At 35.8% G+C, this 58013-nt stretch overlaps 2 protein-coding genes across 2 annotated transcripts; both read right to left on the bottom strand.

The window, feature by feature from the left end:
- Positions 1 to 1345: 1345 nt before the first annotated feature.
- On the bottom strand, positions 1346 to 12147 carry LOC129241331 (venom serine protease Bi-VSP-like). Its single transcript, XM_054877591.1, has 8 exons — positions 11798 to 12147; positions 8890 to 9029; positions 8530 to 8785; positions 8069 to 8459; positions 5270 to 5345; positions 1975 to 2059; positions 1620 to 1918; positions 1346 to 1557 (listed from the first exon to the last, which is right to left on the bottom strand). The coding sequence occupies exons 1-8, from the start codon at positions 11853 to 11855 to the stop codon at positions 1420 to 1422; spliced, it is 1443 nt and encodes a 480-aa protein (XP_054733566.1). The 5' UTR covers positions 11856 to 12147; the 3' UTR covers positions 1346 to 1419.
- An 8196-nt stretch (positions 12148 to 20343) lies between these two features.
- LOC129242079 (uncharacterized) lies at positions 20344 to 57460 on the bottom strand. The gene is made up of 16 exons (XM_054878639.1): positions 57331 to 57460; positions 57084 to 57276; positions 56837 to 57015; positions 56537 to 56756; positions 56018 to 56390; positions 55875 to 55950; positions 54902 to 54986; positions 54531 to 54829; positions 54306 to 54443; positions 31435 to 31525; positions 23310 to 23479; positions 22905 to 23244; positions 21302 to 21698; positions 21151 to 21226; positions 20691 to 21074; positions 20344 to 20612 (listed from the first exon to the last, which is right to left on the bottom strand). The coding sequence occupies exons 2-16, from the start codon at positions 57166 to 57168 to the stop codon at positions 20469 to 20471; spliced, it is 3057 nt and encodes a 1018-aa protein (XP_054734614.1). The 5' UTR covers positions 57169 to 57276; positions 57331 to 57460; the 3' UTR covers positions 20344 to 20468.
- Between the last annotated feature and the right edge of the window lie 553 nt (positions 57461 to 58013).

Raw genomic sequence — 58013 nt, 5'->3', positions numbered from 1 at the left:
ATAAATACCTTCTCACAACACTTTGATATGTTCATTTTGCATATAAGAATGCAATTTTCTCTTGATGAATGCAAATCATTTAATGCAAATGCGATTTTAAGTGTTGAATGATGAAAATTTACTTGCTGAAATATGCAAATCTCAGAGAATTTTTCGACCTCCCATCGATATACTTACTTGAGTTATTGAGTGTTTCAATATTTTGCTCGCCCTTTAGAAAGTCCTAATGAACTAGGCGAACATGTGCAAGTTTTGTGAGAAATCACGCTTTGATGCACGCCAGCCCCTTGTGCGTGTAGCGATGGAAAGATGCGTTTTTAATCCTTTCGTTCCATCTCCACATAAGTCATATGTTCTCTTGAAGGAAACTAATAATCCTCACTACTTAAATATGGAAAAAAATAGTTAAAAAAAAAACCGTCGAACAGCTGTTAGGAATTTAAATATAAAAAAAAATATCAAAAATTTGAATGCAAAGAAAACTTGAACAATATCAGCGGCATGTGGCACGTCCGTGAAAAACGCGGGTGAAAGTAGATTTCATTGCATTATTCAAACAAGATTGTGGCTGTTTACCACAACAAAGCGGTGATGTGATTTAAAAAGGATAAGAAAACCATTAAAGATTATGTTTGAGGTGAGCGGAGAGATTTTAAATGAATAACAAAAAGTATATACAAATACCAGCAGCTGCTTCATACTGTCGAAAATTCTCACAAACAGAGACGTAAAGTCATAGTTAAAAAGTTACACAAACAGCATTATTTGAATATTTGATTCTACGTCTTTCAATCTAAGTTACTTATCGCAAAATATTTTAATAACGATGGCACCAAGGCGCAGTTATTAAAGGTGGTGGCACTAAACCAATAACAATGCTTTGTTTGTTTGACTGTCACAGCAAAGTATTGGAAAAGTAGAAAACAAAGAACGAATTCGCCTTGGTTTACTCTGTGCTGACAGCCACATGCATACAGCCAAAGAAAAAAAAAATCAGCTGATTTATCAACACCACCTTTAATAGGTTCGCCTTGAGTGGTAATAATTTACTATGATTGGTGTTATTGTCAAAAGTGATGAAATGAGCAACTGAAGAAATATTATTACAAAACTTTGTCTACGACTAACAGGAGTGGGAAGATTAATGAGCTTCCAACGACTATTCCATTATAGGAAGACTGGCAATATTCACCTCTTGCAGATCTGCGCGATAAATAATGATTTAGATATGCATTTAGTATACGCCAGACAGTTATTTGATGCAGCAGCAGAGAACCAAATCATGGGAGCTAATAGAAGAATAAAACAAAAATTAATATAGTAAACCAAATCAATGGCATGCGCTTGGGTCTGCTTTATTAAAAAAATGTTTAGCAAACCAATTTTATTGCAAATCAGGCAATAGTTGTGGATATAATTTTAATTGGCAATTTTTGCTAAAATCCAGTCAATAAAATATTGCACACTAGAATAAACTCCAGGAATTTCTGGACGCGCACAACCCACGCCATACGAGACAACACCAATCAGATAGAATTTGATCCCAGCATTTGTATTCTAAAAATTTACGAACAATGCTAATTTATTAAATTTTAATAAATAACCAATAAATTCTATACCTCTGGTATCATTAGTGGTCCACCTGAGTCGCCTTGGCATGTATCCTTGCCGCCGGACAACACTCCAGCGCAAATCACACCCGCATCGAATTGGTCTTCAGTCACTAGACGATTCATACGTCTATAACTGTCACGACATACATTATTATCTAGAATCGGTATTTGCAGCTCTTGTAGAACATTCGAAGAGGCACCGCCCTCCATAGTTTTGCCCCAACCCACAACGAAGGGATTGTAATTAATGTAGGATTTGCTGCGTAACTGCGGCGAACTGGGCAAGCAAATGGGTTTAATGGTATCTGTGAGAAGTACACAATGTATTAGATTTAATTTAGGATAGTACTTAAAAACTTACTACTAAATTGTACGTCACGTTCAAGCCAAATTATACCAATGTCATTGCGTCCATTAGCGGTGCGGTAATTAGGATGGCGTTCTTTCTGTAGACAAAAGAAGGGAATATTGATTTATTAAAGCAGTTTTTAGTCACTGCAATGTATGTAAATTAGTTGATCATAAATATATTTCGTATTTTAAGTGCATTTTAGAAGGCAACTTCCAATGATAGCTTGGTGATATTCGGTTCAGAGGAAGCGAAGTTATTGCGTTTAAAGTGTCAGTATGTTTGTGTCATCGGTACAAAAATGAGTTTCGAACAAAGAGCTAATATCAAATTTCTTTTTAAAATCGGTAAAACGCTTACCAAAACATTTGAATTGATGAAAAAAGTTTATGACGATGATTGTCTTTCTTGTGCCAGAGTTCATGAGTGGTTTACACGTTTCAGAGATGGTTGTGAGGACATAAATGACAAAATCGCCGAAAACTTCATCGAAATTTTTCGTAAATTTATCAAAAATGAACCGAAATCATCGTTGAAAATTGATTTATCGCATTTTAACTGATCATTTGGGCTTACGAAAGGTCTGTGCCCGTTTCATTTCGCTCAAGAATTCGACACTCGAAAGAGCTCATTAAAGAGGTAGAAAAGGCGAGAACTTCCTTTACATCATTGTAACTGGTGATGAAACGTTGAACCTGAAACTAAGCTTCAAAGTGCTGAATGGAAGGCCCCAGACGAGCCACCTCCCAAAAAATCGAGTTTGGAGAAGTCAAAAATCAAGTCCATGCTCATTTGTTTTTACGATTCCAAGCGTGTGTTGCATCTCATACGTCGAATCCGACCTGAATACCGCGAAGGAGAAAGCTGAGACTTATTGCATGATAAGGCACATCTCATCGATCCACTCTTGTCACTGATTTTTTGACAATCATTCGCCGTATTCGCCTGTATTTCCCTGTGACTTCTCCCTATTCCGAAAATTGCGTTTGGGCATGAAAGGAAAGCGTTTTGCGTCCGTAGAGGGTCAAAAGACTTGTACCGACATCCTGAAGGACATTTCGGTCAATGACCTGAAAGACTCTTTCGAAAAGCTTTTAGATCGCGCAAAATAGTGTATCGAGGCCAGAGGGGACTATTTTGAATAAATTAGCTCGAAGTTATCAGAACAAAGCTCCTGTCGTTTCTATTTTAGCTCAGTCTTGTTTATTTTGGACTTCACCTTGTATCTATCATACACTTTCTGAAAAAATCGAGCAAATAAGTCACGTGAACTTTGGGTAATATCAGAAACATTTCCATCATATTCTAAACTAGCAGGGAAACCGCTAATTTTAGTCTTGTTACAATAGATTGGATTATAATTGTGTTGAACTCCTTCCTCAACTTAGGAAATTGTGCATAGTCGTCTTTGGAATTACTGAGCTTAAACTTTTTGAAGGCCAAAGCTGTCATTCAGCCACTTGTCGGTTATGGCAATAATTTCATAATCCTCTAAAGACGCATTACGATAAATCTGCGTAAATTTAGTACGCATTCAACTGACATTTTGATAGTACAGTGAATATCCTGTTAATAATTCATTGCCAAGAGACAAAACATATGGTATAACTTCTAAGTTGTCACATCTTTCTTTACTCGCTCCTGAAAAAGCTTAAAGGGGCGTACTTTTACGCCAGCTGGCTAAAGCTCAGGATTTAGTAAGCTGCCATAATTTATGTACTAACAAGGTTACAAAGACTAGCATGTGCACGCATAACAAGAGCTCCCCCTCTTCATATTCATAAACATCCCTAAGCGAGGAGGGCTATCCTAAGAGCAACAAAAGCCACCGTTGGCTCAAATCGCTTGAAGTTTAATATTCTTACTGAACTAACCTCTGAGATCTCAATGCCATGGGACGCGATGCTACCAATGTTCACACAATTTTTCACACGCTCCATGACTGAACTTGGCAATAAAGAGGCTTGGAAAGGGTTATCTAAAACTTGCGAACCCAGGTTACACCAAAACTGGTGCTGGAATGTCTTGAAAAGCTGAATACCTTAAGCGAGAACAATCAGATATTGGTTCCAAGGCACATAGGAATTACTGGGAATGAAATGGCAACTAAATTAGGCCCGGAACCGAGGAAAGGGTAAATTCTCCTCTCTTATACAGGAAATAGAAGATAATCAAAGGAGAACATACTGGAACAAAGGGTAAACTCTCCTCTCTTATTCAGGAAGTAGAAGATAAACAAAGGAGATCATACTGGAACAATCGAAATCAAGAGAAACCGATTTAAAGATTGTATGAAATTAAATAAGAATAATTTTAGAATCACCACAGGAATACTAACAGTGCTTTGTAGAATGAATCACCTTCTTACTATGCACAGTGCATATACTCCAATGGAACTTGCAGGTTCTATAGAGGGGGAGATGAAACCGCCAAACATGGCCTGGCATCGTGCCGAACGCTGGGTAAATATACTACTCGCGGAGGAAACAAAACTACAAAAATTAATGAATAAGTGGGTTCAGAGAAATACTGTGAATCCATGAAGTATATATATATGTATATATAATTGGCGTGTACACACTTTTTGGGTGTTTGGCTGAGCTCCTCCTCCTATTTGTGGTGTACGTCTAGATGTTGTTCCACAAATGGAGGGACCTACAGTTTCAAGCCGACTCCGAACGGCAGATGTTTTTATGAAGAGCTTTTTCATGGCAGAAATACAGTCGGAGGTTTGACTTTGCCTGCCGAGGGGCAGGAGAAAAATGTTTTTCTTAATTTTGGTGTTTCACCAAGTCCATGAAGTGGACACAATATATTCCAGATATCGCATTGCTAAATCGCGCTATAATAATAATGATACTATTTTTTCACATTTAACCAAAAATTTTATTTGGCGATATCTTTAAAATTACATGACAGAAAAGATAATTTTGAAAATTATAGAATGCCACTTTCCCATTGGCATTAAAGGATCTGATGCTTTGGTTTTTTAGTCATAAACTAGTGTCATATGTAAACCACATAATTATAATTTGTTATTATGGCAATTCATAGTCACATTATTTGGAGAAACTTTTTTATCTAAGTCCTACCACCATGAATATGGTCCTTAGTTCTTGTTCAATCTACTTATTTTCTTTTCAATCAATGTAATTTTAATTGTCTGTACTTGAAAAATTGCCAGTTTTGTCGGCAACGAGCTCATATTGTCAAAGACTTTCGCCAAAAAAATCGTTCGCATATTAAGAAAGTTCATCTATTAGAAATTTGACATCAAATACTCATGAATATACATATTATTTCTCACCTGCGCAACTCGTATATCTTCATGACGTGTTTCGGCATCTGTACTCAGGTCATATTCACCCAGGCGCACATAACTCCTAAATTTTGTATGAAAGAAATAAAAGAAAAATTGAAATGGGCACAATAAAATTCCATAAAAATAATAATGCTATATCCAAAATAAAAATTTTATGGCGTGCAATTTTTAAATAAAAATACATTTTTTTCGAGCTTGTGGATAGATGATTGATTGATAGATGTGATAGATCTTGACGTGAAGATGATTCGTTAATTATAAAACCAGTATAGTCAATATTTTATTTGAATACAAATCATTAGCGAAATATTTAACGAAATGATGTTTGCACAAAGAACAAAAAGTCTATACAAAAATCATATTTATATTAAAATGTCATTACTTGCTACTTTATCACTTTTTTGTTAGATGTTTAGCTGTTCGATGGCTGAATTCTCAAAATATACACATTTTTTTGCGTTACAGACTCCCATAGCATTTCATTTGAAGCCGATGGAAATATTCAAACAAAACAAACGCTTTAAATTTTAGAAAGATGAACCTTCAATTTTTTTGAAATTTAAATATGTATTGAAATACTACACAAATAGTCTCCTGTTTAATTCGCACTTGCCAATTAGCATGATAGCACAACAACAAATTGTATTTGCCATCATAATAATTTCTCATGAAAGAGCGAGTGGTGACAAAAATCACACGAACGAAAATTAACATCAATAATGACTGTAAGTTGGAGGCAGGTGATCGGAACGTATAATATAAAGATCGAAAGATCCTTGGAGGAAAAAGTAAGAAAGCGATAAATTCGGCGCCCGGATCAGCCCGCGCACATTGTAGTAAAATTTAGTTGCGGATGACTGTTAACAACTGGCGGAAAACTAAAAGAAGTCATAAACAATCAGAGTTATAGCTTTATTTATTATAGATTAATCATAATTTTTTTTTTATTTTGCATGTTTTGAAAATTAACTCTACATGAAAGTGGGCGTGTAGTAATTGCCCGAATTGCCCGTTTTAAATATAATATAAACTTATAAACTCACTTATGTTAAGATAAGTGTCGTTGCTGAGTTTAGTAAAAACATCTAAATTTTTCTCGAGTTATAGCTTGTAACATTAAATAGTCGGTCGGAAATTTAGTCTTAAAACATGAAATGTGGGCGTGGTTTTTATCCGATGTGAATAATATTTCTGTCGGACCTAAATGAGTTAAGAACCACATTTCATAGAAATATGATATATTAATTTTTTCTAGAGGTTCATGCGCACTTGCGGCCGCGTGGACAAACATGGCTAAATCGACTCCTCTCTTGCTTCTCCTATTACATAAAATCGTTATGAGAACAAAATTATAATACCCCTGGGCACAGTGCGCAGGGAATAATTATTCCACAATGTTCGTATTGATGCTTTAAAATAAAAGAAATTTGGGTGAAGGAATCTTTATTTTGACATTTTCGCGCTCCATTGCTTGCCAGCTTATTCACAAGTGTCAAATTGGATTAACGTAAGACGCCATGTCCAAAAATTATAAATCTTCCAATAAGTTGATTAATTTTGCGTACATATCATCAGTGCCTATTGCAAATAATACTTTGGAGTGGGATGCATATGTTGTAATTCTGTAATTGAGTCGGAGATAAGAAGAGTCAGCAGAGTTAACTACACTCTAGAATAGCGTAAGCTCTTATCTTCTTTGGTGCATAGCAACTTCTTTCTTCATGGGTATCATAACGGATCCTTTTGAACTTCGAGAAGCCTCGTTAAAGAAGAGTTGCTTCACTCATAGCATTAAACGTGTCGTTCTTTGCAATAAAAAAGTGTGGTGTTATTGCACTCATTTAAGAAACGGAATTGTTTTACATCTTAATGGTAGAGCTAATAAAATTTAGCAGCCGGGCTGAGAGATGCTGGATCAGTGAGCTCATTTAGATGAATGAGAGTAGTCGAAGCAGTTTTTGCTGTGAAATCTGTCATACTCTCTGGGATAAAATTATAAACAACAACGTCTTTGTTTTTACAATTCAATCACATTTCCAAATTTCTTCAGTTTTAACCATAATTAACAATCGTTTGATATACTCGATTTGATATACTCATTGAGCCTCCGAGGGATCAGTACGAACTCTTTCCCTAATTATATTTGATTCTTAATTTCCAACCAAAATATCTCACGAGAAACGACTGCTAATCTGCTAAACGCCTTTAATTTGTTCGTATTGGTTAATTTGTAATACAGCCACCAGTATGAATCTGTACTCATCAGCTATTCCCTATTTTTGAATCTGCAAGTATGAAAGGAGGTACCATTCTTATCTTTCTATCCCTCATATAGGATAGTTATCAGTTGAACCAAAATAAAAGGTCCAATTGCTGATACCCAGTTACTAACACGCCAACGTTTTTGATCATCGATTATTGAGCTATGATTACCGAATTTTCATAGCTTGAAACTGTCCTTATGGTCGATCGATCTGTGGTTTCGGCAGGACTGCCCACCATGTCCCATAACATATCGATCTCTTTCGCAATATTTCGGTTATTCCGTTCGTAATTGTGTTATTACCCATCACTGCGATCATATTTGGCAGCCTCACAGCTGCGACGCGAGTCTGTCAGATTTTTGTTTTTGAAATATCATAAAATATAGAAACAATTTACTCAATTAATTAAAAGCGAAAATCCCCACCTTTCAAGCAAATATCATTCGAACCATTCCTGAGAAAGGGTCAAAAACCGTCTAGCCTGAGTTAAGGAAAAATGTATATTATCGTTGAAACTCACAAATCATTTCGTATGCAATGAGCCGCCGTCACCACATGTCTTGAAGATACCAAGGCACCACCGCATTTAAATGGAGATTCCGAACTCAACTCAGGATAAGCTAATAAAGCCGTCCATGGCCAATCACTTATTTTACTCGCCTTTCCGCCAACAATCTTTTTGAATGATCGCACAACAACACCACAAACGCCCACAGAGCTGGAGGGTGAGACCGAGGCAGGATTCGGTGCCGGACTGGAGGGCTGTTCATCACGCGGTGTAGCAGCAGGACAACAGACAACATAGCCAGTACCACCGCAATTTCGATTGGATAAACGCACATATTCAATGAAGTAGTAGTCGGAATATCGAGTGTAGAGTTCGCGCAGCAACGGTTCACAACTATTTATATCTTTATTAAACAAAAAAGGGTTATTTAAGGTAATATAAATTATGTACATATGCTCCCACTTAGTACCTACCCAAGCATGCTCCTTCACTGGAGTCGGGTCCACGACAATACTGCCCTGCTCTATAGCTCACAAATTCTGAAGGTACTCCGTCCGTATTGAAAACGCTGCGGAAATTTATACCTGGTTGCTGACGCACTATGCGAATTGGTTGTTGCTGGGTTTGAGCTACAAAAGGATTAGAGGGCCGATAACTGACCATAGGCTGGCGGATTGTATGCTGTTGGGGACGCAACTGCCCCCGATTTGTAGGCATCGCGCAGCAAAACTGAAATGAAATACATGTAATACACATTCCGTTTATGCAAACAAAAAGCAATAGGAAGATTTTCTTTAGTAATTATGTTCTTTGGTAACTGCATATGTACTAACCAAGTTGCCACCACAGACGCGTTGTGCAGCTGCCACATATTGTTGATTGCGAGAGCGATAAGCATTCACCACCTGCGGGCAAAAATTGAATTGGGAGCAAATGCCATAATAGTTCTCTGGAGTCACACAATTTGATTGAGCTGTACGGTAAAAGATTTCATAACAATGCAGATTTGAATTAAAGAACAAGTAGAGAAGTGTCGCTAGGTTGGAACATTGACTAAATCTTTAAGCACAAAAGTTATTATCGATGGCAGCAAACTTGCACGTGCAAGTTGCTCTTGTAGTTAATTGCGTGAAAAAACATACGAAACTAATTTAGCGTTAGAAATACCACCTAAGAGGTGCATAAAAGATTCTTTATTAAAACAAAAAATAAGAAAGACAAAAATTTGTTCACTAAGTAATTAAATCAATAACTCGAAACATAATTTCACTATTGCTTCATGCGTTTCTGATCTACATGAAGCGAGGCTAAGAGATATGTGCTGTTATGGTCGGAACATTGCTTGAAGTTTATACTAGGCATTCAAAATTTTCGTTCATTTTTTCAGCTTAAGAAACTGTCAAAATCATTTTTCCATCATAAAAAACCCCAATTTCATCCATGTGATGAGTAGCGCTGAAAATGCACCCCTGCACCACCACATTTTTCTTTCGAAAGTACCTGATATTGACGCTCAAGTAGAACCGAACACTTGAAAGGAATCGTCTCCCTTGTATTTTCAAGCATCGAATTTGTGTTCGGTATTTAGATGACAATGTCCAGCATTGAGAGCAGTAGGGGTCGACAAGTAATGTAGCTCCATGAAAAAAAGCAAATTTTACTTCCAAAACTGACCTAATTACTGTCTGTATCGACAAATAGTTGCTAACACAGCGCCCTCTAAGGTATGAACCTAACGCAGATGGATATGCCTCTAAAAAAATAACCATAAGGAAGAATAAGGTTAACGATTTTATGTTCTTTGCTTAAAATCGATGCCTCGCTACCTGAATTGTTGCATCGGCTGCAAGCGAAAGTGCCTTTGAAGTGAGCCAATATGACAAGAAAGGAATATTTTCATGGTCGTTGACCGCGCACCACCGAATAAGTTGCTTGCATCTGTCGCGTCTAATTATCTTCAAGCCAAAAAATGGGCAGTTGAGCGACGGAAGACTTCCATGTGGAGATCATCTCTAATTAGTCTTGACATGGATCTGGTAAATATACAGTCATTTCCCTGGACATGATTTTCTGTTTTTAAGGGAATTTCTGCGAATTCTGTCTCGGGCGGCTTTTTTGGCTGCACTAGTTTGAATCAAGCTAGGACGACCACTTTCTTTCCTGTCTGTCTCTTGAGACATTTTGGAAAAACGATTGAATACATTCTCGAAATATTAAGTTTTTCCAGCAATGCGTAAATGTCACTTGCACTTTTACCACACTTTTGTAATGCAATGACTGCAATACGATTTCCTTAGCTCTCCACTCTATTATTAACAAGCACGAAACTGAGTGTAATTTATGAGTAGACAAAGCATACGTACAAAAGAAAAAATAACGAAACTGTTTTCTACGAATTTGTTCTCTCCGCATGCAATGTAAAATTTTTCACAGAATTTAGGGCAACACTAAGAATAAAACACTGATTCGACCAATGTCAGAATAATACTGACAAGAATCCTGGGTCCGTTATCAGAAGAAAATGGACTCTATCGCATCAGATATACTAACGTGTTGGAAGAACTGCTACAAGGTGAACACGTCATGCGGTGTGTCTGGCTAGAACACGTTTTCATAATAGCAGATGAAAGAATACCTCGCAAAATTTTGTTGCACGCATATATGGTGAAAAACGAAGAGGGCGACCGCGCAAAAGATGGTTAGACGACGCTGAGGATGATCTAGGAAGTATAGCCGCGACTGACTACCATAGTATGGCTATGGATCGAGATGAATGGAGAAAAATTATGGAGGAAGCTAAGGCTCACACCGACCTATAGTGCATGATGATAATGATGATTAATTTTACCCAATGATGCTACTGTTGTTTGCACAATTAGAAGCCTCATAGTAACCCTACAAAGTTAGCTCACTTTGAGATCCTGTACCGCCATTATGAGTTCCTTTGATGTATGACTTCATCTTGAAGAATAAGAAATTATAAGATATACATATTATATATCGTATTATGTGGCAAAGTTGGAGAACCTTTTTCCCAAAAACGCTTGCGCAATAAACGGGAAAAGGGTCTGCGCTTAGGTCGTGGCGCAAAGTTCTGCCATTATCCGCGAATTCCGCTACATGATACCAACATACCATCTAACTGTTCAGTCACTGTATCTTCAGGAAGAATATATTCATTAAGAATAAAAACATTAACATTCACTCGCAACTTGAATATCCTCGCTTTCGTTGGCGTTCTCCACCCCTTTCACCATCAGCTGGCTTTATTTACGAGTCTCGCGGTCATACGCCAATAAAACGTTATATTCGAAAGAGACGCACAAGGTGCAAAACAAGTGAGCTCAACTTCAAGTTTCGACAGGAAATGAAGCATGATTCACTCTCTTCAGACGATGTACTGTACAGCAGTTCTCGAGCTATAACTAAATTCCTGGAACTTAATTGCCATTGGACAATTGTACAAGTCTCGGGAAGAATTGCTGTTCTTTCATGATTGTCCTTTTTTATCAAGCTTTTTAGAAGCTGTATGTATATGCTTGCCTATACTGAGAACCTCAAACTCAAATTAAACTGAACTTTACACAGAAAACGTTGTGGCTGGATAGGTTGTTCACTAAAACAATTTAGCTTATGTTTGAGTCGTATGGTTTGTATTCATATAGAATTTAGTTAAATATGTTATCAAAAAATTAGAATAATTTTATTGCATTTGTAGCAATACTTAATAAAATCACGCACCTTTAGTTGATTTCGTTGTGGTTGCACATAAAATCAAAACAATTGCAAACAGCTTCATTTTTCACTTTTATATTTACGCCGAGAGTGTAGAAATAGCGAATATTAGTTTTAATGCAATGTAGTTACAGCTATTTTTATTTATGTAAAGATTAAACTGAAGCATTAAAATAAGCGACTAGAATGAGTTTTAAGTTTTTGTTTTTTTTTCCACAACTGTAATATAGTATTTCACCACACAAACACTTTCTCATCATATAATTTTATAATTCATTATTAATTACAAATATTTTTTATTCTTATAGCACAACTTGTGTACTACGCGCTTGTATTCATCCTTTTCGTCGCGTACGCGTTGGTTTCGTAACTGTTGCCAAAAATTATAACAAAACCTGCGAGAAGCTCTCATCTTTCAATATATTATATATTTTGCTGCCTGTTGTGCTATACGCTTTTTTCTTTATATCTTCAAAAAAAACAAATCACAGCCGGTTTTTGGTGTAGTATTTACTATATATTGAATTTGTAATTAACTGAAGTTGTGGAACAGCCAGGGATTCCCACGAAACGCTTACCTTATAAGTTGTCTCTCATCTTAACTATGTGGTTAATAAACGATTAGAATTCACTAAAACCAACGGTAGAGGTAATAAAATGGAAATATATTAGTATTTACATGAACTAGTTTCAAGATTTAGGTAACAAAGCATACTGGCCTTAAATACAGATTGAACTGCTAAAACTCAAACATAGTCTGTGATTTTTGTTGCTTAGCTGTTGTCATTTTTATGAAAGATTGTAGGAAAACATGTACGTGCATAGTAAAGGCAGACGAGTTATTAGTCATTAACAATTTTGTAGCTTCGTCGCGAAAAACGGAATTCATGCAAAAGCAGAATTTTTATGCTTACAATTTCCAAAAGTATGACACTTTTATATTTAGTGATGAAAAATGTCGAAAATGGGCAATACATTCGTACTTCATTTAAAAGTAAACACCTTTATGCCCAAATATTCTAGTCTAATAATACATATGTATAATATATTTCTTTTATACTTAAACGATTTTCTTATACAAAGCGGCGGTAAATTAAGAAGATTTATAATTGTTGCAAATGCTGTCGTACTATCGTTGTGAACTTGTCAACCACAGTATGTAAGCAGGCAAGCAATGGAGCGCGCAAAGGTCAAAATAAAGGTTTCTGCCACTCAAAATAATTTTTTTTTGATTTATATGGATTAATTTTGCTCCACCTTATTTTTCCTCAAAACTGCTTGAATTGGTTGAAGTGCTACTCTGGCACTCCTCAAGTAGCACTAAAGCGCCATTTTGATATCATTTTGAGACCTCTAACAGGCAGATATCTACCGCCAGCCACAGCTGTTGATATAATGGAGAACGATTGGAATTAGGATAGGCACTGCCCCAGGCTGTCGAAAAAATGAGCGCCCAGTGACCTTAGTCGTCTAGCTGCCAAGCCCGGACATTTACAGAGAAAGTGCTCTACAGTCTCCTTCTATGAAAGGTCCCAACATCTTCTGCAATGGGGGTTAAATGGTAACCCTAGCTTTTCCGCGTCCGTGCCGATTGTCCAGTGACCGGTAAACACAGCTACGAGTTTCGAAATTGAATGGCGAGGAGTCCAAAGGACTTTCTGAGTCCTTCGCGGGGCCAAAGGGTTTTCGAAATAGCCCATCTTTTCTGCGTTTTCCTGAGAAATAATTTGTGCAGTTCCCCTTTAACAACCGTCAGGGGGATGCCGATGACCGGGTAGGAGGTCTCTGAGACCAATTCAGTCCTCTTCCTGGCAAGCTCATCAGCAATTTCATTTCCCTCTATGTTCCTATGTCCAGACCAGAGAAATGTTGTCTGCACACCCAAGAGATTTGATATCCTCCTTACAGAAGTTTATTAATTTCGTTCTGCACCATGGCGTCGTCAGAGCCTTAATCGCGACTTGACTATCGGATAAAATTTTGATATCTTCCTCGCTCCCGCATTCCCTAAACATTTTGCATGATCGCTACGTCTTCTGCTTGAAAGACACTATCAGTATTCGGCAGTTTAAAGGAGATAACTAAATTGGCTGATTTAGAGAAAACCCCTGCTCTGACTCCCGATTTCAAAAGCAGGACTTTGCTGGATTTTTATTTGCTGTTTATGCTCGTGAAAAACTTTTATACGCGTACACATATTTAGCTCATTATTTCGTGGTTTGCAACATTCTGCATTACGAGTGCTCAAAGGTTCATATATTTTCTTACGAATTTTTCTCTCAACATCCAAAAGGTAACCTTCTGATTTATATATTGAGACGAGCACCATGAATGGCTTACATATAAAGTGAAGTTTACTGCTCGATTATCTATTTAGCCTAAAGTAGCGCTTGTTGGCAAGAGCTATTCTTCATTGAATTTCGATCCTAGCATTATTAGTGGTATTAATTCTGGTTCTCAAATAAACAAAATCCTCTACTACAAAATTATAGATGGCAACTGGGCATCAAGCCGTAAGTGCGTGCACTATTGTTTTTTTTTTTGTTTTTGTAATTGTAGAAGATACTTCGCTACTCTTGAATGTGTTTTAACAAAGCTGTTAATTGACTTAGTGAATGTATAACTGAATAGCAGCGCTCACTAGACCGTTCCACACTAATGAGTGACCACCCTCATTTTCCATTAAATTTATTTTATGCAATTTGTCATCAAGTGCCTCGTCGCTTGTCAAAAGCATAATTCCTGGCTCGTACGATAAGCCCCAAAATGGCCCCCATTCTCCTTTCATATTTGATATAATGTAGGTAAATATTATTATTTTTTACAATTTGTGGCTTTTCGCCTCTGCTCTACTTTTTGTGGTGTTATTAGAAGTAATTTGTTTATGTAAAGATTCTAACAACCATTACAGCTTTTGAAAGCAGTATCGGGCGCTATACTTGAAAAAGTATTCGAAAATTGCTGTTCCATGAAGTCATATCCATATATTCTAAGAACGAAACTCATACAGCCAAAAGTAGTAAAAAACAATGTAAATGCAACAATATCTTGATATTTATTATAAAATAAATACTCTAAGGGAGCCAAACTAATTTTTAATATAAATTTTTATTACAAATTGCTTTTTAAAGCACCAAAACTATAATTACTTAGTTATCACTAGAGGTAATTAAAGTTTCTGATAGTTGAAGGTTTTCAACTACGCTAAAAAACCACAAGATGGTAATATAAATAAAGCATGAGAAATGAGGAATTGATAATTTTGTTCATAAAGGGTACTTTTATTTGTTGGAATTGTACACAAAAATCAAAAATACTTCGAATATAAAAAATTAACACTACCTGTTGACGCGGATTGCTTGAAGAAAACCACAACCGTTTCATTTCAATAGATTCTTATATTTTTAATTTAACAATTAGCGCGGTTGCATTTATATGCATTCCCTAAAGCGGTAAGTTATGCGGTAAAAACATAAGCGGTAAAATATGCGGTAATTGCGGGATGAATAACAAAAGCAGTAAATAAAATCCAAGTTCAAAGACCTCTAATTAAACAGCAATATGTACCTACGCATGTATCGGAAAAAAGTTGAAGCGCACCTATTGAAAAACGCTTTACATATGTGTAAGCACAAAGGATATAGCAGAAAATAGAATATAACAAAAGCGATTAAGTGTTTACATTGCTGACATTAACCCTTAAGTAATATTATAAAATTAAAACTTAAATTAAATGCATAGACGGACTCAACACTACCTATGAGTAAATTACAATATTTTAAGTAAAAACTCATATACCTGTGAGTAAATCATATTAAATTAAATAAATTGTATATATATTATTGGTCATTGATCTTGGACATGGTCTCAGTGTCACATTACCATGTTTTGCATAATTTGAACAACATTTCATGTAAATGAAAAGACGTTTAGTTGCAAAAATTATTTTAAAGCTTATTCCATTTCCAGTTGTATGTAGAATAGGTTATAAGTATTCATAATAGAAGCTGGGTGTGGCAGTAGACTAATTTTTACCACGTTTTGGATTAATGTTTTCCTTCATAAAATAAAAATTTGCAGCACAATTCAATAAAAACAGGCAAGATTTTTTCTGCTTAGCTAAATTTTTCTTTAAAGGGTTTTCCAATAAGGGGTGTTATTCCAGTTAAAGACCAATGGTTTCGTTGCTTGTGTGGCACGTAGTGTCGTCTTCTTGAAAATAAACGTCGTCCAGATCAATACCATCCCATTGCGGCCATAAAATCTGGTTAATCATCTTTCGATAGCGCAATCTATTCACTATAACTGTTGCTCTAGCTTCATTTTCGAAAAAGTAAAGCCCGCTGGACCATAAACCGCACCAAACAGTCACACGTTGAGGCTTTTCAATAATAACTCTTGGATTTTCTGAGCCCCAGATCCGACAATTTTACTTGTTGACGAAGCTTGTTGACCGAGATAGAAATGGGCCTCATCACTCAAGATGATTTCTCGATGGAATTCCAAATCATTTTCATGCATTTCAATGACCCAATCAGCACAGACACGACGTTGTTGATGATCAGCCGGCTTGAGTTCTGGTGTTAACTGGGGTCTATGTAGCCTTTATTTGCATATCTCTTAGCTAAGATTGGTGAGATCTAATAAGTTCAAAAAAATTCCGATCAGAGTTTTTAAAAACATTTTTTTTAAGTATTTCGCTTTAGCTGGTAAATAAATTTAGTGTCCTTCATTATATCTTCTGCACGAAAAAATTATACTAATATTCCGTTGAACTAACCTGCGAGCTTCAGTTTATGCTGCCAATGCTACAAAACTATTATGTTATCTTCCTGACCTTGTACTTCCCAGATGGCGTTGAGAGAGTAACAGTCCTATGGGTAAACACATCCCCTCTTGAACTTATTAAAATAAAAATTCAATCATTATTGAATATGTGGATAAGTTCTGTTACCTCGGTAGCCGAATGAAAAAATATGAAGAGGTGTAGCAGTGTCTGATGTGGTATCATGTATTTATAAAGCACGTACTGCGTTCCATAAGCTAAGCTTACTAAACTTCACTTATAACAAATTTTTAATACCAGCGTAAAACTGGTCCTCCTATTTGCATCTAAGACCTGGCTCACCTCTGAACACATAAGATGCTTGCCTTCAAATGTTTACCAACATTTTTTGGCCTAGAACAGTCTCCAATGCTGACCTTCTTTCGCTCACTGATAGCTGCGCAATCAATTTTGAAATTAAAAGACGAAAATGGAACTTAATTGGGCATACTCTCCGTAGTGAAGGAAACAATGTTGCAAAATGGCTTTTCAATGAAACCCACAAGGAAGTCGGCGCAGACGACACCCACAACAAACTTGTATGCGCACAATCTTAAATGAGAGCTCTTCTACCGCCACCTGGAACGAAATTAGACATATAGCAGCTGACAGAAATCGTTGTAGAGCCTTTGTTTCTGCCCTATGCTCTGACTAGGAGTGCTCGAGTGCAAAAAGATAATTTTTTTTATATTAGTTCTTTAATTCATCTTAAAAATGTCATTTAAAGAATATATTATTAAGAAAAAAAAAATAACAAATATGAAAATAAAAATAATATTGCACAATATTGGTAGTCGTGGCAGTACGTCAAATTTCATATTTTGTTAAGTAGAATAGAAATACAACATACATCGAACTTCAGCGAATTAATTTTAGGCCGCCAAAACCAAATAGATTGGTGCGTGACTAGCACTCCTTAGTGCCCGCCATTGAATGAAACACCAAAAATTACAAAAAATGGGTCTAATAGTGGTCACTGCTCGGCAGGTAGTGGCGAACCCCCGAGTGTATATCTATCATGAAAAAGCTATCCATAGAAAACCATCTGCCGTTCGGAGGCGACATAAAACTGTAGGTTTCTCCATTTGAGCAAAAAGGCCCACATTAAAAATTAAATGGATGAAAATTAGGTGGATGTCGATCAAACACCCAATAAAAGGTGTACGCGCCAATTATTATTGTTATTTTTATTACTATTTTTGGCCACATTTTAGGTGCGGGCACTGTAAATCTCGTGCAAAAAACCTTTTCCGTTCATTAATGTTATAAAACTACCTACCAATTATGATTTTGCGCCTCTTAAAATACTACTTAACTACGTCTCCTACAAATAAGAAAAATTACCTCCCAAACTCCATAAAACATGCAATAAAATCGAAAAGAAGACTAAGGAAAGAGTGGCAAACAACAAGACGTCCCGTCGATAAAGCACAACTTAACAAGATGACAAAGGACATTAAAGAAATGCTTAAGGACTCAAAATTATAACCTGCCTGCTACATCTGATACAGGCAAAAAACCAATCATAGAAGTAACTCCGGACGAAATTTGACGCAAAATCAAATCTCCTGGATATGACAAAATCAATGGACAAATATTTAAAGGACTACATGACGATGGATTAATATACTTAAGAAACATCTTTAACACATCCATTAGACTGAAATATTTTCCCCTTCCATGAAAAGTTTCAGAAATAATAGCATTGCCGAAACCAAATAAGACGCTAGTAAACCATCATATGGGCCTATAAGCCTCTTAGCAGTTCTTTCAAAACTATTTGAAAACTTGATTCATGATCGTCTTGACCCCATCATACAAGCGAAGAACATAATTCCCTCCCACCAGTTTGGATTCCGACATAAACATTTGACCATTCAACAAGTGCACCGAGTAACTAACAAAATCATAAATGAAATTGACAAGAAAAACTACTATGTCGTAACTTATCGCGACATAGCGAAGGCTTTTGAAAGTTTTGATAGTACCCATCTGAAGATACGGTATAGAACTATGGGGGACAGCAAGCAAATAAAATATTCAAATAATTCAATGACTTCAATCAAAAATCTTCAGGACTATCGTAAATACGCCCTGGTATATAACAAATGAAGATTTACACCTCGTCCTAAAAATTGATCCCATAAAAGACGTAATCCAGAAATACAGCACGAAACACACACACAAATTACTAACTGATTCGAACAAAGAGGTCGCTGAAATTAATACTAAAACTACTAACAGCAACATACCAACAGCATTAACAGATACAAAAACCAATAAGACCAACTATAACTAAGTATGTATATTACTGTTGCTTATATATTCAATCTTGTAACTATTTTATTTAAATGCTGATTTCTTACAAAGTGTCAAGTATGGGCAGATGTATTAAAATTGAGATGTAAACATGTACTACACTTGGGGTGTAAAAAAAGGCACTACGTCTACAACAAAGTGATGTATTAGCGTCAAAGTTGGGCATCATTCGAATCAATAATTATTCCAAAATAAAACTTTCCGTGAAATAATAAAATGAATTGTTTATGAATAAACTATTCGTGATTTTCTTCGCTCTTTAAAATAATTCTTGAAAACCTATTTATGGCACACTGATTCGTACCGGGAACCTATTACAGCAAAATTACACTCAGAATATAGAAAAAAACTTATTGTCATGTGGTTATAAACAACAACTCACTATTGTCGTTGATTATCGGTTAGTTGATATCTGTTTACTATAGCTGGTATTACTACATAGCACAAAAATTGAAAGTAAGTAATCCGTTTAACGAAGTTATGGATTTAGAGAAAATAAACTTTGGGCACTGATAATGCTCAAGCAAGTCAAATTCTTCCAAACAATTTGAAAATGGTTGCTGTTGTTGTAGCAGCATAAACATTCCCCATACATACATATGGGGAATGCTGCTGAAGTGACAGTCCTTGGGCGGATATAAATCCGGGTCGTTCCGGTAACGTAGAACCGACTGTTGTGGGAACGTTAAAAATTGTTATGTAGCTTACTGTAAGTTTTTAGTGTCTGATACTTGGAAAAAAGTAAATACTGATTTTAATGCGAATATTATTTATATCTGTTCCAATTCATGAAGCGAATGACGAATAAATTAGTAAATAAAATTAAAAAAATCCCCTACTCTATGTGACGTTAATAAAAGACTTAAGGCGCGAACTTGCTTAATAACGATAACTAAAATCGAGTATTTCTCAAAGGAAAATATTAATAAGCCCACAAAAACGTTGTTCATTTAACTATCTGTTGCTCGATAAGTGGTCTGAGCTAAAGCTCTTACAGTAAAAGAGCTTTTAATTTTTTTTATTAGTAAATTTGCCCAAGTTATAAGCAAACAACAAGATTACATCAGCATCATTTAACCAACTTGGAAATGCGTTAATAAAAGTGCAACAAATTAATTAATGATGTCAATTACACCCATAGTTCCATAAATTCTCATTACTATATTAGTGCGAATTACATTATTAATTCAATAATCGCATTAGTAGCATTTCACGATGAAATTCGGAACGTGCCTAGCACATAAATAGATGTCAATCGCCTTGTGCCAACAGCTAAAAAATAAATTCTAAAAAAAAATATAATTATTACATCACATATTTGGATATTCCCAAAATTGATTTAAAAAGTTCTCATTTCATGGCTGAACCTTTTGAAATTACATTGCCTAAAAAGGAAAAGAGAATAAAATTTATATTTAGTGTTTTTATTACCAAACAAAATATTAATAAGTATCACTTCTTACTGACTTAGAAAAAATAACGTGTTTCTATATAAAAACAATTATCTTAAATAAATGTGTTCAAACGAAAATCTCATGTTGTATCTGCAATCTTCTGCAATATCCAGTCGATGTAGTATTGTACACTCGTGTACACCCCAGGCACTTCTGGACGTGCACAACCCACGCCATATGAGACTACACCGATTAAGTAGTAGCGAACATTATTACTATAGGGCTGTATATATAAAATAAAATAATACGAATAAGTGTACTTAGTAAATTAAATTCGATTTTCTACAGGCTTATCATTTACCTCTGGTATCATAAGCGGTCCACCGGAGTCTCCTTGACACGTATCTTTGCCCCCAGCGAGCACACCGGCGCATAAAACGCCTGCATCGAATTGATCTTCTGTGATCAAACGTCTGATGCGTTCGTAACTACTTTTGCATACATCATTTTTGAATATTGGTATTTGAAGTTCTTGCAAAACTTTTGCAGAAACACCACCTTCCATGGTCTTGCCCCAACCAACAACGAAAGGTGTATAATTTACATAAGATTTTGTGCGTTGTGCTTGAGAGGTGGGTAGACAAATTGGTGCAATCGTATCAGTAAACTGAACATTGCGTTCGAGCCAAAGTACAGCCACATCCGACTTGCCATTGCGTTTGTTGTACTGTGGATGTGCTTCTTTCTAGAAAACAAAAGCAAAAAAATGTTATGTTAAACTGAAAAACACAAAATTTCCCAACAAATGAAATCGCGCTTACCCGCACAATATTTATATCCTCATGTCGCGTCTCAGTGTCCGTACTCAAGTCGTGCTCACCCAAGCGTACATAGACGCTGAATTCAAAGAAAATATTTAAATTATTATTTTAAAAAATACAAAGTCATACATTTCTACTGTTTACAACTTACAGACTATTAAGTATGCAGTGTGCTGCAGTAACCACGTGACGAGCTGTCACCAATGTGCCACCACATTTGAATGGCGAAGATGAGGAGCCATCTGAATAGGCTAAAAGTGCCGCCCATGGCCAAGCGCCCTTTTTACTCACCTCACCGCCAACAATCTTCTTATAGGTACTGTGCGTGTAACCGCAACCCTCTTCCAAAGTAGGTGGTCGCTTTGGCACCTCATTGCTATTGCGCGCTATCACCGGCGCCTTTGTAATGACTTTCTCATTTGTCGGACAGCAGGCAACTGAATTAGCACCACCACAAATGCGATTCGAGGCACGTAAGTAATCGGCAAACACAGGATCAGTTGATTTGGCGTAAAGTTCTGCAACCAGTTCGGCACAACTGGCGATGGCTAAGAAAAGAGGAAGCAGGGAAATGTATAACTACTTGTTACAATACAACAATGATCAAGTATTCAATTCAACAAACTCAAGCACAGTTTTATCAAGCGTACCCAATCTGATTCGGGCGAAGATGTTAAAGCTGATCATTCCCCTACATGCAAGCACTTTAATTATGTTTTACTACAAGCATGGCGCAAAAGACACCGCTAGAGTAAATAAATGCAACATTTCAACGCAAACCGACATGGACAGCGATCTTTGGGGAAATTAAAATAAAACGGCTAATTGGGAACCAAGCTGCAAAAGTTAGGATCGAGGATGAAGAAGTCCTCAGCTAATCTCTACTCCTAATTAGTTGGTCGAATCTGGCAGCCCGGATACTAACTGAAAGCGTCACTAACTTGATAGTCAAACTGCACATACAGCAGTAGCATTCAAGGTAATGAAATTAAAAATTGTAAAGAAATACACTAAGTTTCTGGACATTGCCAAGCCGAAGTAAATGAAAAAGGGAATGAAGGGCTAGGCTAACTCCGAAATGTAAGCCACAAAGTGGGCTTCCCTTTAGAGTGGCCGTTCTCCGATCTTCTAAAGAAACTGTACCAATGAAATAAAAGTCATTAGGCAAAACAAGATCCAACAAACAATAAAAACGCAAACGACCTCTTAAAATTGAAAAAATTAAGTTCCAGCAAGATTTCGTACTAGTGGCATCATGGGGCTTTATGCTATTACAACAATACTTCAACGTTGCCGTATCATACAAGGCCTTTCTACAAAAGTTGTCGTGCTGAAAATGTCCTTGCGCAGCTTTTAGAAGGATGCTCGATCCTGGACCAAGGTCCATCATAACATGGCATAAAAATTGCTGCGAAGTAGTATAATATTGGAAATTCAAAACCGAAATTATTTAGATGCTTGTGGCGCGGTTACATCCGCTCAAACAAATTATTGACGATCAATAAAGATTTTAAGAATATAACAATTTGCCAAAACTCAATTTAATTAGAAGAAATGGTATACATTTTCCGTTTAGTCTTCACAACTCTAAGGTCTTGTGTGTAGTTTGAATGGCTTAGACAGACTTTTAGGATTTCAAATTTCGAAATTCCTAATGAAAAGTACCCTTTTGATGAAAATTTTGCTTATTTAGCTCAACTCGTTCGAAGCCTGAAAGCTTGAGTTTTTAATTAAATGAAACACTTTTTACTTACGAACACAAACACCGCGTTTCAATCTCGGATCCACGCATGAGTCGCCTGTTAAACGGTTTATAATTTCAGCTGGCGCTTCTGTTGCACTTGTAGTTATTGTTACGGGACGGGATGTAGTTGTGGAACGTGGTTGGGTAGGTTGTGGTATCGGTTCTATTAAGACTGGTGCTGAAGTGGTTGACGGTAAGAAAGGATTTATTGGCCGCTCCGTGAAAGTGGGCTCTGGTTGGAATGGTATTTCTGGTTCCGGCTGCGGCTGCGGCTGAGGCTGAGGCTGGCGCTGGGGCCGGGGTTGCGGTTGGGGTTGGGGCGCTAGATTTACTGGTCGTGAACAACAAACCTAAAATAAATTTGTTAAATTAAATTTCATTTTACACCAGCTTAAACCGCATATTTATTTCATACCACTGGATTGCCGTTAACATTTCGAGTGCCGCAAGAACGTTGTGATGCGATCACATACCGTTCGGCTTGATTACGATTACGTATATTGAATACCTGCGCTATTTGCGGACAGTATTGAAGTTGGACGCAAAAACCGTAGTAATTTTCGGGCGTAACGCAGTTATACTGACCTGAAAATATATGCAGAAACAGAAACAAGTTTGATATTAAGGCACTAATATAAATATACATTTATGAATGTAGGAATATAATGAAGTAAGTAATGCTACAGTATTAATTTTACGCAGGCAATACTACGCCAAATAATTATATAAGTACGTACAGGGTGATTTGATTGGAAGTACATTTTCCAATAGGGGTTTTCGACAGGTCACGCGAGACTACTGACAAACTAAATACATAATTTCTTTCAGTATTCATAAAGATTTCAACACGTATATTTAACCTCAACAACGTTTACAAATCGTGCAATTACAATATATTACGAAAATCGACGCTCTGTGAAAAGTGTTGAGGCCCACGATGAGCCCCCTTTTTGGCTTAATGGCCAAGTCAATAAACAAAATTACCGTATTTGGGCTAAATAGCAGCCCGAAGCCATTCAAGAACAGCCATTACATCTATTGAAAACAACCGTTTGGTGCAGCCTATGGGCTGGAAGAATCATCGGCCTATATTTCTTCAAAACCGAGGCTGGCACCACTGCAACAGTGAATGGCGAACGTTATCGCACTTTTCGGTGCCGGAAATTGAAGCCGTGATCTCCAAAACAGTTGGTTCTAACAAGACGGCGCTACTTGCCATACAGCCTGTGAAACGTCTTTTCGGTGATCAATTTATCTCTCGTCCTGGACCAGTGAATTGGCCACCAAGATAGTGTGATATCACACTTTTGGTCTTGTATTTGTGGGAGTCTGGAATGTCGAACGAGCTTCGATTGAGGCACCGACCGAAGTCCCCCAGCGAATCAGAAGGGTGTTTTTTTTTAAATTAATTTCGTGAATAAAATATGGCATTATTCGCGCTGCATGTCGTGACTAGCCGATGAAAAAACTAATAGCTCTAGATATCTTGTAAAAAAAATTCTAAAAATAGTAAAGGACTTTGATTCAAAATTACAAGAATAATTGGCGGTTTTTATACATCGTGGGACACCTTCATAAATAATTACGCCTATTTAAGATACAATATATTATAACATGTGTTGGAGCCAACTTGCAATTCAACCATGTATAGTTTAAGTACGAAAAAAATATCAACCGTGTTTGTAACTTCTTTACTTCTTCTTCTTGTATTAATGCTTACTGTGACTCAATTCACTCCAATAAAGTTCTTCAAACGAAACGGTCGTGTTTATATATAATATTATATATTTAATTGCGCTTTTCTCTAACAACATGTGTTGCTATATAACGGCAAGAAAGTTACCATGAAAGAGCCGTTGCAGCTTTTCCTTATCGTAACGGCGACACCCTGTGTACTGTTAACTCGAAATTTTAAATAGCGCGCCAACGAAATCGCGATGACGGCGCCGAGTGATTTTTCCCTAAGTTTTTTTGGTGAATAACTAGGCTATCTTTAAACATGCATGAACATGCTTCTATTCTTTTGTTTCTTTCAACGAGCAGAATACATTGTGTCGAGCATTTGTTGACAAGTAGTTAATGTGATTGTTAATACGTCCCTAACATGAAGAGAACATTATTTTCTTATTTCGAGCGCCTTGATCCAGAATCAGAAACAAAAATAAAAAAGAAGGAAAAACAGGTAAAGTTAAAAATTTGTATCCAAGAACAGTCAGTGTACAGGTGGTGCTCAAATTAATAGAATCACTATGAAAAATTCAAGTTTCAGCCATTTAACTGATAATAATCAAAGAATAGTCTATTTTTAATATGTTGTTTATTAAATTTCTATAATACGACAAAAACAATATTCAAACCAGTCTTTTTTTAAAAAAATATCAAAAAAAAAATCAAAAAATCAATATTTTGCGTGAGCACCTCGTGCAGCAATTAAAACCGGAATCCTTTTGGGTATGCTTTCAACGCATTTTAAGCAGTTTGTTTTTATTTGGTCGTCATTTTTCCAAATATTTTGCAGTCTTTCGCTCAGTTGTTCTTTATTTGTAATATTATCTTTCGATATTTCTGTCTTTGTTGACTCTTAAAGGTTCTCAATTGGATTGAGGTCTGGTGAGTTTCCTGGCCAATTAAGAACCTGAATTTTTTGCTCTTCCAAAAAGCTGCTCACAAAAAGCCAAATATATCGAACGGTAATTTCGACAAAGCAATGATTGCTACAATGTGGAACAAATGGACAAATGGATTTTAAAGCTACGGAGTATTACTTTGCGATTCCGTTGTGGAAAATAAAAAAAAATTTACCTTACTCAAAAAAAATTCATAAAGATGTCCAAAATCGACATTTCTTGACTATTTAACCACAAATTGCCAAAAGTCCTGACGTGCTGGAGCATTTTCAAGATCAAATTCGTTTTCAGCACAAAAAAAACTTCAAGAGACACTCGTAGCCGTTTTAGAAATTGGACAAAAATGAAATTACGCAGGCCTGTGTAATTATTCAAAATTTTGAATTGCGTCCGTCGTATTATAATTGTTTTTATTATAAAATAAATTAAAACTGGAAGAAAAATCTAATAAACTGCTAATTCATATAAAAAAATATTGTTTTTTTTAACTTGACTCATACAGAATTGAAACATAAAATTTTAGAGCATGATTCCAATGGGGGGGGGGGGGGGGGTCCGGACCCGAAACCCCCCCCCCCCCTCCCCCCCGTGGATCCGCCACTGAACAGGAGGTTGTCACTGGAGCTTGACACATGTAGACTTTTGTCTGAAGTGGTATCGTTATTTAATAGCCATAATAAAAACAAAATGTCTTTGCGGTATTTGAGCATATTTGCAATTTCTTTTTTGTTTTTACTTTTCTACTCTCAAATAAAATACTTAAACTGATTTGTGGCTACGATAACTGGCACTTAATTATTCACTTAGTGCTTGCTTAGTTCAAATTCATTGTCATGGCTTCAAATTATTTTTGTACGATTGGTTGCTTTGTCTGGTTTCTTTTTTTCTACTTAATTTTTTTCGTGCTGGAATTTCGTAACCTTGAAGCCGGCTACTACCAGACCATCAACTGGTTTACAGCGCTTGCATACGAAATACTAAGTGCTAATATTTTGACTGCATTGTTATTTAAAGCACATCAAAACTGCTTCTGAAAATTAAATTAAGACCAGTTGCTAGTGAGTTAAAAATTCGCACGTACAGTGGCTCACACAATTATTTTGCATGTGAAGCCGATTAAGCAAATTTGTAAACCTTTGAGCAAAATTATACATATATCTACGAAGTGTCCAAGATGACATAAAAAAGAAACCGTGCAGGAATTATTCACTACTGACTTCTTGGTGTCACTTTTGAAAGTCCCTTTACCACATAAATAATTCAGCAAAACTTAAAAAAAATATTTTTCATGTGAACTTAACAATCCGTAAAAAAAAATCAGTATTTCATTGCTGAGAAAAATATTTCGCTTTGGACTAGCAGTGGTTCAAAATGTGCAAGCTATTTAACATTTCGTATGATAACCATTATTTTTGGAAACAACCTCTAAGGATAAGAATCTACCAACTTTCGACAAATTACGGCAAGTGTTTTTCTCCACTCCTAGAGTAAAACATCCTTAAGGCCACTTTATGATTAAATTTTGTTTTCCCGCATTTTATCCAAAAATTTTCTAAATATATGGGCTTATGACAGAACTTTATGGCGGTCTTTGCAAATGCCTTTTGTTGATAAATATCCACTTTTTAACATCATTGAAATAAAAACTGCTTCCTTGTCATACCCATTTTTTCGGCACTGGAATGTAAATTTCTCTCGAATATCTATCGCCTGTCTATAAAAACTAATTTTTCGATTCTCAGAGCTGACTTAGAACCCCAAACCATGGCAGAGCCACTGCCGTCTTTAATAGTGGATTTGAGGTTTTGGATTTGTAGCTCTTCATTTGACCTCCACAAAATTACCCTCCGATCCAAAAATTGTATTCCTGCATTAGTCAGTGCGTGTTTTGACAAAACTAAAAACTTTTTGTTTTATAGATTTTGCTTTTTTAGTGAGATATGATCATGAATATGGTTTTGTTGCTCCTGAGTACTCTGCGCACTGTCTCTTAGGTCAATTTAGTGTGAGGCGCCGGCTTTATTTTTTTTTTTTTTTTGTTAGTTTTTAGTTTTCAAGGCTGTTATGTGGAAGTTCCCGCGGTTTTATTTCAGTATTTGTCATTCTTCTCTGACTATCAGTAACTTTAGTCGATCACCAAATTCTTTTTATTATATTTTACGTTTTCTATCGTTTGACGACATCAACTTAATATATATCACAAATTTATGTAGTAGATTTTCCTTCATTGTGAATATACACATAAATGAGTTTGTTTCAGCTAAAGTTCAATCTTCACTCTTTTCACAGTTCCACAATTATATACGAAATTAAATCAAATGCAGGGAATAATAATACTAATATACATTAGTAGCCCCCAGTTCAGCTACATAAATAAAGTAAACAAATAAAACTTCTCCGAGTAACGATTTCAAAACCAAAAGCAAAATAAATACTTCCGTGAGCACAGAATCTCATTTCCAGGCACGTTTTCTGTTGTAATTACTTAACGGTATAATATATATGCTTGCTGACTGCTCAATTTCTTTAGGAAATATGCAACAATGGAAATATGCATGAAGAAAATTAAATTCGTCTATTTACTACATCAGAAATTTTAAATTTAGACATGCAAAGGACTATGCAAAACACTTATATGAGCCACTGTACTATATGTGGTCATATAAACAACTGACTAATAAAACAAAATTAATATACGCATTCAACTGCATAATTCTATGATTCACTGCATTCAAAAATATTCAAAATATAAACGAATCGCTGTCCTCTTCTTTCCACAATCTTGTGCTCTTCTTGAGCCGTTGGGGAGTTTTTGAATTTCTGCGTGCTGAAAAATCAAATACAGGGTGGCTGATGAAAGCCGCTACAAAAAAAAAATTGAATAACTTTTTTTCTTTTTAAGTTATCTGTTCCATTTTTGTTTTAATTTGCAGATTGATCTTTAAAATTTATTAAAATGGATAACTGGGACACGCAAACAAGAATTTGGATAGTCCGCCGCTATCACGCACTGGAGTCCGTAGTTTTGGTACAGAGAGAGTACAGGCGGATGTTTGGCGGCGATCCCCCGAGCAGATGGACCATAATGAGACTGGTGAATAGTTTTGCTGAGCAAGGAACAGTCGCAAGAAGGCCTTATCATCGAAACCCACCAGTTCGGACGGAAGAAACGATCGCTGCTGTAGCTGCAGCTATACAAAGCAATCCAAGGGTTTCAACAAGAAGCTTATCTGCTCAACTTGGTGTCAGCCGACAGTCTTTGCAAACAATAATGCTCAAAGATTTAGACTTATTTCCCTACAAAATTCAAATGGTTAACAAACTGAATGCAGCAGACTTGCCGATTCGCTTGGAATTTTGCCAGAAGATCCTGCAAATGGTGGAAGAAGACCAAAACATGTTATACTGCCTTTTCATGTCTGATGAGGCCCATTTCGATTTAAACGGCAATGTGAACAAACAAAATTGTCGAATATGGAGTACTTCTAACCCACAGATACTCCACGAGACGGAATTGCATCCTCTTCGCGTGACAGTGTGGTGTGCGGTTTCTTCACGCTGTATTGTCGGGACTTATTTTTTTGAAGAAAATGGTCACACCGTTACGGTTACTGGAGGCCGTTATTTGAAAATGCTGAAAGAATTTTTCTATCCAGAACTACGCCGAAGGAGAATTCCTTTCAACTCTGTGTGGTTTCAACAAGATGGGGCAACGTCTCACATAGCCCAGACTGTTATGACAGAGTTGCGACGAAAATTTCCCAATAAACTGATTTCAAGAAACTCCGAATTTCGTTGGCCCCCAGGTCGCCTGACCTTACTGCACCTGACTTTTTCTTGTGGGGTTTATGTAAACAAGAAGTTTATGAAACAAAGCCAACAAATTTGGATGAACTAAAACAATCCATTCGGGCCACAATTGCGGCTATTCCTGTCGCAACTCTCAAAGCAGCAATGAACAACTTTTTACTAAGATGCCGCACTTGTGTCAACGAGCATGGGGGGCATTTAAATTCAATTATTTTTAAAACTAGTTAAGCTACATTTAATAAAATTTAATGACCTTCAACTTGAAAAAAAAAATAAATGAATTCTATCCACTAAAAAAAAAAGTTATTTGAGTTTCTTAATGTAGCAAAATTCATCAGCTACCCTGTATTACCGTGAGGAGGTCAGCTCACCTGTTGTAATAGAAAAGTGAGTGGGAAGACATCTGTTGCTGGAAAAGAATTAACTTCGTTAACTTGGATTCATCTAGGCCGAAGCAACTTTCCGCAAAATAAAATTTTATTACTTTCTGAGTATCCTTTCTTCCTTAGAGAAAATGCTTACTTCTCCACTCTACTTAATGTGACAGCAGTAAAAACAACTGAAATGGCATGAGCAGTTGCAGTTGCATGCACTTGCCCAGATTTGGATAGAAAAATTAATGTCATAATTAATCGCTCTCCTTGAACTAGCAAAGTAGGAGAATATGACCCCACATTTAAAATCTAGCGATTGCATGAGAACTTTGGCCAAACAATTCGAAAACGAGGACAATGAAATATTTCAGCGCTGTCAATTCCTGTATTTTCTAATCTCAGGACCACGAAACTCGCAGAGTTTCTCGATATAAGCCCCGAAATAATTTATCAGTTTTTTTCAGAGAAAATATTCAGATTCAAAATGGCAGCTGGTTTTTATTTAAAAAAACGCGAATGGAATTTTATAGCAAATTTAAGAGATAATTAAGAAAATTCGAGATCAGCAATTGTCACTAATTTTGCATTCATGTCGTACACCCACATTACACTCGAATATGTGTACACAAGGTGGCACAAAAGGAAAGTTAAATGTTTTTGGTTGCGTGAATCTTATTTCACACTTATGAACTATACAACTACAGTATAGTTCTCATACATGTCAAAACAAAGATTTCCATCATTCAAAATTGTTATTTTTATTTAGTAAAAGAGTTATTAAAAAGAATTGGATGATGTATTCTGCACAACCTTGTATGTATATAATTGCAAAACTGAATTATCATTTTTATGATACAGCTTTAACCTAAATGAATTTAAAAATTGTATGGAATTAAATACGAATAATTTAAGAACCATCACCGGGATTTTAATAGGGCATTGAAGAATGAATCACCTTTCCTCTAATTCATGAAAAAGAGAGAAGAAGTTACCCTTTCTTAGGCTACAAAATGGCTATGGGCCTACAAATGGAGAGTCTGCCCTTTTCATGGCTAATTTATCTGCCATTTCGTTTCCGGTAATTGCTATGTGCCCTGGAACCCATAGGAGACGTACCTGTTTGTTCTGGCCTAAGATATTTTGTTTATCAAGACATTTCAGCACCAGTTTTGATGTAATCTGAAAAGTGTTGGGTGGCTTGATTACTGCATATTGCTTCTGTCAAAGTTAAAGTGAGCGCATCTTTCTGCAATTTTGAAGAACGCCTGAGCCTGTACGAGCTTTGGGTGTTCTTGAGAAGCCTCCTCGCTAGGCACTCTGAGAGAACCTCGTAAATATTCAGCTTGCGAACTTATTGAGTGGAGTGAATGATATAAAACACAAACTTGTTCTTATTGAGTAATTTACTATGAAATTTTTTTCGAACTTACAAATCTCGTTTGCCTAAAGTGCATAACTTATTTGCTTTTAGTTCAACATTTACTGCATAAAATTAAAGGCAGTTCAGCACTTGTCTAACTTTTATTTGCTTGGGGATTTTATTTTGAATCTTCACACATGCACACCAGTTAAATATGTGTGTATAGAATTGCGTTATTTCATATGATTTTGTTAATGCACTTTTCAGGTTTAAAAAACTTTTTCCCACAGTATTATTAGATTCAAATTAAATAAAATTATTCAAAAATGCAGGCACGTGTAAATTTTTGTTTTATTATTTCATACCTACCTTGTGAGAAAACTGCGGGCAGTAAGGCGCATATAAATGTTATTAGAAATAACGACATTTTCATTTTTTTTTTTAACTTCACATAAATTTTAAAATTTTAGTGATTTCAATATTTTCAACACTTTAATTATATAATTGTTATTTTACAATTGATTAACTGGTGTTAGCTTAGTTTGAAAGTGCATTTATTTTTATTTTTCTTAAATTGTTCCTTCTCTACATCGTTGAAAAGTATATTTAAGGGGACAGATACCTGTAAAATTTTGAAAAACAAAATTTTGTTTTTCATAAAATGTTAATATAATCCTTTAAGAATATGTCAAAAAAATTTTAGAACGTAAATTTAAGTATTTCTTATATTACGAATCGTCAACCGTGAGGACTCTATTCTTTGCGTTCGAGCGCTGGGAGAGTTACGTATTCAAACTTTAGACACGTTTTTCTTAAAACTATATTTTTCGAATTGGCGTACACGATAACTTGAAAAGTTATTGACCGGTCTCCCTGAAATTTTGGACACATCTTTTTTATGATATTACTTTGTATGTAAATTCACAAGTTTTCGAAAATTTTTCGAAAAAAAATATTTTTTCGTAGTAGGAAAATTCGCCCCAAAATTCATTTTGTTTTTCTTTTTAAGCATTTTATTCCGCGAATTTTTTTCCATTTTTTTTTAATAAACAAAACAATTTTTGGTTTTTTGTATTCAGGTCACTGACGCCGATGCTACAATGCCCGCCGATTGAGAAGCCCCGCTACGACCTTCCTGGAAGAATTGAGTGCACATCCGCCATTGTAAATGATTAAAAAAAATTTTGTTTTATTTTAATGTATAAATAAACTGTATGCCAATTTTGAAAAAAATATATTGAATTCTTCATTTTAAATAATTTTAAGGAAAATCAGCGAAAATATGGCCGTTTACAGATATCTGTCCCCTTAAGCCAAAATATGTCACCACTTTTCACTATATTTCGATTAGACCCGTTCCATGCAGTTTTGTTGCGAATGCTTACTACTGTATACGCGCTCAAATCAGAACTGTTTCCGAAAATCACGAACAAATCTTAACCAAGCAGTTGCTAAATTTTATACACTTTCAGCGAATCTTTTTATTCAAACCGTTCAGCAGCATTCGCATAAACAAACTGCCAGCCGGTTTATATTTACATTACATTTATGAGCCTTCAATTAGTACCAGCGAGTAGTCAGTAGGCAGTAGCCGGTTGAGCTAAACACGATCGTTTGTAGGAGTGAGTGTTTGTATTAAACCCATACATGTGTACAAACGTATATACATACATATTCACAAATGTGTGTAAGTTAATGAATGACAATTTTATAAATATATCTAGAAAGTCATGAAAACTTTGGCATGTGCGTTGCTTGAGAGTTGAGCTAAGCCAAAAATCGATTATTCGTTATAGTTCTCCAAATTTGCATAACTAACGTTGGGGCTCAGCAGTTTTTATAGAAAATTGGACATAAGCAATTACTACTTTTACTTAAGGAAATATGTGTTTAAAGTTTCTTGCTAAATATTGAAATTTATATTACAAAATTTTCATCTCTTTTTCTATTTCTATGTGTAAACAATTATAGCACAATTGCTCAGCTTACAGTTTGTGCATTCAGAGTGAGGGAGCATTATGATGAGAGCCAAATGCGCGCCATAAACAGAAGACTGAAAACACGAACTTACTCGTACTCTGTAGCTAATATACTACGAGTATTTAGAAATAACCGTTGTAATTACAGTTATTAAACAATTGAAAACACCCCATGCATAAGAAAATATTATATATACATACATACATATATTTGTATAAAATTACAAATGAGAGTCTAGAAAAATTGTTTTTACCCATATTTTATTTATAAGTATGTACAGGTAGTTCTACTCAATAACGTACATATATAGGTATATCTAAGAGCATACCAAACGGATATGGAAAATAATTTGTGTAGGTACGTTTTTGTTTTTTTTTTAATTTGGTCGAATAAACTGTTTTACTCTATGTTTTTATGCAAATACTGTTTATCCATTGCTCTAAAAATTTTGCGCATGCCCTTTTTTAAACGATTCGTTCTGGTCGGCTCGGTACAAATTTTGCAATCGATTTTCAACTAACCACTCCATGAGGTACATACCGGAAAATTTCAGCTCTGTTCATATCAAAAAACTATTTCAACATAAAAAAGGAATTAATCCAACGAATGAAGTGGGATCGAAATTTTTAGAAACCACTTATTTTGACTGATATACTGAATTCATATCAATTGAAATGAAACAATTTATCCGCTAGGTAGAAGTGCCATCGTAATATACAGAAATCCTTATATTGATCTGACTTTTCAAATACTGAATATATGTGCAGATCTAAAATCACTAGATATGATAATCAAACCTAGTTGCTACACAAATTATTCATAGGAAGACAAAACAATTAGCAAATGAAAACCATTTTTGAAACGGACTAAAATATTTTAAAATAATTACTTTTGTTAGAGTTTGATAATTAAAAAAAAAATAATTTATACGAGAGTTGACTATTAAATAATGAAACTGATATTGCTATAGAAGAAGTACGACATAGACCGCCAAATGATTCGAGTAATTCAGTAGCTCTCCCTTCTGTTATTTTTATTTCGCCAGAAAAATGTTAAGTGTAACAAGTCAGTCATGAAATTTTCACACGAAACTTGGAGAAATTGCTACGGAAACTTATAATTTATTAATAAAGAAATAAAGCAGTGAATGTCTCTCACGCGCATGTGTTGTTGAATATTTAAGTGTTTTAAGATAGACGAATATGACTCACCTCCGAGTTCGTGAAGGTCAAACTATTATTCAACATTACTGAGGTCTGAGCGAAAATAAGGCAAAGGCAAAAAACGAATTGTGGGAGGATGATAAGTCGTGGATACTCTATTTTAACAACGCGCAGGTTCACTCCACAATTTTTTGTAAATATAATGCTACCAAAATATATCTTTCCTCATGTTGTATCATCCGCTTTATGCGACAACAACAATCTTCCAGGCAGAAATACATGCCATCGGGATATGTGTGAGAGAATGTCTGCGCACGAAACATTTACACTAACATTTACATACTTTCAGATAATCAGGCGGCTTTGAACATCTTTCCTTCAACTGTATTTACCTCAAATATTGTAAATAACTGCCGATATTTCTTAACATGTCAGTGAACTTCAACACAGGATTATTAGATTGGGTTCCTGGACATGAGGGGTATGTGGGAAGTGAAATGGCTGATCATCTAGCTAAAACAGGGACCACCATGTCTCTAATTGATTCTGAGCTTTTCTGTGGACTTAAAAAAGACCACAATAAGGAATTTCTCAAAAGTGGGAGCTGGAAAAATTCATTGAACACTGGCGAAATTATATCGATCAGCGACAAGCAAAACAACTCCCAACGCCAGATAGAGATATTTCCGATAAGCGACTTTCGCTCAACAGAAAAGGCTTAAGACTATTAACTGATTACTTTACAGGTCACAAAATGGGTCTCTCTGAGACCATCAACTGACGTTCCTGTGAAATGGGTAGTGGAAATTAATAACTTAATCTAAGACTACCACCTTGGCGGAGTTGCCGTACATTTATATAAATTATGAAACAATAAACTTCAAAATGTGCTAAAATTTTTACAAAGCCGTAAAATAAAGGTATCTCTGTGGACTTTGCAGAATAGATCTCTTTTGCTCGTATATCTCTTTTTGATATTTCAAAATAGTGCTTTCAGAATGATTAGACCCAAAAAATTATAACGAACTCTTCTGGGCCTTCTGTAAAATTTTAATAAATGGAACTCTAACGACTGAAAACTATTTAATTAAACTAAATTTAGGCTATATTTATGCATTGAGAACTCAAATTTTCGTGTTATGAAGGAAGCTATAAACTTCGGGTTTCTTGACTACTAATATTACTTTTATTAGAGTTTGATAGCCGCTGTTAATAAAAGGCAGTTAAGTATAAAAAAGAAGCGTAGACCAACTCCACTCCCGTGCATCCTGTTTCAACTTAATATTTATAAAGTATCTGTAAATCTTTGCACCCCTCTATTCAGATTTAAAAATTTCAAGATTTTGTTTCAGGAAAAATGTTGCAACATTTTCACAGCCAAAGGTGGTGACGCCCCTACTAGTTACAATTTTAATTACATCTTGTTCAGCTGGTACACACCATGCGTAAGTCACCTTTACAGTTGACTGAGTAGAAAGTTGTTATAGTACACCGAAAACTACATAGGTACATATGAACATAATATCACATACATATTTCGTCAATTTAAATTTTCTTTTGTAATAAAGGATTTTACTCGATTGCTTAATAATATAAATTTTCATACTTAAAATTCTTTGGACATGACATATTGCGATACAAATCATGGCGTGTCCGGCATACGAATCTTAGCCAGTGTGTCATCATCAACGTTCTTCATTTCAATAATTGTGTCGCCGCTTAGCTACTACAAGTAAAATACTAAAATTGTATCAACGGATTGTAGGTAGCAGCAGCAACAGCCGCACCGGCAGCATAAATAATGCCAAAGCTATGCCTCCGTTACAGTTTTTTTTGCTAGATTGGCGCCTGTCTACGCGAATTTTCCAAATTATATACGGATTTGCACTTCAAGGTGGTTTTGTTTTAACTTTTGTTATTCATTGCGCTGGTATTGCGTGTACTCACAAATTTCAGGAATTCTAAGTGAATCATTTTTGTTGATATTTTAAAAGTAAAGCAAATGACAATACTTAAATACACAATAAATATGAATTGAAAAGCGAGGACATTTCTAAGTTGATTGGTCATCAAATTAAAAGAATTATCAATCCAGTTAAGTTAAGTTGACCGTATACGAGTGCTTAAGAAATACATAGTGAAGTAGGGCATGTAGGGCAGTAGGCTCCACTTCTCTGGTTATTGTGATTAGCAAAATCTCAATAAAACTTAATGGAGGTGGGGTAAAAGTGGTTGCGTACGCTGATGATGTGGTGTAAATGGCATCAGGACTGTGTCCCAATACGATCAGTGGGATCATTCAAAGGGCGCTAGGCTAGCTTAACTCTCTGGCTACAGGCTGTGGCCTAAGTCTAAACGCACTCTCACCCAGTGCAAAGTACTTAGGGGTAATTTTGGACTCCAAACTTAACTGGAAATTAAACGTCGAAGAACGGGTATGGAAAGCAGAAATTGCTTTATATGCCTGTAAACGTATGCTTGGAAGAAGATGGGGGTCTTCAACCCAAGTATACATTGTGGTTGTATAAGGCGATTATACCACCAATTTTAACGTATGGTTCGGTGGTTTGATGGAAAGCTCTAGAGAGAGAATACAACACCAAACTACTCGAGGATCTCGAGCAACTGTCTGGCTTAGATGTAAACAACCTAATAAGATTCTTAAACCGCACAGACTGGATATATGGTAGTCATGCCGTAAATAACTGGTAAACAAGTTGGTAACGAGGATGTGGCAATAAAATGGTGAGGAAGCGCTAGTTAGATTCTGGATGAATCACTACTTCGTATGTAGTGTATTCAGCTGATTCTCATATTGGATTTATGCAACTATTAAAAAATGACCTTTGCATAATACTTTACGTAGTTTTGTACAAGTACAAGTTGATGGGTGCATATCGACTAGTAAGTTTATGTGTAAATGAAGCACCAAATAACATTCTAGAAATAAATTAGATAAATTTAGCATTGGAAAACTCAGGGAAAAAGTCAGAATTGGGAAGGATCTCTCCGAGCACTTTGATATCAAACGAGGTTTCAGGATTACTCGCTGTCGTGTGACTTCTTTAACCTGATGGTGGAAAAGATCATTCAAGCCATGGAACTTAATCACTCGGACACAAATTTCTGGTGGAGAAGGACCTGGCTTCACTTGATGTGTCCAACTGGCGCCGGTTAGCACGAAAAAGAAATGAATGGCGCACATTATTAAACTCGGCATTAAATAGAAAAAAGAAACAATCGACCGTGCGAACCGTTTAAAAAAATTTGTACGCATAAAGACCTACGACCATAGTTCCTTTAAGGGGTTATATATCTAGTATATATATATATATAATTGGCGCGTACACACTTTTTTGGAGTTTGGCCGAGCTCCTTCTCCTATTTGTGGTGTGCGTCTTGATATTGTTCCACAAATGGAGGGACCTACAGTTTCAAGCCGACTACGAACGGCAGATATTTTTATGAGGAGCTTTTCCATGGCAGAAATACACTCGGTGGTTTATTATTGCCTGCCGAGGGGCGACCGCTATTAGAAAAATTGTTTTCTTAATTTTGGTGTTTCACCCAGATTCGAACCTACGTTCTCTCTGTGAATTCCGAATGGTATTCACGTACCATTCGGCTACGGCGGGCTATATGGAGTTAGAATTTTCAAAACCTCGATTTTTTTATAATTTTTTTTCTTAATGTACATAGCTTCTGCTCAAATATGAACGAGACTGATTTAATAAAACACAAACGGTTAATTATTGTTAAATTTGTATTTTATCTCCTTCAAAGTAATCACCATTGGAGGCGATACACATATGCCAACGTTTTTTCCAATCATCATACCATTTCTGGAAGGCCGATTTCGGTATGGATTTCAGTTCCTTCTTCGAATTCTCTTTTATGACTTCAATTGTCTCAAAATGTTTTCCACGGAGCGGCAACTTGCGCTTGGAAAACAGGATATTAACATTATTTTTGTTCAAATAATCGCGAACAAGACGTGATGTGTGAGCTGGTGCATTATCGTGATGCAAGAACCATGACTTGTTGTCCCACAATTCCTTCCTTTTAAGACGAACGTTCTCGCGCAAACGCTTTAAAAGGTCTAAATATTAATATTCAGCGTTAACCGATTTTGCGATTTGTGTGATTTTCAAGCACAATTTCCTTTACTTTTCCGATGTTTTCGTCGTTTACTGATGTTGCTGGACGACGTTCATTAGGCAAGTTTTCAACCGATGTACGGCCCTCTTTGAACGATTTGTACCACTGGAAAACACGTGCACGCGATAGAGCAGAGTCCCCATAGGTTGTCTGCAACATTTTTAAGGCGTCTGAAGCCGATATTTTGTTGGAATAACAAAATTTCAAACAAATTCTTTGTTCAACTTGAATTTCCAAAATTTATTTTTGCCATATATCATCCGCGAACCGTTTTATTGATGATTGCTCATATTTGAGCAGAAGGTATATTTAAAAAGAAGAACACAGAAAATTTAATATCGTTCCGGTGAATATTTTCGAAGTTACACACAAATTTGAAAAGACGTCTCAGATTACTTGAAAGTACAACGCCTCAAATATCAAAATTATTCGATTATCAAAATTAACGCGTTTTATCAAAATGGTGTTTTCAAAGTCGGAAACTCGAAAACGAGTAAACCGATTAATAATTCATCGAAGATTTTTTAGTAATCAATCGAAAATTTTTTCTCACCGATAAATTTTTTTTATAAACAAAAATGTTGGTCAAAAATCGATTTTTTTTTAGCCATTTCGCCAAAAAAATTATTTTGCTTATTCTTTCGATTAATTACTAGATTTAACATGACTTTAACGAAATCTGCTTGCTTTTTAAATTTCAGAGGATCCAGTTCAGAGATATAGCGGTCACCGCAAAACGTCTTTTGTGAGAAGTCGCGCTTTTTAATTACGGATTTTGAATTAAACGCGAAAAAGTAGATTATCTACTTATATGTGAACGTATTATAAGAGTATATGCGTTACTCATAGATAGTTAAAAATATTAAATAATTTGTTATTTCAAAATCGTGTAAAAAAGGTAGCGTAAGTACAGAGTTAAATGCACAAAGACACAATAGTCACCAATGGTTACTCAATAAGCTAATTTATCCCACTCACTGAATATTACTTCTCCCGATTACTTTTACCAGAAAAGTTTAGCTTTTATTTATAAAGTAGTACAGAGGGATAAATAAGTTTTATCTTCAAAAACATATTTTTCGAATAAATAAAGAAGGTAACCATTGTCAAAAACAACTTGTAAGCCAATTCGGTCTTTAACGGCGTCCGCCGTACCCGAATGCGTTGGTGCGTAACTAATATTCGGAAGTAATATAACACGTTTTTTCTAATAGCGGTGCCCCCCGGCTGGCAATGGCAAGCCTCCGAGTATATTTCTGCCATAAAAAAGCTCCTCATAAAAATATCTGCCGTTCGAAGTCGGCTTAAAACGTTAGGTCCCTCCATTTGTGGAACAATATCAAGATGCACGCCACAAATAGTAGGAGAAGCTCGGCCAAACACCCAACAGGAGTGTTTATGCCAATGATTTATTTATTTATTTTTTATTAATACCTTGTCCTAACCTAAGCGTTATAACCTATCCATTTGGTTATTATATTATAAATAAGTAATAAGTTTGAGGGAACTTGCTTCTGAAAATTTCTAATTTAAATTTCCCATTCAAATGGGAATATAGTTAGGACTACCATGCTTTGCAGCCTTTTATGCCATCTAAAGGGTTAGCTCTCGCTAGTCAAAGTTATCCGCTCTAAACTACCGGGCTTAAATAAATATAAATACTTGTACACTTTAGATACTCTTTTTTAATTAAGTAAATTCAAAAAATAAATCCCCCAAAGCTCAGACTAACTCCCTTCGCTTCCCCTTAACATTCTAACTTAATCAACTTGCATTGCCTTACCAACACGGTCCAAATGTGCGTATTTATAAATATATACACATACATAGGTATGTACCGACGTAAATATTCACATGTTACGAATACCAACACCTGTGATGAGAGCGTTCATGTTTTCTTTGCCTTTTTATTTGTCATAAATACTTAACCGCTCACTTCGCTCATAAATTACTTAACCGCAAACCAACCAGTTCAATAAAATCGGTCGTCAACAAGTTATTCCCTCAAGTATTTGAACTTCGACTTGTTTTTTTTTTTTTCTTAGCATTTTTGTTGATTACACGAACGAGACATATTCTTAAGCATGTATGTGTAAGTAGTTTATTTTATTTTATTGCCTTCAAGATGACACCGCTTAGAAATTACAGTTAGGTGGTGAACATTTCTACAAGCAATAAAACACTAATGTCGTATAGGTGTTTGGCCGAGCTTCTCCTCCATTTTCTCCTCTTAAGATTGTCCTAATTGACAAATGGAGAGATCAAAAGCTTTATTCTCTGAATGGCAAATGGTTTCTTTGAGAAGAGTGTTCATAGAAAACCTTTGAGAGGTTTGCCATTGCCTATTTATGTTTTATATCCATAGTGGATTTTGAACCACGGGCAACTGAGTGGTAGCCACTCACAACTCACTCTACAGCGACGATTGCAGTGTTATGAGTATAATCAGGGATCGAAAATACGTATTATTTTCAAATTTTTAATTAAACAAATTAAAACCTTCCAGCTGTTCTGCGCTAGTTTTCAATATACAGTGTCGGACAAAATATTTACACTAAAATAAGATAATGTGAATCCTGTGAACTGCCCAGCTGTTAGCTGCCTGTGACCTTTTATTTTGTTTTTATTTTAGAGAAAAAGAGAATCCTGGCAACCTAAGCTCTTTTGCCTATTGTGGAGAACTTTTAAAGGAATGTTATTTTATCGCAATCGCATTGCAAACAGCTTTTTTTATCAAATCACTCAATGAACTATTGAGACAAAGTTTCGTTATTAAAATCATCAATAACTAGCGAGTGCACTGCTTTGTTGAATTTGTTTGAGTCTATTGATTTCTTCATCACAATTTCTCAAATTAAAAATTCTTGCACACAAATTATGATCAGGGAATGTATCGATCGAAATAAATAAACTACAGTTAAACAACATAAAGCATCACGAATATGTTTACCATTGTTTAAGGAAGTGTTCAAGTTACAAATTGTTTGAACGAGACTATTATACGAAGGCGGTTCAAAAAGAACCCGTGTTCGATGACATAGAGGGTTCCTGAGGGAAGTTGGTGCTAGCATCGTATGCTGCCATCTATCAAAGGACGGCAAAACAAGCTTCAGACTGATTTATAGGTTAGTTTGAATTTGACAGCTATTCGATTAAGATGTGTTTCGTACTGAACGACGAACGAAAGTGCGCGAAGTAAAAGGGGCCATAGTTTTGTTGACCGGAACGGCAATTAATATTTTACATGATAAGGGTGATGAAAAAATTGTCGGTCCGATAGGTGCCGCAATTGCTCACAAGCAATAACAAGCGGGTGCGACTGTAAACTTCGAAGCAATGTTTGGAGCAATTTAAGCGAGATCCGAAGGAATTATTACGTCGAGTTGTCACCGTTAATGAAACCTGGATTCATCATTACTCACCATAAACTAATGAATTTCTCCCGGTGAATCTCCTCCAAAGAAGGCAAAGACAGACCCATCGGCCGAAAAGGTCATGGCAACGATTTTTTGGGATGCGAACGCCGTCATTCTCACGGATTTTCTAGAAAGAGGAAGAACGATCACTGTACAATACTACAGTGAGTTATTTGACCGCTTTCACAAAAGTTAAAGGATACACGGCCGCATTTGGCGAAAAAGAAGGTGCTGTTTTATTACGATAAGCCACCAACACATTCATCCGAAATTGTCGCCAAACTGCATGAATTGCTGCCGCACCCCCGTATTCACCCGATCTGGCTCTATACGACTTTTTCATGTTAACTAATGGCTGGCGGGAAAAAAATTTAGGTCAAACGAGAAAGTCATCGCCGAGACACAGGCGTATTTTGGAGAGTTCGACAAATCATTTTTTTGGAGAGATTAAAAAATGGCTGGAGCATTGGGAGAAGTGTACCTTTCTAAAAAGGGACTAAGTTAAAAAAAATAACAATTATTGAAAAAATGGTGTCTTCAATTCTAACCCGGGTACTTATTGAACACCCCTCGTATATGCATCTATTTTTTGACACTCTTTATGAGTCCTTTGCCATTTGAGCGAGCTCTATAAGAAAATATTATTTAACTAATCGCTCAGAAAATACAATCATTTATTGAGTTATATTTTTAGAGAGTTACTGTTTCGCTGACCTATTGACACGTTTGACAATTTATTTATTCCTTAATTGATTTTAAAAATTTTTTCTGAAAATGAAATTATAAAACAAAAATGTCGAGCATTCATTATTTAGAACAAAACACCCAGCACCGTCAGCAAAAAAAATTATAAAAAACCAAAGCGATTGTTGACCAACTTCAAACTCGCTCTTAACTCAATGGGCTATAAAACTGCATACTTGAAAATTTTCTAAAAATTTTAATTAAGTTGAGTAAAACTTCTTGGAGTTTTTTTCGTAGTTTGCACAAAGTTTTAAACCAGAATTTATAGGTTTTCGTAGTAGAATGAACTAACGGGTTGTAACTAATATAAAAAACTCCACTACTTTGAATTGCTTTTCGTTTTTTGCATACTTTGCTCTATTACGCGAGCAATGCGTAACTAAATAATTTATTGTATTATCTTTTTTTTCATATGATAGGTAACAATATACCCTATATAATGTTCTCGAAAAAGGTTTAAAGCAGCAGCATCTGCGAAGCATATTGTACGCTTTTATCAGCAGAACTTAGAAGTAGGCAAAAAAAAGTATATGTGTCCATTTTAGTGAGGAGAAGTGAGAAAAACAAATATGTAATCTATTTTGAATACTTTGAAAATATATAGGCAGCTTGGTCCTTATGAGTAAAAATAACATAAAAAAGCTGAAGGCTGCCTTAAACAGCAAAGATGCGTAAATCTGAAGTCACTCACAGATCCCTACACTCTCAAATAACTCTATACATCCATTACTGTTGTTCGTCCAAAGCTTGAATATGCTGCATACATCTAGGGACCTCAACACAAATTTTCTTTGATAGCAAGGTTTCTTTTCTGAATTTCTCCACTCCCATCCCTCCGCACAATTCTCGCCTCCCTCGAAAGCAGAAGGACTATTCCTTTCTTGTCTTTTGTACATGGCTTGGTAAGTGGTGTAATCGATTGCCCCGCATTACTGCTAGCTATTAAATTTCTTATTCCTTCGTTTTAATTTTCTTTTTAATTCAAAATTCTCAGTGCAAATTACGTAAGAAATGTCCCATTGGTGCGTTCACTTCGAGAGCTCAACGAAATTTCGAATCCTATTTTGCTTGAATCTTCTCTGTCCAAAAATATGTTTTCGAAATTATTAAGCTCTAGTTTTTTAGTGCATTCTGTACTTAGTTCTAAGTTATTGTTTTAGTCAATAAGAACTTTTGCACATAAAGGGTTTTCCAATAACAGGTGTTATTTTGAATAGCCCGCTATTTCGGTCGATGTCATTTCTGAAGCCGTCATTTTTTTGGTATTTGACAAGTAGAAACTACGCCATTCATAAAAATGGAATGATACACGCTTAAACAACGCACTATAAAAATGGTGAAAATTTGGCAGTGACGGTTCGTAAAACTCGAACATTTTCAGATCATCTTGAAGCACCTTGTCGGAGCGCAATACAGAAAGTGGTGAAAAAATTCGAGCTGTTGGGACAAGTTAGTGATGTGAAGAATAAAAGTGTTGAAGAAAACCTAGGTTTGTTTAGTCCTCGTCGAATTAGGCATTCCACAAACGTCATTACACCGTATTTTGCATAAAGATTTGGGTATTAAGGCTTATAAAGTCCAGTTAACACCAGAACTCAAGCCGGCCGCTCATCAACAACGTAGTGTCTTTGCTGATTGGGTCATTGAAATGCATGAAAATGATCTGGAATTCCATCGAAAATCCTCCATTTCCACCTCGGTGGCTTCGTCAACAAGCAAAATTGTCGAATCTGGGGCTCAGAAAATCCAAGAGTTATTATTGAAAAGTCTGTCTCTCCTCAACGTAAGACTGTTTGGTGCGGTTGATGAATCGAGAGATGATGGACGATTTTTTATGGCCGGAACTGATTGGTATTGATCTGGACAAGGTTTATTTTCAACAAGACGGCGCTACGTGCCACACAAGCAACAAAACCTTTGATCCTTCACTTTAATAACACCTCTTATTGGAAAACCCTTTACCCTGAAGAATTTAGTCGGTCAGCATTTTTGACGAATTTCGTTCCGTTATGATGTCTTGAAAACAGAAAATAGTGTCTCTAATTCAAATTGCGGCCTCTTAGTTTTTTCGGTACAATAAAAAAATTTGTTTCTACTGAAAAAATAAGACTCAACAAATATTACAGTATTCAACGTTTTTGAAACTCTTTATTCTGATTACAAAATGTTTTTGATCTCCCCCGATAATACCTTCGCGAGCACGTCACTGGAAGCACAGAATTACTAATGAATGGTAGTAAAATAATATCAGTATAGTAAAATAGGGCGAAAGCGTGAAAGTGTATTTCATGAATATTTTTCATTTGACGTTAAGAAAAATGAGTCAGTCTGCTTTATTTGCAAACAATATTGAAAGGCAAAAATATTTGCAATTTCAAAATGTGTTAGAGAGCACAAGAACTAATATACATACCAACGCCATTGAAAATTATCCATCTGATTACACGGAGGCTGGTTTAAACAAAAAACTAAAATGTGAAATGCAGCATTTACATATATTTTTTTTTACAATAGGGTGGCAAAATTTTAATGAGAATTCAAACAAACAAACAAGACAAGAACAAAGAAGGAAGGCGCTTTGTCATCCAAACGGCCAAATACCACGAAAAAAAATAAATCAGTTGCTATGCCGAAGCCACCTTGTGTGGATTCACCTTTTACTTGACAAAACTCCGCTGCTTTTACACATACATTAAGGCTTGTCTAAATACAACCACGGTGTACGCAATAGAGAAAGTAAAGTAGCGGTGTTCGGAAGGCGCCACCTTCTGTCTTCTATACACCGTGTTCATAGTCAGCTGTCGAAGCTACACGAGGCTGTATGTAATAAAGGGTATTTCAAAAGTGACACCTAGATGTCAGTACTGAATAATTCCTTGCCAATACCTTTTTTATGTCACCTTTTACTTTTGTCAAGTAGACAGATGTACAGTTTCATATGATAGAACAACGCGTTAAGTTATTAGTTAGATAGCCAAAAAAATTTGGAAAAATCGTGATTTTTTAATGGCAAAAATCGCCCGAATAATTCGAAAATTCAAAAATTGGTGAAAAAGTTTCAATAAACTGGTTCTGTCGAGGATAGAAAAAAGAATATTGCTGCTGTAGCGCAATGGTGGACATTTAAATGATGCCATTTTTCACATATAATTGTTCAGAGCCGTATTTTGAATAAAACTAGGCAAACCTGCAAAAAACCAACAATTACATGTTTTATTTTACAACAACGTCTAGGCGCGTCTTTTGAAATATCCTTACGAGTCTGACCTTGATATGATCATGCTCAACCGATACACAACCTTCAAACAGACAAGTCACACGTTTGACGAAGGAACACTTACTAGATGTGAATATGAACAACATTTTGAAGAATTAATTAATAATCTTACAGATCAGATATACTCTTGCCTAGGCAAACCTACAGTGTCTTTCAAAAATATCCATGTTCTGGTTTGCTGAAAGTAGAAGCCATCCAAACAGCAAATCCCTTATTAAAAATAAAATGCTTTTAGTGCAAATAGACTCTTCCACACTTCATGATCAGGTACTTTAAGACGGCACAAGAGGGAGGACGTTACAAAGGTGAACGCTTTCATACATGTACATATAATATATAAGTGATCGAACACTAAATACAAAAGAGGCACAACTCGAAAAATTTCAATTGAAATTTTGAATGCCTATTTTTATCATACACACTGAGAAAAGATATAAAGGTGTTTAGGAATAAGAATATTAAAACTGGTGATATTCAGCTACGTAGAGCCAAATTGTTAATTTAGTTGAAAGATTTGTTGCGTTTGGTAATTAAAAAAAATTATACAATTACAAAAATGAACTTTTAATATTATCAAATGCACTTTTTTGGTATTTTTTAAATTATTTTGACTTTCTAAGGTGGAAAACAGGTATAGAAAAAAGCAGAATGCGAAATATTCTGTATTCAAAATTCTGTCCCCAAATTCTGTTCTCAAATTCTGGCTTTTCAAATTCTGCAATATAAAATTTGGCTAGATAACATTCTTTATTGCAAAATGATGTATTTCAAAATTATATACCGCAAAATTCTGTGTTGCCAAAATTCTGCCTTGCAACAGTGAGAACTTTTACCCATTATTTGTACGGTTCTCCGAATTTTTGATAGAGAAGGTGATATTAAGGCATATTTTATTAATAACTAGAGCAAATTTCGCAAACAGTTCAAATTTAATTTATGCGAAACGACTGCACAGTTTATAATTCGCGTACTAAAAAATAACTAACTTAGGCATATTCACAAAATCGTGATTATTTTTGTGGTTTATCAGGCATATTAGCGGATACTGTAGGCGAATGGGTTGGTTCGTGACTACCATTCGGAAGTGCACAAGTTTAAATTTCCGTGCATGAAACACCACTTCATAGAAAAATGTGTATCTAATAGCGGTCGCTCTTGGCAATGGCAAACCTCCGACTGTATTTTTTCTATGAAAAGGCTTCTCATAAAATATTATCTGCCATTCTGAGGCATTATTATAAATGACTAACTATTTCCGACGCATGCAATTCCAACATTTTATATGCTGCTAATTATTATATTATTGTTGAATTAGCAATGTTTCCACTTCATTTTGAGTTTTTAATAAATACAATTTTTTTTTGAAAACAACATAAATTTTTTTCCTTACGGTACTTTAAAAATACATAACTATGGCCCAAAATAAATTTTTATGCCCAGAACATTAATTCTGCATTATTTTATTTTTACAGAATTTCGAAAATATAAAATTATTTTTAGTACAGTATAAGTATATATTAGAACTACTAACCACTACTCTTTCTGCCAAGCCGGGCATTTTGACGGGAGCGATATTTAGTGGGAAAAATATAAAATTTAAAGAAAAGTTGTTAGTAAAATAAAATAAAGTATATTTCATTCTAATATTGCAGGCACATTATATATACTACTGTGGGCAAAAAGTAAGGTTAATTTGGTTGTAAAATGAAAAATCTTTATTTATTCTTGTAAATCAATTTCATCCCCTTCAAAATAATCCCCTCTCGATGAAATACACTTATGCCAACGATTTTTCCAATCCCCGAAACATGCTAGTCCATTTCTGGTATAGCCATCACCAGCCACCTTCTTCGATTCAGCTTTTATCTCCTCAATCGACTCGAAACGCGTTCCCCGGAGTGGTCTCTTGAGTTTTGGGAATAGCCAGAAGTCACACGGAGCCAAATCAGGCGAATACGGTGGTTGCGGAACGATATGCGTGGAATTTTTAGCGAAATGGTCACGAAGAACGAGTGCAGTGTGAGACGGTGCATTATCGTGATGCAAAAACCAAGAGTTGTTGGCCCATAACTCTGGTCTTTTTAGACGAATTGCTTCACGTAAACGACGCATAACGCTCAAATAATATTCCCTATTAACAGTTTGGCCAGGTGGAAGGAATTCATAGTGCACCACACCACGAAAATCGAAAAAAACTGTCATCATGACCTTTATTTTTGAACGACTTTGACGTGCTCTTTTCGGTCTGGCCTCACCTTTAGCACGATATTCGCTTGATTAGTCAGTCGGTTGTTTCAGGGTCATAAGCATAAATCCAAGTCTCATCTCCCGTAATGATGCATTTGAGCTTGTCCTGATAGTCTGAAAGCATTGTTTCACACACATCAACGCGACGACTTTTTTCCAAAAAATTGAGAGTTTTCGGTACCAAACGAGATTTGACTTTTCGTAGGCCCAAATGGTCTTTCAAAATGGTTTTCACAGATCCTTCTGATATTCCGATCATATGAGTAAGGTTTTTAACAGTCAACCGACGATTTTTGAGCACTAACTCGTTCACTTTATTGACGTGTTGGTCATCTGTTGACGTCGATGGTCGTCCGGAGCGCTCCAAGTCATCAACACGTTCTCGACCCTCTTTGAAGTCTTTGTACCACTTATAAACATTTTTCTGCGACATTGTCGAATCATCAAATGCTTTCTGCAAAATTCTAAACGTTTCCGCAGCCGAAATTTCATTCCGCAAACAAAATTTGATGGCACTTCTCTGCTCAATCAAATCAGACATTGTAAAAATCGAAAAATGCACTCTTGGTCGTTTGATAAACACAAGCGTAAATATATTACTGATAATGACATTCACATGAAAGTTGGCCCAGATGTTATTAACAGTGCTGCCAACTCATGAAAAAAATAACTAGAGTGAAATTTTAATTCCGCGAAGTTTGACAAATAAATTCACCTTACTTTTTGCCCACAGTAGTAAATCTATTTACATAAAAAGTACTAATATTATTTGTTTTTTATTACGTTTAGTTATTATTTGGATGGCCACAATTTTTTTTGTACATATACTCGTATATTTATAGTTGTATTTTAATTACAACAGCCTATTTGGACAGTATTTCTTATATTATCACTTTCGTTATACAAAGTCCATGCTCTTTTTTTTTGCGTAGCCAGTTTCGGCAATTCTCTTTTATTTCCACGAATTGTTCTAACTATATGTAGTAGTCCGTTTTTCTAATAATTTTGATGCCAGTGATTTGCTGGTAAAACAGATATCAGTCGTCACATTTCTTTCCGCACCAGTAAATGGTTTACTAAATTTTATAAGTTCATCAATCGTGATGTTTTGTCCCGGGGCGTAGCAATTCTGGCAATTTTTAAATGAATGTCTTCAAAACATTTCATATCAAAGAAAATTTATTCGTCTGCAGTCGTAAACTCAAAACCCTTACCGAAACGGATAAATAGTAAAATGTTTGTAAACTCTTCTCTGTGTGCATTTCAAATATATAACAACAAATGTTACAAAAACTGTAATCGCTAATCGCATTTTCAGGGAATTTTGATTCACCGTCGCCGTAGTGACGGCTCGAAGTAGTTCCTGAAAAGTTTTTATATTGAAGACGTTAAAAATAACGGTATATAGTGTATAAGTATATCACATACGTGTATCCCAAAACTGGAAGTGGGAAGTCAAAATAATCTACAATATGATTAAATGCAATCAAATGCATGAAATTAGAAAAAATCAATTATCAAAAATATCAAATTAAGTTTAGAGAGAACATCTTGAGAACAATTGATACAACCGATCATTTTGGCCGGTCGATTGTTCTAAAAAGCTAGATTGCATGACTTAATATGTAAGCACTAATCTGTTTGATGAGTAGCGTAACAGCTTGTTTATTATTCGGCTTCTAAAATATTTGATTCCCATGACGATTAGGTGTTGTTGTTTGTTTTCAGTAGAGACTACGTGCCTACGCAATAGCAGCATACCTAGTACATATATGCGCATATGAATGTATATTATTATGCTCATTCAATGCATGCCCACAGTTAGAGTGAATAATCAATTCAAGTTCATAGCACAAGCTGTAATAACTGGTGGTTCATTGGCACTACAGATCTTAGCTATTTTTTATCTAGATTAACATATTTAATGAACTCTTGCACAAATGTGGTTGAAATACGAATTTAAAAGCAAATAGTGCTAATTGAAGGTGTTCGATTGTAGGAATGTGCCGCAATGCTTTATATCTAGCCTCAAATAATACATCGATTTCATTTTCCATATACAAAGGTACAGGGAACGCCCGGACACTCTCAGTCTCCACAAATTATACATTTTCATCTAGCATTATTAATGCTATAAACAGCATTTTAATTCTAGGTTTACATTTATAGTTTGACTAACTTTTCAAAACTTAGATTCTATCGGAAAAAATTGTAAGTGATCGGTATGAAAATGTATATCGTTGAATTCGAAGCATAAAATACGCAGAACAGCGCGTTGAAATCAGTTTAGGCCTAATCGTCCTCATGAGGGGATTGCCCAAGGGTCAAGTACCAGAATTTGTTCAGTAAAAACCAAGTATATAAAATTACAAACAAAATTGATTCATCCTGAAGGCTGTCTCATTCTAACTCTACACAATGATTCCACGATTGGAAATTCTCCGAAGTTAACTCGTCCAGTACTTCAGTTACATCTTGTACGCCGCCCTGATGAGTTCCCTGGAGATACGACTTCACCTCAGAGAATAAGAAAAAACCGCAAGGAGCATCATCAGGCTTAATGGGTAAGTGTGGAAATGCCTTTTTTGCCAAAAACTCTTGCTCAAAGACTACTGCCCAGTCACCCTCTATCCAGCACGAATATATTCACATGAATGATGTCAGGGATATTGAAATAATTATTCTGTGTTCTGTAGAAACTTGTTCGCTTCGTCTATTGCTGCCTTATTGTGGGTGTCGAGGTTACGCTCAATATTAATCATCTGTAATTCTCGAAGGATTTTTGAGAAGTTTTCGCCAGATTTCTTTACAAATTGGATCACAATAGGTTCCTTGTAACTTAAGTAACCCATTGTAAAAACTCCATTTGTGGAACAACATCAAGACGCACACCACAAATAGGAGGAGGAGCTCGGCCAAACACCCAAAAAGGTGTACGGGCCAATTATATATATATTAGAGCGGGTCGATTTAAAAATCGCTCGTTGCTCTGTGAACATCGTATTCCTCGTATACCTCTAAAACGAGTTCTGATGTCCCCCAATTTGGGTCGAACGAAAAGTCCCACTTTGACCCATTTAGAGTGCTCCAATCGAGTCCAAATGTATGACCGACCCCCACTAACTTTGGACGGCCGATCCACCCATGCCAGTGGCACACCCCCTGGAACTCCCCATACAATCATTTCAAAATATCACCATTTTTGGCCTTTACAGAGAAAAGAAAGTAAAAAGTTCGACCCAAATTGGGGGAATCAGAATTTGTTTTAGAGGTATAGTTCCTTCGGCAAAGTTTCTTATTTTGATCCCTAGAATATGATTTTCACAGAGCAATGGGCGATTTTTTTTGCCTCCCCACAAATCGACCCGGCCTAATATGTATATATATTGTAAAAACCGCAATAAAAAGATACTTTCTGAAAACCGACATACAACACAAACCATACGTGCAGCATCAATTATCGAGCATCGATGGAGACTATAGCGAGGTCCACTACTCCGAGACATTCGATTGGTTTTCGCGGCTCATATGCACGTGAGGACCACAAAAGAAGAATGTTATAGGTTCTTTTAAAGTAATTTTGGAAAAACTCAAACCGGCCAATCTTTTGTAGTGAATATTAACAAAATACTACCGTTTATACACATGACTGAAGTGGTTATAATATTAATCTACTACCGACTTACGTTAACAGTGTGGGTTTAATGGAATTGAGGTTTAGGGCATTCTTTCTCAGTCTTTCCTTTTTTGGAATTTTTTTTTCCTTGTTCACTCCTCTCGGGAGCATAGGCCTCGACCAGACATGTCTTGCGTTGGTTTGGTTAATCTATTTGACCCTCTAATGCCTCTTTTCACAAATAATATTATATGAATTATTTTTATTTAATTCGAGTTTAAGCATGGATCGCCCAGCGAGAAAAGATTTAATACTCATCGTATTTGTGTCCCCCTTGTGACGCCCTATGCTCCCTTAGGAATTAAAGGAAAACATAAATATGTGTGTACATATAAATATTTGTGAATAAGGAAACAGTCTCAAATGAAGAACTAGCAATTCCCAATTCGGATGTTCCTCTATCAGTGCACCGTCACAATCTTCTCAAGGCAAAACGGTGAAGTGGCATTGTCATATCAGTATCATATCTCTCGAGTTTACCCTTAAGCTATATACTACTGCCAGTCTATAGGATATTGGCTCTCAGTCAGAAACTAGCAAATTTTTGAGTCGCCAAAGCAAGCGGCTTGCATATAGAGGTTGAAAGCCAGGACCATCAATACATTTGAATTCTTAAAAAGATTATTCAATGAAATTCGGAATTTCACACAACAGAAGAAGCTATCAAAGGCAGTTTTAGAGCTAATAGAAACAGTACGGCATGTGGGGAATTCTTAAAATATAATCATTACGCATATATAAGTATTTATCTGACCAAATATCGGCTCAAGCAGCCTTCGTCCTGAATATTAATGCATGTGTTTCATATTCATGTTCGCCACTGCTATCTCCATTAAACCGAAACAAGCTTCCATGAAAGGTCATAGTTCTGCAAAGTCCCTAAAGTGTATACTTACAAGTACATACTGGTATATCTGTAATTGGGAAAAGTTTTTGCAACCGACAAAAAGGTTTATGGATATAAACCACATGTGACGCATCCAATGAAAATATCACAATTTTCTTTTAATTTACATGAATGTAAATATGCCACAAGAAAATAAAATGCAATCGAAATTTCGAAACAAGTTTTAAATACCTATTTCCACACAATTGCAATTTATTTGTTGATGCCTTCAATTATAAATCCCAATTCGTCTTATCCAAACTTTATGAAAATAAAAATATTTGAGCACTTTTTTTTTTTGCAATCCGATATATTAGAAGGGACAGTGCGTCAGTAGTTGCGACGAGAATCATTAGAGGGAAACTTCCTACGTTTTCCATGTGTCGCCAAAAAATTCGGCCTAGATTACGTCATCAATCTAGACCGACTTCTTTGATTCTAATCTTGATTTCATCCTAGCCCATCCCTTGTACCTCCATGTAAAATTATTTAAAGAAATTGTGTTAAATAAACTGTTTACGTATCTTAAAAGTCATCCCGCTTAAAACATGTACCTATATATATATTAAATATATACATACTCGATGTGATATCTCCACAACTCCGAAATATTAATTTCTGAAATGTTTGATACCAAGTGGGTGATATGTTGCCAATACAGTGGCGTCAAACAATGGGAAAGATGCGAATATGTTACCGAAGAAGTAACAAAAGAGTTCGGTCGAGGTAATCCACCAACGCATGAATTGTGTAAAGTAAATCGCAAGTAGCCTGCGAAGAACTCTGCATAAGGATCTCTGCTTATTCGTTTGGCAATAATGTTAGACCCGACTGAGAGTTCAACAGAGGCACGTTAACAATTTTTTTTCAGCAGGTTGAAGAATTTTGTGGGGTTAGCTGTAGTCTCAGCAAGTTAGTGCTACGTACCACACAAGTCGACTAACAATCCGTTCGTTGCACAATAGCTTCAGCAATCGGGCTATCAGACGTTTTGATGGTGTCAGATGGTATCCACGGCACTACTATATGACACTGTTAGGTATTTTTTCTCGGTGCCTTTATAAATCAAAATTATATCGACAAACCAGAAACAATTCAAAAAACTTAAGATTTTCACTTTTTGTTTTATATTTGTTTATTCTTATTTCCTGAAAAACGAGATCTGTTCATACAATATTTATTTATTTTGTTATGAGTGTTTACATACATGCGCATGTACATAGATATGAAAGCATTTTCCAGTAATAAATTAATATTTTTTACATTGCAATAATTTCTTAAAAAAATATAGTTGAAATAAAACTACAAATGACTACTTGCTTTCAGTGATTGCGTACAACTATTTCTTTGTAATACTTTCTTTCCTAAGATCAGTAGTACTAAACGTTGCAAAAATCTTAAAAAGCATGAAATAATTTCAACGAAATTGCCAAAGTTTTAGTCAGGTTTTTTTTTCGAAAGTTTGAAATAGCTACTTTTTACAATTTTAACTTACGAGACTTCACCCAATTTATCTTTTCAAGTAGTTATTTTTGAAGTACATATTTATTTAAATATTACAAAACTGTTGCTTAATTAAAAATTTGCTTAAGAATATAACGTAGCGCAATGTAAGCTTTGTACTATAAAGCCAACAAATCGTGCAATGTGAGATATCAGAAGGCAGGGAAAGGGAGTCCACTTTTGACTTCTATGTCTCCGCTAATCGATCCAGTATCCAATCTATGTACTTCTGCGTATTCGTATATACACCTGGGACACCAATGCGACCACAGCCGATGCCATAGGAGACCACGCCGAGTGCATAGAAACGGGTCACACCTTTATATGGCTGAGTGACCATGCGAAATATGCCAAAAAAATTGTTTGTAAGTACAAATGTTTATTCATATACATATGTCCTTTCCTCATCACTCACCTCCGGTATCATTAATGGTCCACCCGAATCACCGCGGCACGTATCACGCCCACCACCCAAGTCACCCGCACACAACACTGAATTGTCGAACTGTTGATTAGAGAAAAGCCTTTTGTTAGCCTCGTAACTTCGTCGACATACGGAATTTTCCATTAAGTCGATTTGTAGCTCTTGCAAAATATTGGATGAGGGGCCACCTTCCGTGGTACGTCCCCAACCGGCCACGAAGGGATGATAGCCTACATAAGATTTTGTGCGCAACTTTTCCGATGTGAGAAGACAAATGGGACATATATAATCTGAAGAGAGACTTAATTAAATTCCAGTTTTATTGTTCTATTCTGTTTTCAAAAGATTTGTGTATATCTTGCCTGTGAAGTCTACATTTTTCTCTAAATATAAGATTGCAATGTCATTGTGACGGTCGCTGCCACCGTAATTTGGATGAGGAGCTGACTGATATAAGCATGAAAGCGATTAAAATAGAATAACAAATATGGAAGAAGTTATATTTATATGGAAGGATTAATGATTTCTGTGACTATACGCATAAATATATTAAGGGGGGGGTAAGGGATAAAAATTAATTTTTTTTTTCATGTTATTGTAGTAAAACATTTCAAAAATACCGTGTTAAAATTTTAAGTCAATCCGAGCAAAACTTTTTAAGTTATAGAGCATAAAGCCGAGCCGCCTCAAACATCTGCCGAGACGCAGCAGTTGCGCGCGTAGTCCGTTACAAACTTTAAACGCGGTTTTCTCGAACCTTTTTTTTTAAAGTGCGTAGTCATTGGCATTTGAAAACTACTCAACCGATCCTTTTGAAATTTTGCACACATATTTTACATATAAAAAACCTCCCGCCAACGTTTTTTTCGCCATTTTTTTTTATATTAAGGTGGTTTTACACCTACAAAATGGCGGCATTTTTTCGTCAAAAATCACTTTTTACTTCAAACGACTACCAAATAGCTGAAAATGAAAATAAATCGTCAAAATAAACGTTGGGGGGAAGTTTAACTCATACTTTAACTAAATTATTCGATTTTTTTGATTTCAGATGATTCTACGCTGAGATATGCTGACTACTGCGAAATGTATTTTTGAAAAGACGTCTACGTAAATGTGCTCTCATTCGCTCATTTTGCAATATTTTTACATGAAAATTTTATCAAATATTCTTGAAATGTTACTTTATAATATGCAACAACTTTTAATAAACTGACTTGAACCGTTTCGCTACAATAAATTCATGAAAAAAGTGTTTTTTTTTTAGCGTTTATCCCTTACCCCCCCCCCCCCCCTTAATCAAAGTAATTAATTAAGTATCCAATCAAAACTCACCTTCACTACGTCAATGTCCACATGTTTTGTTTCTGTTTCGGTGCTCAAATCATATTCGCCTAAACGCACAAAAGATCTGAAATTGGCAAATGCATATCGTATATAAGAAGTTAAATTTTCAAAGCAAGCCTTGTGGAACTCACAATTCCGCCAAAATACAATGGGCAGCGGTCAGTACATGGCGCGCTGTTATCAAAGAACCACCACACCGGAAGGGTGACAAGCTATATCGGTCATAACCAATTAAGGCCATCCATGGCCAAGAGCCTATGGAACTGTCGCCCCCACCCACAACTTTCAGACTTGATTGATGGGTTAGTCCACAACCTTCGTCTTCCGACGGCAAACTCCATGTGGCGTCATTAGAACGCGTTACTGCTTTCTTCTCCACCGGACAACAAATATTCGTACCGATACTATAGCAGATTGCATTAGACAGTTCTAATTGTTTGCGAAATTCCGTATCGGTGGGATTTTGTTGTGCACGTGTGATCAGCTCGGTGCAGCTTTGGAACGCTGAAGCGATGTCGAGATGGAGCCCGAAAAAGAAAAAATCAATTTGCAAATAGATGGAGTGAAAGAGATTATTGCAAGTAGATGGAGTGAAAGAGAGGTAGCGTAAATAATAAAACCACAGAGAGTGTAACAGTAAGTGCACTCACGTTTGCAGGTGCCTTGGCTGCCGTCATGTGGAACGCGACAGCTTTCCGGTGGCGAGTTTATACCATTTATTCCAGAACGCTCATTGGTATCTGTTTCAGGCGTAGCAGTTGTTGTTGTCGTCGTCGTTGTCGCAGTTGCTGGCGTTGGCATAATTAGAGTGGGAATAATTTGATTATCACTCTGAATTGGGTCTTCGACGGTCGGACGAGTGCAGCAAAGCTAAGCATGCATATGTGTATATTAATATTTAAATATATATGTATGTAGACCTACACATTTATTTGCATTATAGTACTCACGATCGGATAGTTATCAGGAGTAACTCGATTGTAGCAAATATTGCGCAGCGCTTTTGAGTATCGTGTCGCTTGATCCACAGGCAGTTTTTCGAACAGTCTCAACACCTCCTGGCAGTGATTCAGCGAGACGCACGTACCCCAGTCGCCAAGTGGGGTTCTACAAGCGTTATTGGATGGTACTAAAATGTATACATAAATGTATTTACAAAACTTAATATGTCGAAACAAATATTTTACAATTGCCTACCTTCATATGCAATCCAACGATGCGCACTTGTCTCACAGATAACAATAATATACGTTAGTGAGATTGCATATTTTAAGCTCCACATTTCTATTATTCCGCCCTTCTATTGAGTTTTTGAATTGTTGATGTAAGATAAACAATTTCAATCAAATGACGCTTTACTGGACCGTAACCGTGCTGTGTTCTAAACAAGCTGAAAACCAGAGGCATACTAAACCTTGATTAATGCAAACTATTTTAGACTCACCCATGTAAAACTATACACTCAGAGTATCTGACTTTGTGATTGTAAGTGCAGTTCAAAATTATTATTTGTAAATTTATAAAAAACCCATGTGTTTGGACTTTACAAAATTTCATTTCTCTCGGCGCATCTTCATGAACTCAACACAAATCGCAACAACAGCGTTAGTAGCTTTCAATATTGTAGATGCAACTGAAATGCTATGATCATACATGTAAATTTAATAGGTCCGCTATGCTATTTTTTTTTTTTAATTATTACTACTATTATTACTAATGATTTCTTAGTCATTGAGACGATTAATTCAGCTCCTTTTTGTAAAGCCGGTATTTCTGCAATATTTTAAACATTAATTGCATAGAAGAGTTAGTTAAATTTTTAGGTGAGGTAGGGTTCAAAATGCCTTCTCACTTACGAGATTATATACAGTTAAAAAAAAAAAATAAATAAATAATTGGCGCGTACACTTCTGTTAGGTGTTTGGCCGAGCTCCTCCTCCTATTTGTGGTGTGCGTCTTGATGTTGTTCCACAAATGGAGGGACCTACAGTTTCAAGCCGATTCCGAACGGCAGATATTTTTATGAGGAGCTTTTTCATGGCAGAAATACACTCGGAGGTTTGCCATTGCCTGCCGAGGGGCGACCGCTATTAGAAAAATGTTTTTATTAATTATTATATACAGTTA

This window comes from Anastrepha obliqua, chromosome 3 (genome assembly GCF_027943255.1).
Source record: "Anastrepha obliqua isolate idAnaObli1 chromosome 3, idAnaObli1_1.0, whole genome shotgun sequence".
Lineage (NCBI taxonomy): Eukaryota > Metazoa > Arthropoda > Insecta > Diptera > Tephritidae > Anastrepha > Anastrepha obliqua.
The sequence above is the reverse complement of the archived record's forward strand: the minus strand, read 5'-3'. Positions and strand labels throughout refer to the sequence as shown.

Excerpts from the sequence above, each read along its gene's own strand:
- LOC129241331 (XM_054877591.1), bottom strand. The coding sequence starts at position 11,855 with ATGAAGCTGTTTGCAATTGTTTTGATTTTATGTGCAACCACAACGAAA. Across the intron at positions 8,460-8,529 it reads CAGTGAAGGAGCATGCTTGG|ATATAAATAGTTGTGAACCG; the intron begins GTAGGTACTAAG and ends TGTTTAATAAAG. Across the intron at positions 5,346-8,068 it reads CATTGCATACGAAATGATTT|GAGTTATGTGCGCCTGGGTG; the intron begins GTGAGTTTCAAC and ends TACAAAATTTAG.
- LOC129242079 (XM_054878639.1), bottom strand. The coding sequence starts at position 57,168 with ATGTGGAGCTTAAAATATGCAATCTCACTAACGTATATTATTGTTATC. Across the intron at positions 23,480-31,434 it reads GCCCGCAGTTTTCTCACAAG|GTCAGTATAACTGCGTTACG; the intron begins GTAGGTATGAAA and ends ATATATTTTCAG. Across the intron at positions 21,699-22,904 it reads GAAACGCGGTGTTTGTGTTC|CCATCGCCAGTTGTGCCGAA; the intron begins GTAAGTAAAAAG and ends CTCTTTTCTTAG.